The sequence below is a fragment of the Lactuca virosa genome, chromosome 7 (assembly GCF_052849685.1).
Source record: "Lactuca virosa cultivar CGN04683 chromosome 7, Lactuca_virosa_CGN04683_v6, whole genome shotgun sequence".
Classification (NCBI taxonomy): Eukaryota; Viridiplantae; Streptophyta; class Magnoliopsida; order Asterales; family Asteraceae; genus Lactuca; species Lactuca virosa.
Window position 1 is genome coordinate 63,281,550 of NC_136432.1, and position 72,089 is coordinate 63,353,638.

At 37.3% G+C, this 72,089-nt stretch overlaps 2 protein-coding genes and 1 pseudogene across 2 annotated transcripts; 2 read left to right on the forward strand and 1 right to left on the reverse strand.

Annotated features, from left to right (window-relative positions):
- Nucleotides 1-22,298: 22,298 nt before the first annotated feature.
- On the forward strand, nucleotides 22,299-22,736 carry LOC145126712 (secreted RxLR effector protein 161-like). The gene has a single exon (XM_079062022.1). The coding sequence runs from the start codon at nucleotides 22,299-22,301 to the stop codon at nucleotides 22,734-22,736; it is 438 nt and encodes a 145-aa protein (XP_078918148.1).
- Nucleotides 22,737-35,788: 13,052 nt separating this feature from the next.
- Nucleotides 35,789-36,574, reverse strand: LOC145126713 (secreted RxLR effector protein 161 pseudogene; annotated as a pseudogene).
- A 13,991-nt stretch (nucleotides 36,575-50,565) lies between these two features.
- LOC145125383 (uncharacterized protein C594.04c-like) lies at nucleotides 50,566-51,910 on the forward strand. The gene is made up of 3 exons (XM_079060847.1): nucleotides 50,566-50,832; nucleotides 50,963-51,226; nucleotides 51,392-51,910. The coding sequence occupies exons 1-3, from the start codon at nucleotides 50,617-50,619 to the stop codon at nucleotides 51,872-51,874; spliced, it is 963 nt and encodes a 320-aa protein (XP_078916973.1). The 5' UTR covers nucleotides 50,566-50,616; the 3' UTR covers nucleotides 51,875-51,910.
- The last annotated feature ends 20,179 nt before the right edge of the window (nucleotides 51,911-72,089 follow it).

Here is a 72,089-nt window from a genome sequence, read left to right on the forward strand (position 1 = left end):
AGGTGAAGGCGTGATCGTGCACCTCCTCTCATTGTTATGATCTTGATTTCTAGGATACTCTGATGTGTAAACTATTTTGGAAACACTTTGTAATAACTTAATGGTTTTGAATGGTTGAAAAAGTTTTAAATTGGCCTGATGTTTATGGATGTTACATTCCATCTAGGCTAAGTACACCCTACATACTCCCCTCTACGCCCAACGTAGAGGGTGCCTTTCTAGACATGGGTTCGAACCCTGGTATGTGTAGCGTACCTCCAGGTACGTCCAACGTAGCAGAGCTAAATCTTCATTTCTCCATTAAGTTCCTTTTTCATTAATTCAAAGCACCAAACTTTAGATCTAGGTAAAAAAGGATATCTTAATGGATAAAATCTCTGACTTTATCCATTTGCATGCATACAAGAGGGTAAAAACTCAAACCCTTGGTCCAAAAGTTATCCAAAGTCCCAAAACTCTTGCATGCCTTAATTAGAATGCCAAAGATCTCATTTTTATGAATGTGTACGCTCAAAACTACTAATGACCACATTTCAAGGACCTGGAGTAGCTTCTACTCCACTAGACCAAACCGTGGGACCAAAAGTGTACACAAACTCTAGACTAGAAAGATATAAGAAAAAACTCATCAAGATGTGAATTTTATACCTACAAAGGATGCGTGAGGGTGAGATACTTCTGGATCTAAGTGTTCTTGAGCTTCCAAGATGATTTCCCTTCCTTCTTCTTCCTTCAAGAACACAAAAAATGCACTCACAAGCTCAATATGCTCATACAATGGATTAGGGGTTGCTAGGGATGAATTGGGAGATGGAGGCTGATGAGGGAAAAAGGTCTTGAGAGCTTAATAATGTTTAAATAGGGCTCAAACCCTAAAAATTAGGGTTTAGATATCAGTCACGTATGCCCGACGTACTCGTGAGTACATCCAGCATACTCATCTAATGGCGTGTTTTCACTTAATGAGCCAAGGGACCAATTTTGCAATTAAATTTTATACTAAGGGTATAAATGGAAAATATCTGGATCAAGGTGTTATAATTCTCCCTCGCTTGAATTAGTCTTCTTCATCGAAGTCCGATGCTGCGAATAACTCAGGGTAGTGCTCTCATATCTCTGCCTCGGGCTCCCAAGTCTATTCGGAACCCTTCCGATGCTGCCACTAACCTTGACCAATGGAACCACCTTGTAGCGTAAAGCCTTCATTTTTCTATCCAAAATCTCCAATGGTCTCTTAACATAATTCAGACGATCATCAACCTGAATATCATCCAAATGAACAACTGCTAAGTCATCAGCCACACACTTCTGAAGCTGAGAAACATGGAAGGTGTTGTGAATCTGACAGAGCTCCTCAGGCAGATCCAACCGATAGGCTACACTGTCTACCCGGGCTAATACTCTAAACATTCCAATATATCGGGCCCCCAACTTTCCCCTCTTCATGAATCGTATTACACCCTTCCAGGCTGATACCTTCAGTAAGACCATATCGTCGAACTGGAACTCTAATTCAAATCGATGTCTGTCAGAATAACTCTTCTGAGCACTTTGCAATCTCTGCCTGATCTGCTGCATAAGCTCTATCATTTGAAGGACTACTTTATTCCTTCCCATAACCCTATGACCAACCTTTCCCCAACAAACTAGCGTGCGACACCTCCGCCCATAAAGACGTGTAAAAGGTGGTGCACCGATATTGGAGTGATAGTTGTTATTGTAAGAAAACTCTGAAAGGGGAAGGTAGGAGTCCCAACTCCCACCGAAATCTACGACACAAGCCCTTAACATATCCTCGAGTTTCTGAATGGTCCGCTCGCTCTGGCCATTAGTCTGCAGATGATAAGTGGTGCTAAAGTGCATTCTCGTACCCAGTTCCTCGTGGAACCTTTGCCAAAATCGAGAAGTGAACTGAACATCTCGATTGGATACAATGGAAACTGGAACACCATGTCGAGCGAAAATCTCGCACACAAAAGCATCAACAAATTTATTCGTCGAAGAGCTCTCATGAATAACTAGAAAGTGGGCACTCTTGGTCACACATTCCACTATAACCCATATCACATCAAATCCCTTAGCCGTTCGATGTAACTTGGTGATGAAATCCATGGTGATATGTTCCTATTTCAACATGGGAACCTACATGCTCGGCCTTGACCATCCGATAGGCCAAACACCTCCCAACATACCAGGCTATCTTCCTATTCATGCATGAACACCAGTAACTAAGTCTCAAATCCCGATACATCTTGGTGGCTCCAGGGTATATCAAAAATATGGACTTATGTGCCTCCTCCAAAACAGTCTGTCCGATCCTGCTAAAATCTAGTACCCAAACCCGACCGCACGGGGTCAATAATCCACATCTATCGGTAGAAAACCTGTCAACCTCGCCCCTAAATCGCTTCTGCTTCTAATTCTCCTTCTTGACTCCCTCATCCTGACCCCCCTAATCAAATTTAGAAGTGGAAAATCGATCAAAATCCTCATACATAAGCTATCAACTGAAGAACTAGCCAACTTACGGCTCAAGGCATCAACGATCACATTCACTTTCCATAGGTGATAAAGAATCTCATAGTCATAGTCCTTAACCATTTTAAGCCATTTAGGTTGTCTCATATTGAGATTCAGCTGGTCCATAAGATAACTCAAACTCTTGTTAATAGTGTAGATGGTACACCTGACCCCATACAGATAATGCCGCCAAATCTTGAGGGCAAACACCACCGCCCCAACTCCAGATCATGCGTGGGATACCGCACCTCATGTAGCTTCAGCTGCCTAGAAGCATACACAATAACTCTCCCTCACTGCATGAGTACTGCCCCTAAACCGGTGATGGTAGCATCACAATAAACAAAGAAATCCTCTACACCCTCCGGAAGGGTCAACACCGGGGCATCATATAAAATCTGTCTCAGTGTCTCAAATGCAGCCTGCAGCTTAGGCCCTTAACAGAAATCCACACCCTTCCTTGTCAAATGAGTGAGGGATACAACAAACTTGGAGAAATCCTGAATAAATATATGATAATACCTTGCTAATCCCAAAAAAACTACTGATCTCCGAAGGAGACTTCGGGACCTCCCACTGCATAACAACCTCAATCTTGGCCGGGTTAACCAGAATCCCATTCTGGTTAACAAGGTATCCTAAGAATTGAACCTCTCACAACCAGAACTCACACTTCGAGAACTTTGCATAAAACATCTCCCGCCTCAAAACTCCCAAAAGCTCTCAAAGGTACTCCTCATGTTACTCTCTAGTCTCGGAATAGACCAGGATATCATCGATAAAAACAATGAATGAATGATCGAGCATCGGCCTACATACCAAATTCATCAAATCCATAAATACCACCGATGCATTGGTGAGCCCAAAAGGCATCACTTCGAACTCGTAATGACCATAACAAGTCCGGAATGTTATATTCTCCATATCCTCCTCTCTAACCCTCATCTGATGATACCCCAACCTCAAATCAATATTGGAGAACCAAGATGCACCCTACAACTGATGGAAGAGGTCATCAATTCGTTGAAGTGGGTAACGATTCTTCATTGTTAGCTTGTTCAACTCTCGATATTCAATACACATGCGGTGAGACCCATCCTTCTTCTTCACAAATAGGTTCGGTGCTCCCCATGGAGAACTGCTCGGTCTGATAATCTGCTTACCCAACAACTCCTCAAGCTGCGAGGATAACTCCTACATCTTTGGTGGTGCCAATAGGTACGACGCCTTAGCAATCGTGACCGTACCGAGGACCAAATCAATCCTGTACTCCAACCTGCCTCTGCTCTCTCGTTTGAGTCTCAATCTCAGTCTCCCATCTCCGTGCGACATCCTGAAGCTCAGAGAGGGTACTGTAACGCTTGGTAGACACAAAATGTCAAATATCAGTCTTGAGCATGCTCAAGTATCGCATCATCTAGGCCTGCTCCGAAACAGAAAACTCGGGACAAAATAGAGCCATCCCAGTAAACATCTTGGTGATCTCCGTCACCGTCCCCATCGTCTATCTCAAATCTTGGTACTCCTAAGAAAATCTCTCCCTTTCTACCAAGGGAACATACCTCATGCAAAACATCTTCGAGAACTGCTCCCAGGAAACAACAGCCCCTGCTCAAGAGCATAAAAACCGGTCACCAGGTTCCATCAGTCCTTTGCGCCCAGTCGAAGAAAGTTCAAGGTGCATCTGACCTTCCAGTCCTGCAGACATGAACAAGTGAAGAAGCATTCCTCTACATCAGATATCCATCTCATAGCCACAATCGGGTCCTTGACCCCATGAAACTCTGGGGGCTTTGTGTTGCTGAAGTCCCGGTCTGGAATGAACCTCCTCCTCAACCTCCCGCAGCAGTGACGAATGCGGTGGCTACAACAGCATAACCTCTGCCACATCGGTGTACTGCTTATGAAATAACTTAATCATCGCGGTCTTTTTAGACCCAAAATCCTCGGGGATTGCACCCCAAACAGCAGCAACCACTTCAGTAGCGATCAACTTATGGATGTCGTCATCTGTAAATCCTGGCATATCCTGGCCACCAGCTCCAGAACCAGTTCTTCTCGTGAATATCATACTAAAAATGAACCAAAAATATATTAGAATGCCACAATTATACTATTACAACCATCACAGAGAGGCTAACCCTCGGTGTAGCATTGTGATTTTTCACCCAAATATTTTTAAAACATTTATTTAATAGAATACATTGTGGAAGACTTATTATGATTATTTCAAAAACATTACCAATGTTACTTTCATGTCAAAACAAACCCATCACAATTTAAAGTTCACAAAAACATATTAAAGAAAGCCCACCATGTCTAGATGGTATCATAACTAAAGATACTAAATTAAACTACCAAATGGTTCCCATCCTCACCAAGGCATCATGTCAAGCTACCTATTCCAATGCACAAAAACCAAGAAGCAAAGAACAGTTAGCATAAGCTAAGTGAGTCAATATAGTATAGTGTTAAGAGAACACACATATCATCGATGGATTCACACAAAACATCCACAAACAATCAAAGACTCACTAGCAAGACATACAACATCACACCACTTAACAAACACAGGTTTAGCTCAATTTATTTTAGTTCTTCTTTTAAAGCTTCTTTTATTAGTTACTCTCCTCAATGCCGTTGTAGCTAATTTTATCTTATCGATTCGCCGCTTAAATATTAATATATAATATTTTGTTTCTCCGCTTTACGTTAATAATTACTCACCGCTCACCATCGTTGTAATTATTAAAGTAATACCTCTTAGTTAGGGTCTATTTATTCACCACAAAACCCCCAAAGCAAGACCCCGTTCGCTACTAAAATGACCGACACGACCCAATGCACTAAGTGTGGCGCGACTCTCACCTGTAATCATTGCTCCCGGTGTGCTGTGTTCGCTACTCCGACTTTGCACATACGTATACATGCGTTGTCGTTAAGGATTGGTACGAGCGGTGCCAATTCCATCAAGTTACACATCCTAATTCCCACATGATGTTTGCGCCAGTCCTACCGCTTGACCAACGTCACTTTAGTTCACTTATCTTTAGGTGAACCATGTGTCATATTGGTCGCCTAGAATAACCATCCGAATGGCTTTCATCGTAGAGCCAACATTAACTGACTTTCCTCGTAGAGTTAGCCCTAACCGGCTATCCTCGTTGAGCCGACACTACTTGGCTATCCTCATAGATCCAACACCTATTGGCTTTCCTCGTAGAGCCAACCTTAGTTGGATACCCCGAGGAGCCAACCCTAATTGACTTTCCTCGTGGAGCCAACACTACCCTTCGCCCCGCTAGTGTATTCCCCTTTTAATCTAATATTAATTAATTAATTAATGAGTTACACTTTATACTCTCTTCAAGTAATTGTGTAAGTTTTATGAATTTACGTTTATTAACACATTACCTCTTTAAGGGTTCATTCCATGCAAACGTGTAATTTTATATAGTTATTACATTTTACATCACACACTACTTTCATTCACAACACTAGTATGCTTGTCCTAAAACATTTTAAGCAAATATTTTCCAACAATAATTAACATGCTCACATCATCTAATATTCATACATATCCCTTAATCTAGCATGACCCTAGCTCACATCTCACATCAAACAAAGAGGAATCTATCATGCAACATCCTAGATAGAATTACACATAAAACATCTCAAAAATCATGGCACAACACTCAATCATCAAAAGGTCACATACATCCTAGGTTACTAGGTTCATCCCATTCCATCTAAGATATGGGATACTCCTAACAATGTATTTTTAAAAACCACGAAGTTGACTCACCTTTGCCAAAGATGTGACCAAATCACTCTTCAAGTTGTAAAGGTTGAAGTATCACCCTTGCCCCTATTACAATACAAAATAAAAAGGTTTTTGGAGTTCTACAATGCCAAAGATGACAAATCCATAACCCAAACACATAAATCAACTAACAAGCAAAGTTCCCAGTTTTGGACCCAAAACAACCACCTGTTTAGAGCTGTTTTAGCACACTTGGGACCTGCAGAATTTCTGTTTATATTTCATATTCCAGAAGTTCATATTTTTAGCTTTTCACAAAGTACTTTTGAAGGTCCAAACTATTTTTTGTACAAATTTATATGATTTTTACAAAACTGCCTATCAACGCATCTAAATTCTGACCAGTTGGTGAAAAATGCGATTTTCACCTAAGTTGGAGGCAACAACAGATCATGGAAAAAAACATGGACAAACTAGACTCAAAATGAAAACTTCGAGAATTTACGGATCATTAATCCGAGTACTTCTGGTGATTTTTCTATAATTTTTCCAATACAGGGACGATTGGTAATTTTGCTGAATTTTCCAGCTTTGGATTTCAAGGACTTTTTGACCACTTAACCCGTTAAGTCATTACCCAAATCAACAAAATCGCTGAAAAACAAGTCTAAATTAGTAGAAATATGTCATGGACGTAAAAACATAGTTTCACCCTACAACCATGTTCCAAAGTACATTGTCTTTAAAGGAAAGAATACATATGATGTTAAAAATAGAAAACCAACTTGGGTTTGAATTTCTCCCACTAGTTTACATATTTGAATATACTTGAAAACTATTTTGATGATATTATGAAGAGTCCAACACATAAAATTTCACCAAAAATTCCTTAATAAATATGAGATAACAAAAACGTGAATTTTGACAATCAACAAAAGAATAATTCAAGGACACATCAAAATCATTCTTGAGTGTGTTCATAACATGATTTGGGCATCAACGAATCATCAAAACACAGTCAATGAGAATCGAATTAGCCAATAGAACATTGAAGAATTTCAAGGATGAAGAAAGAATGAATAATAACATCAAAGAGAGAGAAATTGACAATCCAATTAACCAAATCTCATCAATTGGTTAATGAATTTCACAAGAAGGAAATTAGAGGCTTACCAAGGATGATTCCTAGACCCCGAATTGCTCCAAAATCGTAGCTCTATACCCCCTCTCTTTAAGGTTCGTTGCTGCCTCCTCCTCCCAATACACACGATCGTTTTTTTGAACTATGGCCGATCGAAGCACAAAGCATGCATTTTTTACTCTTCTTGCTGTCGACGTCGCACAAACACACAAAGGAGGATTCAGTTTCTATTTTTTTGGACAAGGATCGATCGAAGTACAAATAGATGCCGCTCGTTTTTTTTTAATATAACATGATGATGGAATGGACACAAGGATGAGGATCGATCCTTCTCCTTGGCGGTTACTCCAAGTTTCCTCAATTAGTCCCTCAAGAATATCGATAAGATTTACAACCAACTAACCCTAATTAGTTAACAATTAAAGTTTTTTATGATATTTGAGTCCCTCAACCCCAATTACCCCATTAAAACGAATTATATTTACCCTGATAATTTCATAAATCAATTTCATTAAATTACACACATTTTAATTTTTATTAATTCTTTTAGATATTAACTAATACTATTTTTAGTTAATTTATTCCATTTTAACCTCATAAAGCTAAAATATTCTGCATAAATAGTTCTTCGAGTAACGGAAAAACTAACGTTGTTTATGACAGGATTTTTGGGTCGTTATTATTCACCCCTCCTTAAAATAATTCCTTCCTCTGAATCAGATATTGATACGAACAACTTAGGGTAACAAATCTTCATATCTTCAACCACCTAGGTCACTTCTGACCTATACATACCCTCCTATCGAAACTTAATGAGCTTGAATCGTCTCATCAACGACTGTTTGGTCTTTCTCCAACCAAGATAACTTACAGCTCTCTCAACTCGTGTATTAATCCCTTGCCTCGTAACTTGTCTAACATAAAGAGACTCACCCCTCAGCTTTCCTAGATCATCAAAATGGAAAATTATCTTCACAAAACTCCTTGGGCACTTCTACAAGGAAGTGTCCACTAAATTCCTTGAACTCCCTACCACATAAGTTGAGGAACTTCACATCCCGTCACTGGACATTTTCTCACCTCAAAGCACTCATGATGAAAGCGAATCCTAAAGTTCTCTCCTTACATTGCGATCTTATCCTCACACAAACTCAATACTCGTACACATTTTTTATGCAGAGAATCTCGGTATGGCTGGTAGACAGCCAAAACGCATGAATAACGACATCATATGACTTGATCCCAATCGGAGTCCAAGTCAAAATGGAAAAGTGTGTTCAACCACCACATTAGAACACTCCTCGTACATTTCCCAAAACAGGAAACAAGATTCCCTACCGCTATCACAACGTCTAACACAAAAAATTCAGGAAACTCTGAATTAACACAAAATAAGCACAAAAACAGCAAATACAAATGAACTACCACTGCTAGCATCAAACACTATTGCAAATAGAAAACAAAACACTTAGACGAAAAGTTCTGAGAGTACCTCACCATCGAGTCTGACTTCCTCGGTGGTCATCTGAAATGCTCATGCTTGTATCCTTGGTGCTGTAGTCTCCTTACCACTGATACCTACTTCAACCTTCACATTCCGGCATAGGCGACTAATGTGGCCCATTTTTCCTCAATTATTGTTGGATAAGGTGTCTAAGTCCATAACTATATTTGGTATGTACTTGAACCGAGAGTAGCATGGTCCATTTGGGTTGCATGGCACTAGAACAATCTGAAGGATGGACATTTGAGAAGAGGTTATTTATGGTTTATTAATATATTATAATATTAATATGAAATCATATTATTTAATTAGTATTGATCAAGAATTAATTTGGAATTAATTTAGTGATCAAAAGAGACTAATTAAATATATGGGGATTGATTGTGTAAATCATTGATTCTTATAATGTGGGCCAATGATCCATAATTCTTTAAGTTGGGCTAAACCAATGTGACAACTCATGGATGCTCCATGGAGGTTTAAACCCATGGATCCTAAGGAATATGGGAGGTCATGCACATTAAGGTTTACATGGTGTAACCCTAATTATGCCACACTATATAAGAAGTCCCTAGGCTACTAAAATCGACACCCTAGTGATATTTGGAAGAGCATAGCCGATTTTGTGTGCAAGATATTCTCTCTCAAGTCCTCCATTTTGGTGGTGTTGTGTGAAGCATTTGAGGCATCACATTTGGGGTGCTAGGATCTTAAAGGTCTAAGGAATCAAGCTACAAGGAAAGGTATGTTATCTAACTAGAATTTTTGTTGTACAAGTATCCATGTTATGCATGCTAGTTAGGATAATGCTTTGGAAAATCAATTGCATGTATAATTAGAGAAAACATAGATCCAAAGCATTTAGGGTTGTATGTGCACCTTAAGGTTGTTGGGATGCTCAAAACCCATCAATTATAACATACCAAATCAAGACTCTTATAATCATACGATAAGTTCTCCTAAAGAGCATTTTCACTTAATGAGCCTAGGGACCAATTTTGAAAATAAATTTTATAATAAGGGTATAAATGGGAAATACATGGATCAAGGTGTTACAAGTGGGAGGATAGTGACCTTACTAGTCTTGTATATGGATGACATAATTCTCAAAGGAAACAACATTCAAACTTTGCAAGAGGTTAAGTCTTGGCTTGGAAAGTGTTTCTCTATGAAGGATCTAGGAGAGTCCACATATACACTTGGAATAAGAATTTGCAAAGATAGACAGAGACGATTGATTAGACTGAGACAAAGTACTTATTTGGATAATATATTGAAAAGGTTATGTTAGGAAGTAAATCGGATAACTAGCACAACTATAAGCACACAGGGCACAATATTTACGTGGTTTGGTCAAGGTGACCAACATCCACGGGAAGGAGGGGGGTATTCTTTTATTTCAGAGCTCCCAAACAGAGGTTACACGTAATATTACACAGAGATTCACCTATCACACTAGAATTCAAGATACAAAATGACCAAGCATGCATCCCTATTTATACTTGAGGGATCAGACCTAAAACCCTAATGGGCCAAGCCCATTGGCCCATAGGTCCATGAAAGGTGTCAACCAATCACAATCCCCCATGCAATGTCTTCTGGAACATTCTTGAGCATCATCATCTTCTAGGCAAACTTGGATCACCATGGCACAACAAAGGAATCTGTCACACCCCCAAACCAGAATGGCGGAAACATTCAGGGGTGGGTGACTTCACATAGTACCATAACAGTTGAATATTTGTAAAGAAAGTAAACATAACCATCATAAATATAATTTAAAAGTTACATTGTTGCATGTGATACGTGTCTCAAAAGAATATTACAAATATGATGATTTAATAAGTTTTGATAACTGACGCCTTAGAGTTCCTTCTCCAAAAACTGATATTTTACCTGTATTACAGATTCCCCGAGAAATACAAGTAGTTTTGAAAAAGTGTCAACAATTAAGTTGGTGAGTTCATAAGTGTTTTTGTACTAAAATTTGTATGTCTTTCGGTAAAAATAACTGAGCGTGTTTCTAGAAAATCCAATATTTCCATGTATGTGCGGTAGTTGAAAAATTCGAAAGACTGGAATGCATAAGTATTTTCCATACCAAGAATAATGCATGTAGTTTCATATATGTATATATAATCACTATTTAGTTTAATTGCCCCGTAAATCAAAAGGTTTTGATACTCCATGTGAGTTTTATAACCATGCTATTGACCCAGACTGCCTGTAACAACGTTCTTCTGGCGTTGAAGTGTTATGACGTTTGTCACCCCAGACCTGCCGGTCTAACTGTAGCTAACAGTTTAGGTGCGGGATTGTCAATCCCGTATAGATCTATACACAAGTATCACGCTCTCCCTACAAGAGATTATGGTTTATAATACAGGACTTGAAATGAGTACTTGAGAGTACGGTGAAGCCGAATGTCTCACAAAACTTAGTATCAATAGATTTACGGAATGAAAAGTCCACATTTATTGTAAATGAAAGTATTTCCTTTTTATAGTGTTTATGTAAAGATGTCATGAATAACTTGTAAACTATACCCATTATAGTTTTTCGAAAGTGTGTTCCATTTGGTGATAAAAACTCGGTGTAATACCAACTTTGCATGTAAAGTGTAACGCTGGTAGTAATATTGTTTAACATTTATAAACAAAACGTAGGTAAAGTATTTGAAACCATATGTAACGATGCGTATTTTAACATAATTTTTTCTCGTGTTTCACTTGTATTCCCCCCCCCCCCCCCCCTAAAACATGAAAAATACGTGAAAATGTAGGGGTATGAACTCACCTGGAAAGTGTGGTGATTTGAAGAAAACGGGATTTTTCTCGGGCAGCACTTCGACCGGAAAGGTGAATTTTTCGGGAATCTCGGACCTTCGGACCTTCGTCGGAACTTGGATACGGAACCGGGGCGTCGGGGTAGTCTCGGGATAGTAGAAGTATGAAACTAGGGAGAGAAATTGGTGAATGAGCAAGTAAATCCCGGAAGTCTCACATGCTATTTATAGGAGGGCTGTCAGGCTTTGTACGCTGGGCGTACTCCGAAGTACGTGGGGCGTACCTCGTCCGCAGCTCGTACGCTGGGCGTACCCTCGTACGCGGGGCGTACGTTAGCGATGACGTCATCGGTCGCCGGTCTTCGGATGGGACAGGAGTAGAGGGCATAGGTGCAACATGGTCGATCCGAGGCCCTTCATTTGCGTACGCTGGGCGTACCCTCGTACGCGGGGCGTAATCCTTCGGATAGGCCTCGAAGTGTGTGCCCAAATCTTTGAAAATCCGTAACTTTCGCATACGAACTTCGTTTTTGATATTCTTTATATCAACGTGTAGGTGAAATTATACTCTACAACTCTCGTTTAGACTTCGTCGACAAATTTTGAATTTATTCTTAATTATATAATTTTTAATAGGCCGGGACAAGATAAATCCGTTAAAAATTCATAACTTCTTCAGCCGATGTCCGTCTTCGTCTGTCTTTTTACCTTTGTACTACTATTGTCGAGATCTTCAATTCTCGTTTAGGTTGCGTCGGCTAAAAATCATTCGATCTTTATTTCGAATTTTTAGCTGTCTACTCTGTTTTGAAATTTAGAAAAATCATAACTTCATCATACAAAATCAGATTTGGACGTTCTTTTTATGTACGCTCATGGTTTGTTATTATCTACGACTTTCGTTTAGATACCTAAGGCTAAAAATTATTTCATTGAAATTTCACTTTTCACACTTGACAGTGTTTTACCGGTTGTGTCGCGGATTTTCGATTGGTCATAACTTCTTCGTTATAACTCGGATTTGAGTGTTCTTTGTATTTCCGAAAACCTTGACACGATATATAACATTTTATGTAACCCAATTGAGATTTTTGAACAATTCGTTTTTGACGCTATTTTTATTGATTCCACGAATAGATTACAATATTTGACTTTTTGAACAATACATTGACTTGGAATATCGGGTTGTCACATCATCCCCCCGTTAGAGAGAATTTCGTCCCAAAATTTAATCTAAGATAGAGTTCATGGACTAGGAAAAAGATGCAGGTACTTTTGTTTCATCTGATCCTCGCGCTCCCAGGTGTATTCAGGTCCTCGTTTGGCATTCCAACGGACCTTCACAATGGGTATGCGACTTTGTTTTGTTATTTTAATTTCCCGATCCATGATTTCTACAGGCTCTTCTACGAAGTGGAGACTCTCGTTGATTTCAATTTCGTCCAGAGGGATGACGAGGGTCTCATCGGACAAGCACTTCTTTAGGTTCGACACGTGAAAGTTAGGGTGTACGTTATTGAGTTCCTGCGGTAATCGAAGTTTGTATGCCACCGGGCCGATCCTGGCAAGGATCTCGAATGGTTCGACATACCTAGGGTTTAGTTTCCCATGCTTTCCGAAACGTATCAATCCCTTCCAGGGTGAGACTTTCAATAGCACACGGTCTCCAACCTGGAATTCCAAGGGTTTCTGTCTTTTATCTGCATAACTCTTTTGTCTGTCTCTTGAAGCCTTTAGTCGTTCTCGGATTTGGACAATCTTCTCGGTAGTTTCCCTTATGATTTCCGGGCCAGTGAGAGTGTTATCGGGTACTTGACCTCTAGCTAGTTGCGTGTCACCCACTTCGGCCCAGCACAGAGGTGATCTGCACTTGCGGACATAGAGGGCTTCGAATGGAGCAACTTTGATGCTAGTGTGATAGCTATTGTTGTACGAGAACTTGACCAATGGTAAATGGGTATCCCAAGCCTTACCAAAATCGATCACACAAGCTCTTAGCATATCTTATAAGGTTTGAATGGTTCTCTCACTCTGGCCGTCGGTTTGTGGGTGGTAGGAGGTACTCATGTCTAGTCTCGTTCCTAAAGATTTTTGCAGTGACTGCCATAACCTCGAGGTGAATCTACTATCTCGGTCCGAGATAATGGATATTGGTACACCATGCAGTCGTACAATCTCCATGATGTATGTTCTAGTTAGTTTCTCCAGCTTATCTGTTTCCTTTATTGGTAGGAAGTGTGCGGATTTGGTTAACCTGTCGACGATCACCCAGATGGTGTCAAGTCCACCCGCTGTCTTGGGTAACTTGGTTACGAAATCCATGGTTATCCGCTCCCACTTCCACTCGGGTATATCAGGTTGTTGCAATAACCCCGAGGGCGTTTGGTATTCTACCTTGACTTTGGCGCAAGTCAGACATTTGCCTACATAGGTAGCAATTTCGGCTTTCATGTTTGGCCATCAATACAGTTTCTTGAGATCCAGATACATCTTGTCTGAAACGGGATGGACATAGTATCGAGTCTTATGGGCTTCATTCATGACAACATCTCTGAATCCGCCAAACTTCGGTGTCCAGATTCGATTCATGAAGTAACGAACTCCGTTATCCTTGACTTCAAGATTCTTATCCATTCCTCTTAAGGCTTCACCCGCCACATTTTCGGATTTCAAGGCTTCTAATTGAGCTTCCTTGATTTGTGTGGACAGGTTTGAATGGATCGTCATGGTTAAGGATTTCACTCGGCGGCCCGAGTATTCCTTTCGGCTGAGGGCATCAGCTACTACATTAGCTTTTCCGGGATGATAACGAATTTCGCATTCGTAATCGTTTAGTAGTTCTACCCATCGTCTTTGCCTCATGTTGAGTTCCTTTTGATTGAGGATGTGATGAAGGCTCTTATGATCGGTGAAGATTGTACATTTCGTGTCGTAGAGATAGTGTCTCCAGATCTTTAGAGCGAAAACAACTGCTCCGAGTTCGAGATCGTGCGTAGTGTAGTTGACCTCGTGCGTCTTGAGCTGTCTCAGGGCGTATGCGATGACTTTTCCTCGTTGCATTAGTACACACCCAAGGCCCTGGTTTGACGCATCACAGTAGACCACAAAGTCTTCTGTTCCTTCTGGCAAGGATAATATAGGTGCGCTGCATAGGGCTCGCTTCAGTGTTTGGAACACAGCGTCTTGTTTTTCTCCCCAGCTGAAGGTTACACCTTTCTGAGTCAGGGTGGTAAGTGGCTTAGCAATCTTCGATAAGTTTTGGATGAACCTTCGGTAATACCCGGCAAGGCCCAAGAATTGTCGGATTTCCGTTGGAGTCCTTGGAGTTGTCTAGTTCTCGATTGCCTTGATTTTGGAAGGGTCCACATGTATTCCTTCTTTGCTGACCACGTGACCCAGGAAATCTACTTTCCGAATCCAAAATTCGCACTTTGAGAATTTCGCGTATAGCTTCTCTGTCCTTAATGTTTCCAAGACCTGTCGGAGGTGTTGGCTATGTTCCTCTTTACTCCTTGAATAGATGAGTATATTGTCTATGAACACGATCACAAATTTGTCCAGGAAAGGACGACATACTCGGTTCATCAAGTCCATGAACACCGCCGGTGCATTTGTCAACCCGAAGGGCATTACTACAAACTCGTAGTGACCATAGCGAGTTCAGAATTCCGTCTTGGGAATGTCTCCTTCCAGAACTCACAGCTGGTGGTACCCAGATCTTAAATCGATCTTGGAGAAGTAGCTCGCTCCTTGTAGGTGGTCGAACAGATCGTCTATGCGTGGTAAGGGATATCGGTTCTTGATCGTGAGCTTGTTCAGTTCCCGGTAATCGATGCACATGCGAAAAGATCCATCCTTCTTCTTTACGAACAGAATCGGTGCTCCCCAAGGAGAGAAGCTCGGTCTGATGAATCCTTTGCTTAGAAGCTCGTTCAGCTGGCTGGATAATTCTTGCATTTTTGCCGGTGCTAGACGGTACGGCGATTTTGCTACCGGGGTAGCTTCGGGAATCAAGTCGATTTTAAACTCGACTTGACGTTCTGGTGGGACTCCTGGAAGATCTTCAGGGAAAATGTCGGGGAAATTGCAGACTTATGGAATGTCTTTAATGTCTTTCACTTCTCGTTTCTTGTCTACCACGTGCGCTAGGAAGGCATGATATTCGTTGCGCAGATATTTTCGGGCTTTGACGCAAGAGATGATTTGTAAATTGGTACCGGGTTTGTCACCATAAATGACAAGAGTTTCGCCACTTGGCAGATTTAGGCGAACAACCCTTTCGTGACACAGAATATCGTCATGGTGAAGGCTTAACCAGTCCATACCGATGATGAAATCAAAGCTTCTTATAGTGATCAGTATTAGATCGATTTGGAAAAAGTGTTCATTTAGAGCTAGAGTACAGCCTACATACAATTCGTTTGTGCTTTCTGTTTTACCGTTTGCCATTTCTACTGTAAATATCTTATTGAGTGCTTGGGGTTTTTGATTAAGTAAGTGTTTGAATTTATGACTCACGAAACTTCTCTCCGCACCACAGTCAAAGAGTGTGCATGCATAAATGTTGTTGAGGAGAAACGTACCCGTAACCACTGTGGGATCGGCTATTGCCTCGTTCTGCCCTATTACCAGCACTCTTCCTACACCGCCAACATTCTTTGTCTTAGGGCAATCCCTCTTGTAGTGCCCAGTTTCCCCACACCCATAACATGCCTGGCTCACTCCAACACCAGGAACTTGGGTGATTGGTCGCGCCGGTGCCTTACAGAAACGGGCAGTGTGCCCTTTCCTGTCGCAGTTTTTACAGTGCATCTCCCGGCAATTTCCGTTGTGATGGTAATTGCATTTGTTGCACTTTGGTAGGTTCCCAGCATATTGTTTTACCGGCGTAGGGGTAACAGGGACAGCATTGGGGCAGTAGCGGCATGGACCGCCATTATCTGTTGTTTCTTTGAAGGTTCTTGTGAAGATTGACCTTTCCTCTTGTTCCAAAACTTCTTCTTGTTGTTCTTGTTGGCATTGCTGTTATTGGTGTTGCTTCCTCTGGTTGGTTCTGGGACGACGGTCATGACATCTTGGCAGACTCCATGATCAACGAGGGAATGTGCCAGTTGTTTGGCACTATCGAACGTCGTGAGTTTGGAAGCTAGCACACTTCCTCGAAGCTTGGGCGACAGCCCCAGATATACCTTTCCACATTCTTGCTTTCTAGGGCCATCATCCCTGGGCAAAGTATTGTCAAGTCACTGAACCTATTTGTATAGGTTGTGATGTCCGAGCCCACCATAGTAAGGCCCCAAAGCTCGTGTTCAAGCTTCTGAATCTCGCCCCTTCGGCAGTACTCTCGCAGTAGCATTTGCTTTAGGTTCTCCCAACCCATGGAATTTGCCACCACCAGAGTTAGTGACTTGACGTGGCCATTCCACCACGTTAGGGCTCGTTCGTAGAAAGTACAGGCAGTAAATTTTACTTTGCTCTCTTCTGGGCATGAGCAGATCTCGAATACGGCTTCCGTTTTCTCTATCCATTGGGATAGAGCCATTACTCCCCCAGTTCCATTAAAGGGTATGGGTTTGCTGTTGGTGAAGTCCTTGTAAGTACATTCCCCGGAACGACCCTGGTTTTGGCCATTAGTAGAGATATTTATTCCTCATCCTAATCCGTTGTTACTCATTTGTGCCATTGCTACGGTTACGGCACCCGTTACAGCAGCCTGAAAGGTAGCAGCATCCATCGATGGAGGTGGTGGTGGAGGTGGTGTTGGTGCTCCTGCAGTATTGAAGCGTCGGGGATTCCTTCTTGGCAGCATGATTCTGCCACAAGTTAAGAGACGAATTCTTGATAAGTCTTCAGAAATGATTATGGAAAGTCTTAGTATTATATGTTTTGCGTTCCGAATATTACCGAATTTTGTAAGTTAATGGAAACTTACAATAATAAGTGTATGATTTCCTGAGTATTTTAAGAACTTAATGGAATACTCAAAGAAATAATAAATGCGTGTCAATCTCATTGATATTAATATCAGATACAACGATCAGGAAAATTTGACCTTACATAGGTCTAGGGTACATCAATTAAAGCGGGAAAACTTTGACAACATGCAGACCCCCGAATTGTGCACTCACAATCCGTCGGGTTTACATTTATAAAAGAAAGAGTAGCACCAACGCTTAGTCGATAAGTATATACATAGCGCCAGAAGTACGCGCTCGACTCCGAGCGGGTGGTACGCTGCGGACCATGGTATGTGGTTGTGGAAGTCTGAGCTCGGGCTACTTGATGTTCAACCTCGATGATGCGCCTCTCCATTGCGGCTTGGCTTTTACGGAACTCTCTCACTTCGGCTCTAGTAGCAGTAATGTCTTTCTGAAGGGAAAAGGTGTGCTCTATTGTTCGTTCATGCTCTTCGTCCAAACGACGAAGACGTACCGCAGTGACAGAAGCGGAGGCCCCAATATCCAGGAGTTGGCTGGCATTCACTCTTGCTTGCTCGCCTTGGTTGGCGATGCGACGAACCATGACTGGGAGTGCCCTGTCAGCCGAACCTCCGTTGCTGAGGTTATAAAAGCCTCGTCCCATGCCGTAAGGTGGTCGTTGTCCTTGTTCCTTGCTCCATCGTTTCAGGTCCACAGCCCCGCGGGGCGCCGGGCCCTGAAAGTTCCTTCGGGGATTTGTTGCTCCTCGGGGAGGATTGTAGATCTCTGGTTCCGAGTCAGTTCTCCCACCATCTCCTTCCTCTTTTGAATCCTCGTCTGGGTCTTCCTCGGGATCATCTTCGGATTTCTCTTCTGGCTCTTCCTCGGGAATCTCTTCGGGATCTTCTTCTGGGTCCTCCTCAATCCAGCCTCCATTACCCTGGTTAGGGTAGTTGGGATCGCCGAGAATGTGAAATCCTGCCATTTCGTCTGATCGAGAATAGAGGTAAGAGAATTATATATGAAACTTGGGAGTAAAAAGGGTAATTTTTGATAAGTATAATTTTATTTATTTGACGATTCCTATTTCTAACTAAATATCGAGGTTCGCATGATTATAACAGTTCTTATAGTTTTATAAAATACTCCTATAGTATTTCAAATTTGTAAGTTCGATTTTAGTATTTTATTTGGTAAGTTTTTGACTTGTTGCTCACTACGACCATTCCCCGACATATGCTGGTCATATCTCGGATAAATATAGTTGATCAGACTATATTTATTCTCGATCAGATTACATACCCCGAGGCCTAATCGTAGCGTCTCAACTTGCCTTAATACTTTTGTAAAATTTTGGCTATGATACTAGACCGATGCATGCATGTACTTATACTTTTATAAAACTAGCATTTTATTTTCTCAAAAGTATAGTTTGTGAAAACGTTTTGTCAGAGGGTTTTAGTCCCTTTGCATTTATAGTTTGTATATCTTATGTGGTTCGATATACTTAGTTCACTATAAACAATGCTCTGATACCAATCTGTCACACCCCCAAACCAGAATGGCGGAAACATTCGGGGGTAGGTGACTTCACGTAGTATCATAACAGTTGAATATTTGTAAAGAAAGTAAACATAACCATCATAAATATAATTTAAAAGTTACATTGTTGCATGTGATACATGTCTCAAAAGAATATTACAAATATGATGATTTAATAAGTTTTGATAACTGACGCCTTAGCGTTCCTTCTCCAAAAGCTGATGTTTTACCTGTATTACTGATTCCCTGAGAAATACAAGTAGTTTTGAAAAAGTGTCAACAATTAAGTTGGTGAGTTCATAAGCCTTTTTGTACTAAAATTTTATGTCTTTCGGTAAAAATAACTGAGCGTGTTTCTAGAAAATCCAATATTTTCCATGTATGTGCGGTAGTTGAAAAAGTTCCAAAGACTGGAATGCATAAGTATTTTCCATACCAAGAATAATGCATGTAGTTTCATATATGTATATATAATCACTATTTAGTTTAATTGCCCCGTAAATCAAAAGGTTTTGATACTCCATGTGAGTTTTATAACCATGCTATTGACCCAGACTGCCTGTAACAACGTTCTTCAGGCGTTGAAGTGTTATGACGTTTGTCACCCCAGACCTGCCGGTCTAACTGTAGCTAACATTTTAGGTGCGGGATTGTCAATCCCGTATAGATCTATACACAAGTATCACGCTCTCCCTATAAGAGATTATGGTTTATAATACAGGACTTGAAATGAGTACTTGAGAGTACGGTGAAGCCGAATGTCTCACAAAACTTAGTATCAATAGATTTACGGAATGAAAAGTCCACATTTATTGTAAATGAAAGTATTTCCTTTTTATAGTGTTTATGTAAAGATATCATGAATAACTTGTAAACTATACCCATTATAGTTTTTCGAAAGTGGGTTCCATTTGGTGATAAAAACTCGGTGTAATACCAACTTTGCATGTAAAGTGTAACGCTGGTAGTAATATTGTTTAACATTTATAAACAAAACGTAGGTAAAGTATTTGAAACCATATGTAACGATGCGTATTTTAACATAAGTTTTTCTCGTGTTTCACTTGTATTCCCCCCCCCCTAAAACATGAAAAATACGTGAAAATGTAGGGGTATGAACTCACCTGGAAAGTGTGGTGATTTGAAGAAAACGGGATTTTTCTCGGGCAGCACTTCGACCGGAAAGTGGTGAATTTTTCGGGAATCTCGGAGCTTCGGACCTTCGTCGGAACTTGGATACGGAACCGGGGCGTCGGGGTAGTCTCGGGATAGTAGAAGTATAAAACTAGGGAGAGAAATTGGTGAATGAGCAAGTAAATCCCGGAAGTATCGCATGCTATTTATAGGAGGGCAGCCAGGCTTCGTACGCTGGGCGTACTCCAAAGTACGCGGGGCGTACCTCGTCCACAGCTCGTATGCTGGGCGTACCCTCGTACGCGGGGCGTACGTTAGCGATGACGTCATCGGTTGCCGGTCTTCGGATGGGACGGGAGTAGAGGGCATAGGTGCGACATGGTCGATCCGAGGCCCTTCATTTGCGTACTCTGGGCGTACCCTCGTACGCGGGGCGTAATCCTTCGGATAAGCCTCGAAGTGTGTGCCCAAATCTTTGAAAATCCATGACTTTCGCATACGAGCTCCGTTTTTGACGTTCGTTATATCAACGTGTAGGTGAAATTATACTCTACAACTCTCGTTTAGACTTCGTTGGCAAATTTTGAATTTATTCATAATTATATAATTTTTAATAGGTCGGGACAGGATAAATCCGTTAAAAATTCATAACTTCTTCATCCGATGTCCGTTTTCGTCTGTCTTTTTACCTTTGTACTACTATTGTCGAGATCTTCAATTCTCGTATAGGTTGCGTCGGCTAAAAATCGTTCGATCTTTATTTCGAATTTTTAGCTGTCTACTGCTGTTCTGAAACTTAGAAAATCATAACTTCATCATACGAAATCAGGTTTGGACGTTCTTTTTATGTACGCTCATGGTTTGTTATTATCTACGACTTTCTTTTAGATACCTAAGGCTAAAAAGTATTTTATTGAAATTTCACTTTTCACACTTGACAGTGTTTTACCGGTTGTGTCGCGGATTTTCAATTGGTCATAACTTCTTCGTTATAACTCGGATTTGAGTGTTCTTTGTATTTCCGAAAACCTTGACACGATATCTAACATTTTATGTAACCCAATTGAGATTTTTGAACAATTCGTTTTTGACGCTATTTTTATTGATTCCACGAATAGATTACAATATTTGACTTTTTGAACAATACATTGACTTGGAATATCGGGTTGTCACAGAATCAATATGGCGCATCCTGTACCAAGATGGTCCATGATGTCGCAACAACTTCTTCATGGCGCAACAACAACTCTAGATGGCGCAGCAGGGATATAAATGGTGCAAGAGCATCAAGGATGGCATACAAACATCAATCTTGGAGCAAAAACATTACCATGGAGCAACATGCACATGTATGGCGCAACAAGGCCATGCATGGCGCAACAAGAAGCATCATGGCGCAAGAGGAGAACAAGATGGTGCTAGAGAGAGTGCCATGGCGCAAGAGCATCACTCTTGGCCCATCCCTTTATCATATCACGCAAAAAGGACCCCTTGTTGCTCCCTATCCCTCCCAAGTGCTCTAAACCTCTTCCAAGTACTCTAAACCTCTTACAACTGCTCTAAACCTCTTCTAGGTGCTCCAAACCCCCTTGTACATGATCCGTTCCTTTGGCACTTGATCCGTTCCTTTGTCTGATGATCCATTGCTTTCTCAGAAGATCCGTTCCTTTGTCACATGCTCCATGAACTCCAAGTGCTCCATTGAGGTCCAAGTTCTCCAAATGCTCCATGAGCATGATCCAAATGCTTCAAATGCTCGAGTCATATTTAATAGGTTTAATATGGAAAATTCCAAGAAAAAGGACTTACCCATGCATCATACTGTTAAGTTGAGCAAGACTCAATGTCCCAGTAATGATAAGGATATATATAGGATGTGTTGAGTCCCATATGTTTTGGCAATAGGATCGATCATGTATGTTATGACCTGTAATCGACCTAATGTAGCGTTTGCTTTGAGCATGGTTAGCAGATATTTGGGAAATAATGGTATGGCTCATTGGACAACAATGAAGAATATATTTAAGTATTTGCGAAAGATGAAAGATATGATTTTAGTCTTTGATGGAAAAGATGAACTTAAGGTGAGTGGATATAGTGACACCAATTTTCGAACAGGTCGGGGTAATAGTTATTCACAATCTAACTGGGTTTTCTTTTTGAATGGTGGAGTGGTTACTTGGAAGAGTTCCAAGCAACTGGAAATAGCTGATTCTACTTCTGAATTAGATTACATCGCAACAAGCGAGGAAGTGAATGAAGCAGCATGGTTTACAAACTTTATTGGAGATCTTGGAGTTGTTTCTTCAATCCAAGAACCAATAGACAGTTTCTGTGACAACGGAGGTGCGGTTTCTTTGACCAAAGAACCAAGGGATCGTGGTAGATCAAGGTACATTGACATAACATACTCTTACATTCGACATTGAGTAGAATAAGGCAAAATCATGGTGGATCGAGTATCGTCAGAAGATAATCCTGTTGATCCTGTCAAAAAGGGATTAAGAAAGATCAAGCACTTCATGCATGCTAGGAGCATTGAGCTAAGAGATAATGTTGGATTTTAGATTTTAGTAGTTAGTTGGTAATTTTAAAATAATGTAACATTAATAAATGTAACTGAATGATGATTAATTAATGGAGATTTATTTATGTTCAAAGTGTGTAATACCATTTGTTAATTAGTTACTCTCGTGTTTCACATTGCATGTTTTACTTCCTGAGTATTAACTTACTCAAATTACCATAGTCGTTCGTGATGGGTTTTACATGTAATAATGCAAAAAATACCTTAAACTCTTAACGATACATGCAACCTAATTGGATCTATGTCATAACTCTATTGAAGCAACATACTATTGAAAGATAAATGTGATATCCCGAAATTTAGGTCAAAGACTGTGAACGGTCAAGTTCACAGTAAATCTCTTTGTAATTTTATTAATTGAGTTTTAGTGCATCTTATATGAAATAAATCAAACAACTCAAACTGCAACCTTAGCAATGCGTCTGAAAAACTAAAATTTCATATTAAGCAGTTGTTAGCAAATCAAACATTCTAGTCTCGTAGTACATGTTTCCCTGTTTCCGAAAATATAAAGAACGTCCAAAACGGAGTTCGTATGCAAAAGATACGACCGTTTTAATAATCCAAAACCAGTATAATACAGATTTTCTTAAAAATTATCAAAACCGTTTCTAACCGTTGAAGAACTACACACCTCAGATGGAAATTTTGAGAACATTTTTGGTCTCAGGTCATAGTCTAATATTTAACTTCATGCTTGAAATATTTTTAGTAAAAATATTTATAAAACTTGAAAAATCAGACGTTTTCAGATTTATAAATCGCAAAACCTTAAACTATTTATTTCGACAAGATTTCCATTATTGGTAATGTTTTCCAGAATAATATATATAGAAATCCAAATCCGGTTGATGTGGATTTTAACGATGGAATAGCCTATATTTCTAAATTCGTGCATGGAACATAAGTTATGAATGATTATAAGAATTTGTTATAGTTTTTCATAAAATATACTATATATTTGTGTCTAATAAGCAACAAAATTTAATCATATTGTACATATGTAGGAAAATTACAGCACTTCGACAACACTAATATAAATATGTTTTATATATATTTATACGGGAAACTCATAATATATATATATATATATATATATATATATATATAAAAGAATTGTTTCCTAAAGTCTAACAAATATACATATGTATTGTACTATTTTGATGGTTTGAAGGTTTAGACAAATAAATATGCATCTTATATATTTTTATATTTAAATCTTATGAAATGATTAAACAAAAATACTATAAACTTGCTAAATGATCAAGTTCTTATTTCTCCTGTATCATTCTTGTGTATTATCTCACACACACAATATTATATATATATATATATATATATATATATATATATATATATATATATATATATATATATATACTATTGCATCAATTATTATTAAACCTAAAAGTTTACATTAAATCTATTAGAAATTATACCAATACACAATCCAATACCAAATCAAATGCAAAATACCAAATATATATTTAAGTTAAATCAATACAATGCTTAAATTACAAGTTAAAACCAAAGTACAGTCAAATTAATTTGAAGTTACTTCCACATTTCAATTTATCTAAGTTTATACACAAAGGAAACACTGAATCACACATAAAGGAAACGTGTCTTTCCTTCTAAAACTGTCAATGAATCACCAAATAACAACATCCGGTTTTCTTTCTCCTTCTCCTTCGTTCCAGTCAACAACACCTCCATTGGAGGTGTTGTCCTTGTGAAATCAGTCAAAACAAATGAACTTCAAGCCTCCCTCGTCCTTCCCCATTCTTTTGTCGAATAAGCAACCCAAACACCACCGTTCTTCATCTTCTTGCTGCCAATACCAAGCAACAAAACACCCCCCTAAATCTATTGATTAAACCCATCGATTTTTGTCAAAAATTAAACCGAAACACCCACTTAGGTTCTATCCGCTACTGTCAAACAATAAAAAAAAAAATAAAAAAAAAATAAAAAAAAAAAAAGAAAAAAAAAAAGAGAAGAAGCAAACCTGTTATTATCGAGCAAACAGTGGAAGGGAGGCACCGAAGATCGGCTTCTCCCCTTCGGCCCGTCGAACCCCGGACACATCAATCCATCTCGCGATCGATCACTGAAACACGCCTGCTTCGGTGCTACTTCTGCTTGCGACGCCCGGACTGCTAGCTTCGCAGCCGGACAAGAAGAGGGAAGCTTCGTTGCTTCGGCCTCGCCGACCCCGGAGACGACGACCTCCCCTCGCCATTAGATCGGCGAATGTCGCCTGCGAGCCTCGTGATCCTTTCAATCGCCATCGCGCTGCTTTCGTAGCTTTCCATTTCCTTTGCCGGATTAAACAAAGAAACGGGGAATTAAAAGCCCTAATTTCATTTTAGCTTGGGAAAGGACTAAACTACCCCCATTATTAAAACATTATTTCGAAATCAGTCCCAATCCCCAAATATTGATCTGATTTAGGCTAAGGGGAGTGGTAACACTACTAACACCTTGCCATGTCACATTTTTGAGTGCCGCCTCACCTTTTACAATTTAACACCTAATCTTAGCATTTGGTAGAAAGTGGTAACATTCCTAGCACTATAATTTTTTCTTTTGATTTTCTTTTTCTAATTTTATTTAATTACTTTATTTTAATATACAAACATTTTTTGTACACAAATATTAAACATATTCTATTTTTTTAAACCAAAAAACAATTAATATAAATATAAATTATATTTTTAAAAGCAAAAAAAACATGTTAATACTAGATAAACACTTAATATTTAAATAAATGAAAATTTTATATTAGGGTAAAAACAGATTTATTAATAAAAAAAGATTGGTAAAAAGTTGAATTTTTAATTAAAGTGAGGTAAAAATTGGATTTAATAAAAAGAAGCCGGGGTGGGGATTGAATTTTGTTTGAAATGTAAATTCCCTAAAATGAGTTTCCAACAAGGACTCTCTCTCTCCTCTCTTTCCACCAATCACAAACAAGCACTCTCTATCTCTCTTCGGATTGAATTTTGTTTGAAATGTAAATTCCCTAAAATGAGTTTCCAACAAGGACTCTCTCTCTCCTCTCTTTCCACCAATCACAAACAAGCACTCTCTATCTCTCTCCTTTCGCTAAAATTTTGACGAACTCATCTTAACAACCCTCCTAGCGAGTCTTAGGGGATGGTGTACATTTGGGCTTAGCGAGTTTAGCGAGGTTCTTAACACTCCCACTCCTCTTAATCTTATTGAAAAACAACCATTCTTTGGTAATTATTAACCAAAACAGTCCTATCTTGTCAAGAAGTTACATACCAGCCCCTATAGTTTGTTTAAGTTCCAAAATCAGTCCATCTCTTGATTTATTCTAACTGAATCAGTCCTATTTTGGTTAATTAAATTACCCAACAACCCCCAATAGTTTGAATTCGTTACAAAACGGTCCCGGGAGCATTTCAAAGTTCAAGAATTATGGATTTGCAGTTTCACACAACAAGTTTCTCAAAAGAATTTGAATTCGAACAACTCGAACTCACGCTTCAATGGTGAGTGCTTACGACCCCTTTTTAATATTTTAATTATTTCCCGGGGGAGGGGGGGGGGGGAATACATGTGCCTATATATTTTGTTTATACAAACCAATTACCTTTTATGCAAAAATATAATAATCCTAGTTTATAAAAATATTACTATTTAACAATTTACCTTATTGTTACAAATAAACTAGTATAAACTTTTCATATACGTATTATGGTTATTTTATCGTAAAATAACTAGTTCACACAACAAATGCTACATGATACAAAAATATATGATTTTTATGTGACATTGTGTATTATAGCAAGCACGTTATAAAACTTTGTAGTATTTCAAGGATTCAAGCTATTACTATTCATGTATATTCAAATGTTTAAATACATAAAGTTTATACATGTACATCTGTTCATTACTTTGAAACATACATCTTTATAAAAGCGAGTACATTACACTTTTACATACATACCAAACATACTCGACTTTTATAAACTTTATACAACGAAATTCATTAGGCCTAGTGACTTAATCACAAGTAAGTTAGTGTTGAGAGCTATTCACAAACTTTTTAGTTAAGGGATTTTTAGTGAGACATTATTCATTAGCTGAGTCTGGACACTTAGCATACCCACACTACTATAACCGTTAATCTTCGGAGCGAAATACATATGTATAGATCTATACGGGGTTGACATCCCCATCTGCGGTTGCTAGCTACAACCTCGACCGATCAATCGAAGTGGGTGGTAAGTGTCTACGATCGTTACCGCAACGTCCAATGAAGCGTTGTAAGGGGGTACACTCAGTCACATACCTCGGTTATAGGACTCACTATAAACATTAACTGGAATATCTCTCTCTCACTACCAACCATGGGCTTGGTTGCTTTCAAAACTATTTTAAGTATAAAATTACTTATGTAACATAACAACTTGGTTTTCCAGGATATTCAAAGGTTCATTACAAACACAGTTTAAAGTATGGATTTACTTATACAAAAGATACATTTTGGCTTTCAAATATTCATTACAAACACAGTTTAAAGTATGGATTTACTTATACAAAAATATGTTTTGGTTTTAAAAGACTCATTGCAAACGTTGTTTTAACTATTGCTATACATACAATGAAAATACTTTTTAGACTTATTAAAAGTGTTACTGCTGTTAGCAGAAAACCTTGAACACTCACCAACCTTGTGTTGACCCTCAAAATTACATGTATTCTCAGGAAATCACTAAACAAACATTCAAGATGGATTGGATTACAGGTGACCTAGTTTACTTGTTGTGTATTATATGCCTATCTGTAAAGGCAATTCATGCACTATTATTATCTGTAAAAACCTTGTATTCAAACATCAAGATGGAATGTAAATGCTATTTTGTTTATTGTTATACTTTTGCTATATATTCAGTTTACCTGTGATCCATGAACTTAGTCGCACAGCTCGACGTGTTCCGCCGCCTTGGCCGAGGGTGTGACAATAAAATTCTAAACCCTAATTAAAATCGAAATTCACAAGGATAATAACATACCTCTGATTTGTTATTATAAAGAAACCCTTTGATCAATCCAATAGTCTATTGAAAACTAGCTACAATTGTGTTAAAGCCTCTAATGGTTCACACCCATAATACAAGAACCCTAGAAGATTTTAAAGAGAGGAGGCAATTTTCGTTTATGTGTGTCTGATAACATTGGCCGGAAATTCCAAGCCATAAAGCTTTATTTATAGCTGATTAGGAAATACCTAGAAACCCTAATTTGAACATAAAATAATATTATTTCAAATATGGTAATTATCTAGTTCCTTAATTATCTTTATGAAGGCTTCTAGAAGACTCCAATGGAGCCTCCAAACCGTCCCACACAGGAGGGTTCTAGAACCTGTCCTCTCCTCAAGTTTTGAACAATTACAGTTGTAGTCCTTTAAATTTTAATTAATTTTAGTTAACCCATAATTAATTTTGATTAATTATAAATTAATTATGACTATTTCTAATTAATATATTAGTCATATAATATATTAATAAACCATTTATCTCTCTTAAAAACCAATCTAGACAATTTTTTGGTTATGAGGGCAACCCAAAAAAGACTTTACTTTTATTCACCAACATTATATCAATCTAATTAGGACCTTAGACACATTAATCCATGTAACAATAGTCAAAATAGGTCAATAACAATCACATGTGATTATACCAATCATGTAATGTGATTTTTTCAAAACAAGTAATGTAGTAAACTCACTATGTATTTCATGATAATTTTAATATAAATATGAACTTTCATACATACATTATAGTATAAATCAAAGTATACGTCCATACGATTCCAAAAATATAGAGAACATCTAAATCTGACTTCGCGTGAAGAAGTTATGATAAACCGAACACTATAAATCTCTATAATAAGAGGAATTTAAAATAGCCTTAGAATTAGCTATTGATGTCTAAAATAGAGTTGTAGTACTCGTAAATACCTACACGTGGATATAAAGAACGTCAAAAACAAAGTTCGTATGTGAAAGTTACGACCTTCCGAAGATTCAGCTGTCAGAAACCTTAATCTGACTGAGCTCACGACGTGAGCACAAAAACTCACGACGTGAGGAGTCATTTTGACACATTTCGGATCTAGAAGGTGCGTGACGAGGCTACGAAAGGATAAGTTCTAAGCTCACGACGTGAGGAGTCACATGGCCACCTTCCGAAGCTAGGGACGCAAATGACAAGTCTACGGGGTGACCAGCCATGGCTTACAACATGAGACTATATGGCTCACGACATGAGAGGCCAAAAATCTTCCTATAAATAGAAGGTCCGACCTTGACACTTCCTTACACCATTTCCCTTTCTCCTCTCTCCTTTGCTGAAGCCATCTTGCATCCCGAGCCCGGTGATCGCGAACCGCTGACCGTTTCTGCTTAGATTACATAAAATCACGCTACTAAGGTGAGTTTCACGGCCCCACTTTCTAATATTTTCGGGGGAAAACGCATGCTAAATATTGTATATACGTTATTATTATGTCTATATGATAGTATATTAGTATCAACGTAGATAGTTATAATAACCGGGATATAGTTGTTCTAAATATAATATTTTAAATATATACAACTATTATCAACTTGTTAGCATGTTCTTGTACTAATGTAGATCCTGAGTTATACTTAGGATTCTATATATATGTTGTGTGCGATATAGTTCCAGAGTTGTACTCGGAAGTTCTATATGTTAATTGATAGGTATGTTGTTATTGTTGGTTTTATGTCAAGATAAAACTATGAACGTTATATGTTGTTATTATTGGTTTTATGTTAAGATAAAACCTGGTTTTAATTCTAATTATAGCTATTATACTACCTAAGTATTATAAGTATTAGGAGTAATGTTTAAAGCATAGTCTAATAACTTAGGGTTTTAGACACGAATATGATTTTACTACTAGAACTAACGGAACTCGACAAGTCTACATGAGTTATTGTATTCATCAACTAAGATTGGAAATCTTAAGGAAAATCCTCTGAACTGTAACCGTTAATCCCGTGTGAGCGAGGAAGTCGTGTATGAATAAGATACGGGTTGACAACCCCACTCGTGGTTGCTAGCTACAACCCAACGGTTTGCGAGTGACGAACTGTCCTTTTATTGGTTTATTGTTCCGACGTTGATGAAGCGTGTGGAACTTATCTTAAGATGCAAAACCTGTAGCATCAAGAAGAGGTTTGAAACTAGTCATATAGCCGCGGTTACGGACTCATGGTAGCAAATTGTTAGAAGCATTATACTTTGTCGTTATACAAGTATTAATGTTAAGTATAAGTTTCCCAAGACTTATACTCTAAGTACAAGGAACTTGTAGGTATACTACTTGCTCATTAAGTAGACAATTATACCTAGCACACTTACTCGTATAGAATTGAAATAGATTTATACGTAGCGATTTTACTCGTCTAGAATTGAAATAAGATTTATACGTAGCGGTTTTACTCGTATAGAATTGAAATAAGATTTATACGTAGCGGTTTTACTCGTATAGAATTGAAATAGATTTATACTTAGCGGTTTTACTCGTATAGAATTGAAATAAGATTTATACGTAGCAACCTTCGTTTGTATGGAATTACAAACATTTATATTTATAATATATAAGACTTATAGGTATATACTTATTTGGTAAGTAAACCATTATACCTAGGATATATATATATATATATATATATATATATATATATATATATATATATATATATATATATATACTAAACGTTGGAGAGTCAAAATGATACTTTCAAAACTATACTCTTGAACTTGGAAAATGTATTATTTTTATATGGAGTCAAAACCTGTGGACTCACCAACTTTATGTTGACGTATTTTAAAATGCATGTGTTTTCAGGAAGTTGGTAACTATGATACGAGAAATGACGTTACACTGCCCGGTGTTTCCGCGGACGGCCGGGGTGTGACAGATTGGTATCAAAGCTATTAACTATAGTGAATTAGTACTTTCTTAGGAAAGCACGACTATAGTTTAGGGCTTACTCTGTTAGGTTTCGGTATATCCCTTAGCCTACAAATATAAAGTATTATTAATTATACTACTTAAGGACTACTTACGGGAGCGGTGACAAGATAGACATGTCGCTTGGGTTGCTGGATTTCAGAACGGCTATATGCTAAAATGATCCTGCCCTCCGACTGTCCTGACTGGCCGGTGCCTTATCAGCTAGACCTGAAGTAACGAACAATAATTAATAGAGCATGAATATAACAAATATAGAGTCATATATGAAGACTCAGACCCGCGATGATAATACACCTAAATACCCGAAATGTTTTTGATCTCAAGGATTTAGATCAGATATTCTAACTAAAGTTCATATGTGCATAGATCTTATCACAACTAGGTGTAGGTGTAGAACTATATTTTTATTATGATCAGATCATATGAACTATTTAAATTGGGAGTAATATTTGATAGACTAAACACTTGGTGATCTAAAATGTATAGGAACTAAACAAAATGCCTAGAAGAAGTAGCGCTCAGCTAAACCTTAACCAACGACCAGAACCACAACAACAACAACCGCAACCACCACCACTAGAAACAAACCCTCCAATAAGTTCAGCAAAACTTGAAGAAATCATAGCTCAGAGAACCGCTGCAGCTCTTGCTAATGTCACAAGAGGAGGAGTTAGAAATGAAAGCAATGTAGGGACCGCCAGAATGTGTACCTACAAGGATTTTATAAATTGCAAACCTAAGAACTTCCATGGAATGGAAGGGGTTGTTAACTTGACCCGGTGGATTGAAAAGGCAGAATCAGTATTTCAAATAAGCTTCTCTCCGGACGATTGTAACGTACGATTTGCTGCGTGTACCTTCGCTAATGCAACATTAACATGGTGGAACAATCATGTTAATACAATGGGAATTGATGTTGCAAACTCCATGAAATGGGAAGAGCTGAAGAGGATGCTAGTAGAGGAGTATTGTCCAAGAGAGGAAATACATAAGCTGGAACAAGAATTGTGGACCCTAACCATGAAGGGTTCAGAGATAAATGCTTATACTGCTAGATTCAATGATCTTGCGGTGATGTGTCCAGCTCTTGTAACCCCCGAATATAAGAAGATTGAGCGATATATATGGGGTCTAGCATCGCAAATCAAAGGAATGGTGATTGCATCGAAGCCTACAACATATGACAGTGCAAAGAGTATAGCTCATCAGCTAACCAGCACAAAAATCCAAGTGGGATTTATAGCTGAGTCTCCCGAATCTGGAACGAACAAGCGCAAATTTAATGGGAAGAATCCCATACAATCATCTAAGGAGAGACAAGATGTGGCAACTAATTATGCAGCCACAACAGTAATACCCACACAACCACGGAAGTATGAAGGAAAACTCCCAAAATGCACTCAGTGTAACCGTCACCATCTAGGTAACTGCTTTATATGCACTCAATGCAAGAAAAAGGGACACACCGCCAATTTCTGCAGGAGCAAAACACTTACAACAGAAAATCAAGGAACAAACACTGGAACAGGCTATGATGGAGGAAGAGCGTGTTTTAAGTGTGGTGAAATTGGACATATCAAGAACGAATGTCGAAAGTTAAGAAGTCAAGGAAGTTAGGCTGTGGTAGGGCATTCGTAATAGGAAGCATGGAAGCTATCCAGAACCCTTCGGTGGTATCTGGTACAAAATAAATTTTAGGACGAAATTACATTATCGTGGGGAGAATGTAACAATAGTCAAAATAGGTCAATAACAATCACATGTGATTATACCAATCATGTAATGTGATTTTGTCAAAACAAGTAATGTAGTAAACTCATTATGTATTTCATGATTAATATAAATATGAACTTTCATACATACTTTATAGTATAAATCAAAGTATACGTCCATACGATTCCAAAAATATAGAGAACATCTAAGTCTGACTTCGCGTGAAGAAGTTATGATAAACCGAACACTATAAATCTCTATAATAAGAGGAATTTAAAATAGCCTTAGAATTAGCTATTGATGTCTAAAATAGAGTTGTGGTACTCGTAAATACCTATGCGTGGATATAAAGAATGTTAAAAACAGAGTTCGTATGTGAAAGTTACGACCTTCCGAAGATTCAGCTGTCAGAAACCCTAATCTGACTGAGCTCACGACGTGAGCACAGAAACTCACCACGTGAGGAGTCATTTTGACACATTTTTGGATCTAGAAGGTGCGTGACGAGGCTACGAAGGGATAAGTTCTAAGCTCACGATGTGAGGAGTCACATGGCCACCTTCCGAAGCTAGGGACGCAAATGGCAAGTCTACGGGGTGACCAGCCATGGGTCACGACGTGAGACTATATGGCTCACGACGTGAGAGGCCAAAATTCTTCCTATAAATAGCAGGTCCGACTTTGACACTTCCTTACACCATTTCCCTTTCTCCTCTCTCCTTTGCTGAAGCCATCTTGCATCCCGAGCCCAGTGATCGCGAACCGCTGACCGTTTCTGCTTAGATTACATAAAATCACGCTACTAAGGTGAGTTTCACGGCCCCACTTTCTAATATTCTCGGGGGAAAACGCATACTAAATATTGTATATACGTTATTATTATGTCTATATGATAGTATACTAGTATCAACGTAGATAGTTATAATAACCGGGATATAGTTGTTCTAAATATAATATTTTAAATATATACAACTATTATCAACTTATTAGCATGTTCTTGTACTAATGTAGATCTTGAGTTATACTTAGGATTCTATATATATGTTGTGTGCGATATAGTTCCAAAATTGTACTTGGAAGTTCTATATGTTAATTGATAGGTACGTTGTTATTGTTGGTTTTATGTCAAGATAAAACTATGAACGTTATATGTTGTTATTATTGGTTTTATGTTAAGATAAAACCTGGTTTTAATTCTAATTATAGCTATTATACTGCCTAAGTATTATAAATATTAGGAGTAATGTTTAAAGCATAGTCTAATAACTTAGGGTTTTAGACACGAATATGATTTTACTACTAGAACTAACGGAACTCGACAAGTCTACATGAGTTATTGTATTCATCAACTAAGATTGGAAATCTTAAGGAAAATCCTCTGAACTGTAACCGTTAATCCCGTGTGAGCGAGGAAGTCGTGTATGAATAAGATACGGGTTGACAACCCCACTCGTGGTTGCTAGCTACAACCCAACGGTTTGCGAGTGACGAACTGTCCTTTTATTGGTTTATTGTTCCGACGTTGATGAAGCGTGTGGAACTTATCTTAAGATGCAAAACCTGTAGCATCAAGAAGAGGTTTGAAACTAGTCATATAGCCGCGGTTACGGACTCATGGTAGCAAATTGTTAGAAGCATTATACTTTGTCGTTATACAAGTATTAATGTTAAGTATAAGTTTCCCAAGACTTATACTCTAAGTACAAGGAACTTGTAGGTATACTACTTGCTCATTAAGTAGACAATTATACCTAGCACACTTACTCGTATAGAATTGAAATAGATTTATACGTAGCGGTTTTACTCGTATAGAATTGAAATAAGATTTATACGTAGCGGTTTTACTCGTATAGAATTGAAATAAGATTTATACGTAGCGGTTTTACTCGTATAGAATTGAAATAGATTTATACGTAGCGGTTTTACTCGTATAGAATTGAAATAAGATTTATACGTAACAACCTTCGTTTGTATGGAATTACAAACATTTATATTTATAATATATAAGACTTATATGTATATACTTATTTGGTAAGTAAACCATTATACCTAGGATATATATATACTAAACGTTGGAGAGTCAAAATGATACTTCAAAACTATACTCTTGAAATTGGAAAATGTATTTTTTTTATATGGAGTCAAAACATGTGGACTCACTAACTTTATGTTGACGTATTTTAAAATGCATGTGTTTTCAGGAAGTTGATAACTATGATACGAGAAATGACGTTACACCTCCCGGTGTTTCCGTCGACGGTCGGGGTGTGACAATCCAACAGTCTCCCACTTGGATAAGTCGCTAACCATAATTTCTCATACAACTCTGAATAACCAATAAAGAGTGTTTTCAAGACACTACCAGACTCTGTTGGTCCTAAGATAAGTGATCACCTATTCCTTCGTTCTTCCCGATATCGTATGAACATGAGAAATGGATTAGAATCAATCTATTGTCCATGATTCCGTTTCTCGATAATCTCGTGTTGTGATGACGTCATAAGACTACCAATCGAACACATCAATTTAGTCCTAGTTGGGTCCATCATTATAATGTCAACATCAAAACACCGAGAGGCCCAAAGATATCACTTTTCCTATTAAGCCAGAGGAACAAATAAACTTCAACTATATAATCATACAAATTTACTCATCGAGTAATAAAGAATTACACTTTATAGCACCCAGATACGAGATGCGTTGCAGTAAACCAATTCGTAAAATACGACTTACATATATCTATTTTAAGAATAGAGGATATTATCGTCTTAGAATTACTCGTGATTAAATGCATGAAGTGATCTCTAATTTCGGGTTAACCAATATCCAAAATCTCTATTTCTAAGTACTCATGAATTCTACACCAATCCTAATGCAATGTCCAGTCTCTATGGACAATCTATAAACAATTCATGACAGTCTTAAATTAACACTTACTTCTAAAGTATGACCGAATGTGGTGCTTCGAATAACTTAACATTCAAGAAGTAAAACATGCAAAGTGAAACACAATAATAAATTAATTGACAAATAGCATCATACACATTGAATATAAAGAAATCTCTATTTAATTAATCACTATTCAATTACAATTTTAATTGCTATATAGTTTCAAAATAACATCAACACTAACATCTAAAACCTAATATCGTCTCTCAATCCAATGCTCCAAGCATGTTCAAAGTGCTTGACCTTGCTTAGACCTTTCGTGAGAGGATCAACAGGATTCTCTTCCGATGATACACGATTTACCACAAGTGCACCCTCTTCAAGCTTATGTCTAATATAATGATATTTCTTCTCGATGTGCCTAGATCTACCATGATCTTTATGTTCTTTTGCCGAAGCTACCACACCCTCGTTGTAGCAGAAAATCTCCATTGGTTCTTGGATTGATGGAACGACTCCAAGTTCCCAAATAAAATTCTTTAACCACATAGCCTCCTTTGATGCCTCACTTGCTGTGATATACTCTGATTCACAAGTAGAGTCAGCCATCGTTTGTTGCTTGGAACTTTTACAAGTTACAGCTCCACCATTTAATAAGAAAACGCAACCAGATTGAGAATAACTGTTATCTCGATCTGTTTGAAAATTGGTGTCACTATATCGACTCATCTTAAGTTCATCTTTGCTGCCAAAAACTAAGATCATATCTTTTGTTTTTTGCAAATACTTAAGAATGTTCTTCGTTGCAGTCCAATGAGCTAAACCAGACTTTCCTTGATATCTGCTAACCATGCTCAAAGCATAAGCCGCATTAGGTCGAGTACATGTCATAGCATACATGATCGATCCTATAGTCGAAGCATATGGAATCCGACTCATAGTATCTATCTCCTTATCACTAATGGGAGATTGAGCCTTGCTCAACTTAACAGTGTGATGCATGGGTAAGTCTCCCTTCTTGGAATTTTCCATATTGAATATTTTCAATATTTTATCCAAGTATGTACTCTGACTTAATCATAGTAATCGTTCCTGCCTGTTCCTGTATATTCTTATACCAAGAATATATGTAGTTTCTCCTTGATCCTTCATAGTGAAACGTTTACCAAGCTAAGACTTGACTTCTTGCAAGGTTGGAACACTGGTTCCTGTTAGGAGTATATAATCCTCATACATAACTAGAAAAGTTATAATGCTCCCACTAGCTTTGACATACACACAAGATTCATCTTCACTTCTAGAAAATCCAAAATATTTGACCCTTTCATGGAAGCAAAGATTCTAGCTATGATGTGCTTGTTTCAGTCCACAAATTGGACTTCTCAAGCTTGTACACCTTATTAGGGAATTTGGTATGCACAAAACCCTCTGTTTGATCCATGTAAACATCCTCAACCAGTTTCCCATTAAGGAAAATAGTTTTGACATCCATCTGCCACACTTCATACTCATAGTGAGCAGCTATGGCAAGCATTAACCTAATTGACTTAATCATGGAAACTGGTGAAAAAGTCTCATCATATTCAATCCTTTGGGTTTGAGTAAAGCCTTTTGCTACCAGCCTAGCTTTGTAAGTCTATACATTACCATCAATGTCAGCTTTCTTCTTGAAGATCCATTTACACCCCACTGTCTTTCGACCAGGTGCCTAATCAACCAAGGTCCGCACTTGGTTATCATACATTGATTGGATCTCGCTATCCATTGCTTCTTTGCATTTAGCAGCCTTAGGGTCTGCCATGGCTTCCTTGTACTTAGTAGGCTCATCTAAAATTACCAGTGTTGCATCACTGATAAATGTATGACCTTCTGCAGTTATATGGAAACCATGGAATGAAGGTGGCACGCTAACCCTAATGTACTGGCAAAGGGAAAAAATTATCAATGGGCCCAGTAGTTTCATTCTCAGGTTGAGAGCTAGTATCTTCAAAAGTTGCTTCATCTGATGACTCTTGAATCTCTTCAAGATCAATCATGCTCCCACTACCCTCTTTCGAAATGAACACTCTCTCGTGATAGACTCCTCTTCGAGCTACAAACACCATGTTGTAACTGGGACTGTAAAACAAGTATCCAAAGGATTTTTGTGGATAACCGATGAAAATACACTTCCCGGCTCTGGGTTCAAGTTTGTCTGAGGTTTCTCACCTAACGAGAACCTCACAACCCCAAACCTTGAGATGCACAAGTGAGGGAGGTTTCCATTTCCACATTTCATGTGGTGTCTTAGCAACTTTCTTAGTTGGAACAAGATTGAGGATATGGGCAGCTGTTTCTAAGGCATACCCCCAGAATGATATTCGAAGTAAAGCTCAACTCATCATGGAACGAATCATATCAAGTAATGTCCGATTACGCCTCTCAGCTACACCATTCATTTGTGGTGTCCTAGGAGTTGTTAATTATGAAACAATTCCACATTCCTTTAGATAGTTGTCAAACTCGATCAATATACTCACCACCTCTATCAGATCATAGCATCTTTATATTTTTGCCCAGTTGGTTCTTTACTTATTTCTTAAACTCTTTGAACCTTTCAAAAGTTTCCTATTTACGTTTGATCAAGTAAATATAATCATACCTACTGTAATCGTTAGTAAATGTAACGTAGTAGCGATTTGCATCCTTTGTGGCATATTTGAATTGTCCACACACATCCATATGGATTAGGGCCAACAAATCTTCACCTCTTTCACATGTGTCAGTGAAAGGTGATTTAGTCATCTTACCCAACAAACAAGACTTACATTCATCGTCTGGTTTTAGGTCAAACGATTCCAACACTCCATCCTTCTAGAGTTAGGAGATACGTTTCTTGTTGATGTGCCCAAGACGATAATGCTATAGACATGATTTGTCTAAACTATTAGAAGAATCAATATATATATATATATATATATATATATATATATATATATATATATATTTGCCTAATTCAATCACACAAACAATAGTTTCATACACACCATCACAAGGATAAGTTTTGAAAATAAATACACCATTAAAATAAACTAAAATAGTACCATAATTATTATCAAAACCATAAAAATACCCTTGTCTAAATAAAGCATGAAAATAAATAATATTTCGAGCCATTTATGGTGAGTGGCAACAATTATCCAAATCAACCCTAATACTATCAAATATAAGCTTATAAGTCTTAATCCTGGTAATATCCAATCTTCATTTGTTCCCCATGATTAGGTTTAGCTTCCCATGCTTAACCTCTTCACTTTCCTTTAGTCCCTGCATATCAGAACAAAATGTGGAAACCACATCCAATATCAAGAACCCAAGAATTTGAACTATTAGTATTATTGACTTGAATAGATTACGTACCAGAAGAAGATACAACTGCTTTAGCCTTGGCATCTTTCAGTTCTTTCAAGTACTTGGGGTAACTTCTTCTATAATGGCCCTTTTGGCCACAATGAAAGCACACGACTTCTTTTGGATCAACAACAGGAGGGCTGTCGAAGTTGAGCTTTGCTTTTGTTCAACTGAGCTCTCCATGATGAACCTTCCCTTTCCATTTGGATGGGGCATGAGCCTTTCTATTCTTTCTTTTTCTTTGTTGGATAACCATGAAAGGGGCACTTGCATATTCTTCATTCGTGTTTCTACCATTTGCAACATATTTTGAAGCTCAATCAACGCGGTCTCTATATTTTTCAAATGATATGTCAATGTGAACTGATCATAACTACTAGGTTGAGAGTTGAGGACCATGTCAATGGTAAGGTCCTTATCAAATGTTACATTAATCTTTTCCAATCTTTCCACAAGCGTCTGCATTTTCCGCACCCATATTCCCTTTCTTTCAGTTTACACGCCATCAGGGACTTGACCACTTCATAACACTCTTGGATTGCTATCATGTGGAACATTTGAGACAAGGTCGTGTTAAGTTCATATGGCCAGTAATCCTCATAAGTCTTTTGGAGCTCAAGTTCCATAGTTGCAATCATAATGCAAGAGACCTTCGTGGTATCATCCACGTGTTGATCATAATCAATAATCTTCTCAAGAGTCGTAATGTCTTTGTTGATTTCTAGAATTAGAGTGGTGAGAACATACTATTTGTTCTCATAAAGAAGCATCATCTTCAGATTCCTCATCCAGTGTATGTAGTTAAGACCAACAAGCTTTTCCTTAGCAATGACCAATAATAGAGTGAATTTGTGGCTTGATGGAGGAGGAGGAGGAGGAGGAGGAGGAAGTTCACCACTTGAAGACATTTCTATGAAATAAAGACAAGAATTTAGTTAGTTGATTCAATCCTTGATATTTTAACCCAAATTAAATATTCATGGCTAGGATTCAATAATGCAATTCGGAATTAAGAAAAGGGATGTCGTAATCTAATCATGAATTCATTTAAGGTAGGTGATCACAAATGACTCATAAAGATTGATGTGCGTTTTCATGGATTCGCATACACTTTCACATTTTTCCTTAAAGTAACTAGAGTGGGAAATTTTATAAAAAATATCTGTTACTTTATAAAATTATACTTTTAATGAGGTTATGGCCTATTGAAAATATTCTACTAACGACCCTCCACTACACATGAGAGCGGTGGGTGAGAATAGACGCCAGTTCAACGACCATTTTATAGGTCGCTTCCTTATACCCTTTTTATAGCATAGCTTCGTGGACGAGGCATACTAGCGATTCAACTGACTCATGTTATACATGTAGTATTAAGCTTTTAATATATATAAGTATAATGGTGTATTTTAAACATTTAAAATAAAGTTCAAAAATTTATATTAATGATTTTAAAATTAATCTTTTTTAATTAATAAAATAATTAAATTTAATTAAATCACGAGGATAATTCAAAGACTCTAGATATTAGGAGACCAGATTTCCAATTCTAAATATTCAGATTTTATCCAATTAAAACAATATCTACAAATGTAATTATCCTAATTAAAACCTTAATTATCTAAAAAAAATTCACTGAGCATGAGGTCCCCCACGACGTTGTAGATAAACTCTACGTCATGGCAGAAGAAAAATAAACACAGATCAGACATTGGCCACAACGTGGCAGAAAAGCCCATGTGGTGGCGACGGAACAGAATGACAATTTTGTTTTCCTTTATTTGTTCAAGTTCAATTGCACATTCAGTTGTTAGACAACCTAATGCTCTAATACCATTGATGAGTTTTACATGTAATCGTGTGAAAAATACCTTAAACTCTTAAGGGTACATGAAACCTAATTGGATCAATGTCATAATTCTATTGAAGCAACATACTATTGAACAACAAAATTCTAAACCTTAATTAAAATCGAAATGCACAAGGATAATAACATACCTCTGATTTGTTAATGTAAACAAACACTTTGATCAATCTAATAATATATTGAAAAAAAGCTTCAGTTGTGTTTAAGCATCCAATGGTTCACACCCATAACACAAGAACCCTATAAGATTTAGGAGAGAAGAGGCAATTTTTAGTTATGTGTGTCTGATAGCATTGGCCAAAAATTCCAAGCCATAAGGTTCTAGTTATAATTGATTAGAAAATACCTAGAAACCCTAATTTGAACATAAAACAATATTATTTCAAATATGATAATTATCTAGTTCCTTAATTATCTTTGTGAAGGCTTTCAGAAGACTCCAAAGGAGCCACCAAACCGTCCCTCATAGGAGGGTTCTAGAACCTGCCCTCTGCTCAACTTTTGAACAATTACAACTATAGTCCTTCAACTTTTAGTTAATTCTAATTAATCCATAAAAAATTCCAAATCAATTATGATTAATTCTAAATTAATTATGACTATTTCTAAGTTGGGGCTAGCCCACTTAGCTAACTTGGAAGTTTAAGTTAACAACTAAATAGGAGGTCTTGGGTTCAATCCCAAGAAGAGGAGAAAAATCTAAAATTATTTGTCGTTTTGAAAAAAAAATATATGACTATGTCTAATTAATATATTAGTCATATAATATATTAATAAAACCTTTATCTCTCTTAAAAATCAATCTAGACAATTTCTTGGTTATGAGGGCAACCCAAAAAGGACTTTACTTTTGTTCACCAACATTATACCAATTTAGTTAGGACCTTAGATACCTCAATCCAACAGGTCATACTTTTGGGAAGTTGGTACTGATTTAAGATTGTCATTAATTGTTTGTATATTGTTCATGGAGATTGAACATTGCATGGGGATTGCTGCAATATTCATGAGTACTTAGAAAATGTGGATTTTAAGTATTGGTTAAACCCGCACTTCGAGACTACTTCATGGATTTTATCACGAGTAATTCTAATACGATAATATCTTCCATTCTTGAAATGGAAATATATAAGTCATAGTTTATGAATCTACTATACCTTGGTTTGCATCAACGCATCCGTAACTGGATGTCATAAAGTGCATTTCCATGTATAATATGGGGAGTAAAATGTATGATTATATAGTCAAAGTTTATTCGTTCCTTTTGCTTATTTAGGGAAAGTGATATATTTGGGCCCCTCGGTGATTTGATGTTGACACTATAGTGCTGGGCGTAGATGAGATTAAATTGATGTGTTTGATTAGTAGTCTGATGATGTCAGCACAAATCGTGAAATCGAAAAACAGAATCTTTGACATGACGTTGATTTTAATCCATGTCTCATGTCTATACGATATCATCAGAACGGATGAATGGTTGATCACTTATCTTAGGTTTGGCGTCTGACTTGATCAGATTTTTGCAGTGGCTTGAAATGCACTCTTTACTAGGTGCTCAGAGAATTATACTTGCAATTATAGTTGACAACTTATGTAAGTGGGAGACTATTGGATTAGGGTTTCTAAGGTCTTAACTAAATCGATATAATTGTTTGAATAATAGTAAAGTCCTTTTGGGTTGCCTTCATACCCGGAAAATGGACTAGATTGATTATTTGAGAGAGATAATTAATTTGTTAATATATTATGGATTGATATATTAATCAGAAACGAAACTTATTAATTAAGAATTAATTTAATTAATTGTGTTGGATTAATTAGGATTAATTAGTAAGTGTAAGGGATTAGGTGCAATTGTTTAGTAGTTAAACAAGAGGCATTCTAGAACCTCCCTGCGGAGGGACGGTTCTGGAGCTCTCTTTGGAAGGTTTTGGAAGTTCCTTGGTCACCAAGGAAACAAGGAATATTTTATTAATATTCTAGATTCAAATCAGGGTTTCCTACATGTATAAATAAGGGCCTCCATAAGACTAAAATAACCCTGTATTCAAGCAAGGAATTTCGAAATCCTCTCTCTCTCTCTCTCTCTCTCTCTCTATTTTTAATCCTAGGGTTTGGGTGTGATTCGTTAGAGGCTCCACACTATTGGGGCTAGCATTCCAAGGGTCTTCAAAGTACATTGTTATTTTCGAAAATAACAATAAGGTATGTGTTTTATAACCCTTTTTATTTTTGATTTTAACGAGATTATTTAGTAGTTTCAAAGTTGTTGCTATTATGAGAAAAGCCATAAAATTGATTATAGGATTGCATGTGCCCATAATTAGTTATGTGAGATTTCGCAAGTACATAGACATAATCTAGAAAACCCATCACATACATCCTCTGGAAAGTACATGAACTATGTCATCCTGTCACTTATGCGGTGAGATACCAACTATCCGATATCGCCCATAAAGCTAAGAGGCCACTAGCACCTAATAATACTCGTAAAAAAACGCTAACACCATCGGCATTTGATGCATCCGACAACAGAGAACTCTTTCGGAAAAGACTTATCATTAACAAATGTTTTTTAGAAAAAGTGAAACCAATTCAATCCATCGAGATTCGACCGAATAATGTTGAATCATGGTCCTATAGAGGTGCTTCTAGAATGAGATGGTTGAAAATTATTGTCGATACCATAAATTTCCTTCATAAATCGAAACCATAAAGCTTTCGACTCCAGTAGAACAAAACATATCCACTTAAGAAGAAGTGTTCTATTAGACATATATAAACTCACCACACCATTCTTTCAACCCAATTCTGCCCTAAGAGAATTGACTTATAAAATATTCAAAATACGTAATATTCACTCGGATCCAAAAAAAAGACATAAAATGTATCCCAATACTGATTTAAATAACGTAGTCCTACATCCTACAGATAACACTCAAACTTTCCAATTAGAAAGTTTAATCATAAATTTAGCAAACATATTTCCACCTATCTATCTACAACATGTTGGAACCAACCGGGAGACCTAAGTATATGAATGGCAGATGAATTGAACAACATTTGAACACTTTTACCCTTTGATCAACTTTAAATTTACTCCAACCCCAAATAGTTTACTTTGTCCAAATTAATTTTAAGGTCATAAGCTAAGTAAAAACACCTTAACATTCGTACAATGCTTTCTAATACTTTTATGCAATTAGTTCCTCAAAATAATTGCATCATCTTTGTAGAAAAAAATGAGAATTAATTAAACAAAAAATGAGAAGTCATCAACTATCTGTTGGCGATTTTAGTGCAATCGATATTTTTGTGTAGTCATGATTCTATTTGAGACAAACCAAGTACCTTTTAGTTATATTCTGGGACAGGAGGTGCAAAGTGCACACTCGAATAATTTAAGAGGACTTCTGAACATGGGGTCCGGGGCAGTGCCCTTGACGGCGTCTAGGGGTAGAGCCCCTTATGGGGGTCCCTATAACTTGCATTTATACTATTAGATTGTTAATTGCCTTAACTGCAATTCATAATATAGTTATTTAAAAAATGGATGTTAAAACAACATTCATGAATGGGGGTCCCTATAACTTGCATTTAAAAAATGGATGTTAAAACAACATTCATGTTAAAACAACACCAGTATGAGGGTTTTGTCATGCCTAACATAAGCATAAAGTGAGGACCTCATCTAAATACTTCCAATTTATAGAGGTACACACCTTTTCAAAGTCGAATTTGTATGCTAAAAGTTTCTTTTTATCTTTTTGTTATTGATCAATGCTAATTGCTCGGAACTAATGATGTTGGTAGCAACCTCATGGAGAATATTATATAGAGTTTATGTCCTTGATGAGCATAATTTTTTTGGTGAAAGATCGGTTTCAATTGCCAAGTCTATTCGTATCTTGGTTGCTAGGTGGTGGGATCTAATTACCCTGTTGGAATTTCCTAGCTTTTCACAAGCTTTTCAGAAAACAGAGCAAGTTATAAAACACAGAGGAATTGAGGCAAATGCTTCTTCGTGTTTATTCTAATTGTAATGGGGAACAAATAACAACGTACACATTGCCTATATTTAAAGAGAGAGAACTAGTGAGAAAACAGAAACGACCTCAACTAAGCTAAAGACCAGGACTCCTCTGGTTGATTTATTCTTCTAAACTACTCAAACATAAAACGTGCTTAATAATAAAAGAAAACACCTGAATTATTATAACATTCTCCCCTTAATTCAGTGTTTTGTGACTGGTTTCACACCAATCAATTCCCTCATTTCTTCGTGCTTTTTCCTTGCCATTGTTTTTGTCAGAATATCTGCTTTCTTCTTTGTCCCACACACATGATTCACGACAATCTTCCTATTTTCTACACACTCTCAAATAAAATGGTACCTTATATTAATGTGTTTGCTGCGCCCATGGAAGACTGGATTTTTCATCAAATCTAGGGCTGATCGATTGTCCACAAAGAGTGTCACTGGTGGCACCTTTTGTCCCGTTATTTCAGTGAGAAGTCGCCTTAGCCAGATCCCCTGGCAAGCTGCCATTGTCGCCGCCATAAACTCAGCTTCACAACTCGACAATGCCACACTTCGTTGCTTCTGTGAGGTCCATGTGACCAAATTCCCATTCATGTAGAATGCTACACCCCTTGTGCTTTTCCCATCATCTAAATCTTTCCCAAAATCACTATCTGAATACCCTGTGAGAGTAACCTTACTTTCCCCTCTCTTGTATTTCAATCCATAACTTAGTGTCCCCTTCACATATGTTAGAATACCTTTAACTGCTTGAAGGTGTTTTACAGTTGGTTTGTCCATGAATCGACTAACTACCCCAACTGTAAAAGATAGATCAGGTCGAGTATGAGTGAGATACCTTAGAGCACCAACTATGCTTCTGTACTCCGTGGGGTCTACCAATTCGCCTTCTTCATCTTTGCTCAATCGTAGCTTGTGCTCCATTGGACTCCTTGTTGCATTGCAGTCAATCATTCGAGTCTTGTTGAGAATGCTCTTTGCATAAGCTTCCTGCTTCAATGTAATTCCTGTATCACTTTGATTGACCTCGATTCCCAGGTAGTAAGTCAATAGCCCGAGATCGCTCATCTCGAATTTTGCATTCATCTCCAATTTGAAGTTCCTTACGTCTTCATTACAGCTTCCTGAGACTAGCAGATCATCTACATAAACCCCCACGATTAGAACATTCCCATCTTTCTTTCTTGTATACACTGAGTATTCTTGGTAGCATCTTCTGAATCCCAATTCCTTCAAGTAGCTATCAAGACACGAATTCCACGCTCTTTGTGCCTGTTTTAGCCCGTACAAGGCTTTCGATAGGTTGTATACTTTCCCAATTTGCCCCTTCTTCTCGAATCCTTCTGGTTGTGTTACGAAAACTTCTTCATTCAACTTCCCATTCAAGAACGCTGATTTCACGTCGAGGTGATGGACTTTCCACCCATTGGACCCTACGAGTGCCAAGATCACACTGACAGTTTCGATCCTCGCCACAGGAGCAAACACTTCTTCGTAGTCTACTCCTTGCTTTTGTACGTACCCTTTTGCGACGATCCTGGCTTTATACTTAACAATTTTTCCAGTTGGATCTCTTTTCACCTTGTAAACCCACTTCAAGCCAATCGGTTTTCTTCCTTTTGGGAGTTCGACAAGTTCCCAAGTGTCGTTCTTCTCGATTGATGCTATTTCACTCTTCATCGCAGCAATCCAATCGCGTTTTGACTTTGCTTCTCGATACGATGTGGGCTCTTCCTCATCTTGAACAAGCATCAATCTTGCTATCTATTCTTTGGTCATCGGGGCTGTGTTTTCATACAAGTCGGAGAAAAGACGATACCGCTTTGGGGTGCCACCGCCTGTGGAGCTAGAGGCTGTGCTATCTGAATTTATCGGCGAGATTGGTGAATTGGGGGTCGCCGGCGAATTTGGGGATGTGGGTGAATTTGTCGCGGAAGACGGGTTTAGAAGCTCGTCTTGTGGGCTAACACCAGGTGGGCTTATATCCGAGTCGTTGGGCTCCATTTCTTCATTAACCCAATCTTCATCATTTTGACAATCACCGTGACCCGCTTCGTTTGAAGGTGCATGACCATCTTCATCATCTTTGCCATTTTCGTTGACTTCATCGAAGTCAAAATCAGGCACAGTGAGAGTTACGCTTGGTTCGCTTCGAATTTTCTTCGTCTTCTCCCAAGACTACGTTTGATTTTCTTCGAAGACTACATCCCGACTCACGTACATTGATCCTGTGTCTGGATCCAATAGTCGATATGCCTTCGTTCCTTTCTCTGCACCTAAATGTATGACTTTCATGCTTCGCTCATCTAATTTCTTTAGATGATTCTTGGCAATTCTCATGTGAGCAACGCATACAAAAACTCGAAGGTGACCCACCTGTGGTTTTCGACCAGTCCACATTTCATAGGGTGTAGAATTGTCAAGAGCTTTTGTGCTGATTCTGTTCAGAACATACACCGCGTGGCTTACTGCTTCACCCCACAGTACTTCAGGGACATTCATGGTCTTTAAGTTACTCCTTACCATCTCTAGAATTGTTCGATTGTGCCTCTCCACAACCCCATTTTGTTGTGGAGAGTAGGGAGATGTGTAGTGACGTTCTACACCATTTTCGTTACAAAAACTGGTAAATTCATTAGACAAGAATTCACCCCCATGATCTGTTCTTAGGATCTTAATTCTCTCCCCTGTGTCATTTTCTACTTGTGCCCTGAAGTTCTTAAACGTCTGGAACGCTTCACTTTTGGTTTTGAGCAAGTACACCCACATTACTCTACTGAAATCATCAACTAGGAGCATGAAATACCTGTTTCCTGACGGTGTGGGAGGTGAGACTGGACCACACAAGTCGCCATGAATGAGCTCTAATTTCTTCTTTGCTCTGAAGCTTGAATGCGATGGGAATGGCTTTCTAGTCTGCTTTCCCACCAAACACTCTTCACATGGTTGTGTTGGGACAACAATTTTCGCCAGTCCTTCAATAATTCCCTTGTCTGACATTTCTTTCAACGCTCCAAAATTAACGTGCCCCATTCTTGTGTGCCATAGCCATGTCAGATTAGAAAGTTCTGCAACCAGGCATAGTGAGCTTATCTCCTCCAATTCTATCTTGTACAAACGATTTTGAGATCGCTGGACCTTCATCAACAATCTCCCAGCTTTATCATGGACCCACAGATATGGTTCCCTTATAGTGATCTCATCGCCGACTTTAGATAATTGACCCATGCTTATTATGTTGCTGCACAAATCAGGTACATAGTATACCTCTTTCAGTTGTCTCTGTTCGCCATTTTTGCATTGAAACAAGATCGTGCCCTTCCCTTCAATTCAAACTCTCGATTCGTTCCCAAATCGTAGATAGCCTTGAATCGTCGTGTCTAATTCTCTGAATTTTCTCTTGTCTCCGGTCATATGGTTGCTCGCCCCTGTATCTAGGTACCACGACTTTGAGTGTCGTTGGTGCCCTCCCTTCGTTTTCAACCTTGGGTTTACCCCTTCCTCGTTTAAGAACACCTCCCCTGTTTCTTCTTTTATTTCGAAAGAAGCCAGTAGAAGTGCAGGTTCATTATTAAGATGATCCTGGATCAAATTGTTTTCTTGTACCCTCTCTCGTCTAGGGCTCTTACACTCAGCTGCATAATGCCCGTACTCTTGGCAATTATAGCACTGAACCCTACTTTTGTCTTGATTGCTTGAAGATGCACATTGCCCTTCCTTTTGATTGTGCGAGTGACCTCTTCCACGTCTCCCACGACCTCCAGAATTACTGCCTCTTCCACGGCCTTTGCCTCGTCCACGAGAGCTCCCACGATTCTCTTTGTGCTTTGGATCATCTCCCCTTTTTTTATACTTCTCATACCATTCTTGATGGGTTAGAAGTAGTTTGCGATCGTCTGCATCACCATGCCCCTTCATCCTCTCTTCATGTGCTTTTAATCTCCCGATTACCTCTTCAGTGGTCATCGTTTCCAAGTCCCCAAATTGTTCCAGTGTGGAAGCAAGTTGGAGAAATTTGGTAGATACATCCCTGAGAAGTTTCTTCACGACATAAGCTTCTTCAACTTTATCTCCCAATGTTCGCATTGTGCTGACCAGATGATTCACTTTCGCAGCGAATTCATCCATTCCTTCTGAGTCTTTCATTATCAAGGATTCAAACTCTGCTTTTAACGTCTGAATCCTTGCAATCTTCACACGATCAGCTCCCATGAACATCGTCTTTAGGGCATTCCACACTTCCTTTGCAGACTTCTTCTCTGATAACGACAGCAACAGATCCTCCGGTATCCCTTGATAAATCACCGCCAACGCCATCATGTCATTCTTTGTCTCCACCACTGTGTTCGAGGTTCATGGTTCAACTGCATCCCACACGCCTTGTGCCATCATGAACACTCTCATCTTTATTGCCCACGCTGCGTAATTTTCCCTCGCCAACATCGGATAGTGGAGAGAAATCTGGCTATCTTTCTGACCGTTTCCATTGCCATTTCCTCCTGTATTTCCAGTCATCTCTTCACGAGATTGATACTTGGGCATACACCAGGTTGCTCTCATACCACAATGTTGGAATTTCCTAGCTTTTCACAAGCTTTTCAGAAGACAGAGCAAGTTATAAAACACAGAGGAATTGAGGCAAATGCTTCTTCGTGTTTATTCTAATTGTAATAGGGAACAAATAACAATGTACACATTGCCTATATTTAAAGAGAGAGAACTAGCGAGAAAACAGAAACGACCTCAACTAAGCTAAAGACCAGGACTCCGCTGGTTGATTTATTCTTCTAAACTACTCAAACATAAAACGTGCTTAATAATAAAAGAAAACACCTGAATTATTATAACATACCCCTCTCTCAGTCCGTTGGGAGCAGGGGCGGACCTAGGGGTGGTCCACGGTGGCACCGGCAACCCCTAACTTTTCTGGCCGCAGTGGAAAATTTTTCGAAAATTTTATTTTTTATACTACCGTGCAACTCCTACTGTAAAATCCTGCGTCAGCCCCTGGTTGGGAGCTTGGCCGTGCAAAGTTAAGTTTAATATAGTTAAAAGGAAAAGCGTTGATGTGGTTATTATCACAAGTATTTGGGTTCTTTGAAACTTCTGTAACATTTTATTTGGAATGATTAAGTCTAAAAAAATAATGAAGATCTTTGACAAAATGATATTTTCCTGGTATTTTTGGATTGTGATAAAAGCAAGAAGAGTAAGTTGAATTGAGTTGGTTTGTTGCACACTCGTAAACTAGCTATCTCTATTTTGTAATAAATTATTTTCTAGCATTATGATAGTTTTATAATAAATTTCTGCCATTCAAAAAGACAATATTAAAATAGATAGTATTTTGTGAGGAGAGGAGAGGGAGATTATTAAAACGTAAAAGAAAGTAAAGGGTAATATCTCATCTCTGTCACATATAATATGCATGTGAGCAGATAGAGGGGATGATGATTAGCTGCACCTTCATATCCACTGATGATCATTACGCATGATAATTATAACGCCTTTTATTTTAGAAAAGTACATAGGATTAGAACCATAACTAAAACCGAAATATTTAAAATTTTAAAATTAAAAACCGAAACGATGTAAATTACATTCCAAAAAATTTAGACAACTATTATCAGTCTATTTTTATATAAATTTATATGCTACTTTTGCACTCATGGAAGGTTCTAAGGTGGGCATTATGTGATGAAACAGGAGTAGTATATAAAAGACTAGAGAGGCTTTCATTAAGCTCATCGTTCTTTTGTTCAAGTTCAATCAAACATGGCTTTGAAGAATGCTTTGATTGCATTAACGGCGCCTCTTCCTTCCATCTTCTTCTACATCTCCTTCCTTAATCACTACCAAAACGATCAACATCTACTCTCACCTCTATGGAATTGGTGCTATCGACACCCCCTCATCTTGGCCAACACCATATTCTTCCTCAACATCGATGTCGGTTTCTGGCTCATTAGCCTCCTCCAATCCAGCAACTGGGTAAACTCTCTGATCTGTGTTTGATTTCATTACATCTATCACTACTACCCTTATTCAATCATTGCCATTTACTCATTTAGTAGTGTGTGATTTTTAACGACTGGATCTATACTGGTGGTGGGTTTTGCAGATGATAGACTTGTATTGGACTGTTATTCCGGTTTTGTTGGCGCATTACTTCGCGAGCCACCCTGATGGGGAATATAACATGTGGCGGTCTGCGGTGGTGGTGGGGTTGACATGGGTTTGGGCTGTCCGATTGACTCATAACTATCTCCGCCGGGAGAAGTGGCAATGGGGTGCGAGAGAGGATTGGAGGTTCACCGATATGGCTCAACAACATGGCCAAAACTGGTGGTGGGTTTCGTTCTTTGGTGTTTACCTCATTCAGCAGGTAAATCTTAATTATTATTTATTTTGTTTTTTATTTACTTAGTATTACATGATTCGATGTAATGTCACCAAAAAATAAAAAATAAAAAAATAAAATAAAAATGCCGTTGCTATTTCTTGCATTTAATCCAAAAGTTTATTAATAATCTCCATTTTATTGACATAGGTATTCCTATTTGGAGTATGTATACCTCTCTACATTGTCCACACTGTCAACAAGCCAGTCAACATATGGGACGTAGTTGCATCAATCGTCTGCATTTGTGGCATCGCCTACGCGTATTTAGCGGACACCCAACTTTACACATTTGTAACCAAAAATGAAAAACTAAAAGAAGAAGGAAAGGCTTTGGTGCCTAATCTAAACAAAGGGTTGTGGTATTATTCTAGACACCCTAACTATTTTGGTGAGCAACTATGGTGGTGGGGACTTGCTATCTTTGGTTGGAGCCTAGGGGGCACTTGGGTCTTTATTGGTGCACTTATAAACACGTTGTGTTTGGCGTATGTGACCACACTTGTGGAAAAAAGAATGCTCAAACAAGAGTATAGGGTAGAATCCTACAAGATGTACCAAAAGACAACTTCTATCTGGGTACCTTGGTTCAAATCATCCCCTATACAAGTGTTTAAAGACAAGGATTGTTGATTTTTTGACATGTATTTCATATGATTTGTTTGTTTAGTCGAGCATGTTGGCTCATTTGTCTTTAAATCGTGTGAAATCATGTTTTTTATTTATTATTTGTGTAAAAATGGTTTTGAATGTTAAAAAATTTGATGGAATATGTATAAGTAGGAATGCAAATTGCTAAGAATGTCGTGAGTGGAGAATAACCGATAGAATGTTTGTTGACTTTGATACCATGTTCGTGATATTAATCTAAATGTGAGATTTAATATCGGGATATTTTCCAAAATAACCATTTTTCTTAATTACATTTAACATTCTAGCCATCTTTTTGAGAAATAACAAAAATGACCATGTATTTCGAAACTTGGTCGGTTATGAGATGCTTTTTGATTTACAAAACATTTTTTCTGAATAAGTTTTTGAAATTTGTTAGAATTTCGAAATGTTCACGATATTTATGTTTAAAATATTTCTACTTTGAATTTTTGAAATCGTTCTTAGAATTTTGAAATAAACATTTTCTTTAAATGTTTTTTTTTTAAATTTGAAATTTCGAAATATTTTGGAATCTCACATCTATCTGGTTGTGAAATTGATGGTGATCAATGAAAATATTGGTCAAATTGATAAAAACATTTTCAAAATATAGTCATTTTGGTGAATATCCCTTTTATATTTTTCACTTTCCAAAAACATTCAATACCAAAAGTGTATAGAACTTCACCTGGAATTAAACAACAGCTAAAGTAAGAACCGATTTACATCAATGATGAAACCAATATATGCTACTGAGTTCCTCACAAAATTGTATAAACACATGATCACAATAGCACGCACTAAGAAGATAAAATAAGGCTATCTCTTCATTTTAATCCTTAAAAATGGAAACAAAAATATGTGTTTATCTTCATATTTTCAACTTCATGCTTCAATATGAACACATGGGCAATATACGTATCTTTGAATGTGAACACATGGTCACAATAGCACCCACTAAGAAGATAAAAGTATGAAAAATGTTATTTAAGGATTTCATTGGTATATAATTTTGAAACAATGTGTTAATGAGTAAACAAGGATGAAAATTCAAGATGAAAACTTCTTGATGTGAAAATTAAGACATGTTGAGGCATTGAAGTACATTGCTAATTTGTACTTAGCCTTATTTGTGATAAAGTGCATATTAACACATGTGAAAAGCTTGTCGTTTTAGAAAAGTTGAAGCATATAACATGTAACAATATAATCCCGAAAATTGTGGCATCGCCTACGCGTATTTAGCGGACACCCAACTTTACACATTTGTAACCAAAAATGAAAAACTAAAAGAAGAAGGAAAGGCTTTGGTGCCTAATCTAAACAAAGGGTTGTGGTATTATTCTAGACACCCTAACTATTTTGGTGAGCAACTATGGTGGTGGGGACTTGCTATCTTTGGTTGGAGCCTAGGGGGCACTTGGGTCTTTATTGGTGCACTTATAAACACGTTGTGTTTGGCGTATGTGACCACACTTGTGGAAAAAAGAATGCTCAAACAAGAGTATAGGGTAGAATCCTACAAGATGTACCAAAAGACAACTTCTATCTGGGTACCTTGGTTCAAATCATCCCCTATACAAGTGTTTAAAGACAAGGATTGTTGATTTTTTGACATGTATTTCATATGATTTGTTTGTTTAGTCGAGCATGTTGGCTCATTTGTCTTTAAATCGTGTGAAATCATGTTTTTTATTTATTATTTGTGTAAAAATGGTTTTGAATGTTAAAAAATTTGATGGAATATGTATAAGTAGGAATGCAAATTGCTAAGAATGTCGTGAGTGGAGAATAACCGATAGAATGTTTGTTGACTTTGATACCATGTTCGTGATATTAATCTAAATGTGAGATTTAATATCGGGATATTTTCCAAAATAACCATTTTTCTTAATTACATTTAACATTCTAGCCATCTTTTTGAGAAATAACAAAAATGACCATGTATTTCGAAACTTGGTCGGTTATGAGATGCTTTTTGATTTACAAAACATTTTTTCTGAATAAGTTTTTGAAATTTGTTAGAATTTCGAAATGTTCACGATATTTATGTTTAAAATATTTCTACTTTGAATTTTTGAAATCGTTCTTAGAATTTTGAAATAAACATTTTCTTTAAATGTTTTTTTTTTAAATTTGAAATTTCGAAATATTTTGGAATCTCACATCTATCTGGTTGTGAAATTGATGGTGATCAATGAAAATATTGGTCAAATTGATAAAAACATTTTCAAAATATAGTCATTTTGGTGAATATCCCTTTTATATTTTTCACTTTCCAAAAACATTCAATACCAAAAGTGTATAGAACTTCACCTGGAATTAAACAACAGCTAAAGTAAGAACCGATTTACATCAATGATGAAACCAATATATGCTACTGAGTTCCTCACAAAATTGTATAAACACATGATCACAATAGCACGCACTAAGAAGATAAAATAAGGCTATCTCTTCATTTTAATCCTTAAAAATGGAAACAAAAATATGTGTTTATCTTCATATTTTCAACTTCATGCTTCAATATGAACACATGGGCAATATACGTATCTTTGAATGTGAACACATGGTCACAATAGCACCCACTAAGAAGATAAAAGTATGAAAAATGTTATTTAAGGATTTCATTGGTATATAATTTTGAAACAATGTGTTAATGAGTAAACAAGGATGAAAATTCAAGATGAAAACTTCTTGATGTGAAAATTAAGACATGTTGAGGCATTGAAGTACATTGCTAATTTGTACTTAGCCTTATTTGTGATAAAGTGCATATTAACACATGTGAAAAGCTTGTCGTTTTAGAAAAGTTGAAGCATATAACATGTAACAATATAATCCCGAAAATACATTATATTTTTTGAATGAACAGTTTATAACAATAACAAACCATATACATATACATATGATTAAAAATAGAAGGTTATTAAGGGAAGAAGATAGTGCAAACCAAACACCAATATAAAGAGGTTTACCCAATCTTTGTACGTCCACTCTCCGGTAAACCCATAGATCGACCGACTAACAATGAAAACTTTATGGTGGAGTTCGAAAACATATTATTAAGTAATAAAAATATAACCTAATCAAGAAGGAGATATGGCCCTCATCTATGGAAGGGATCTGAAACACCAATTTTGTTATTTCATCAAAAATCATGAGGTTCACGTTAGAATAAAAAAAAAGAATGAGAAAATTTTAAATTTTGAGTATTTTAGGATTTTTACTTTTCTATTCTATTCTATTTTTAAGTTTAGTTACTTGGAATTTTAGCAATTTTGTTCTATGATTCTACATTTGCTTGAGGGAAAGAAAGGTTTAAGTGTAGGGAATTTTGATATTTCTAAAAGTAGCCATAAAATATGATTAGTTATATTAGTATTTTAAATGAATAATTCTAAAATAAGGATAAATATGATATACAAATGTTCATATTTGATAAATAGAGTAAAAATCCATAAATAAGCATTAAAGAAGGAAAAATGAGCTAAATATGTAGTGAATAAGGAAGAATTTCGAAGACATCATAAAGGACGGGTTTAGCGCTTCGAAGTTAAAGATTAACGACACGAAAGAGGATTTACTCCAGAAATATTCGATAAGGATAATAGTTAGCGTCATGAAGACAAAGGCTTAGCGCCGCTAATTTTATTTTTCTATAAATACGATATTTTCATATCTCAGAAAAGTGTACAAGAAAAGGAAACCATTTGAGATGCGAAAAATAACCATCGTTTGTTACTAGAAGGCAGAAGAGTTATAGAGGTGATCTAGAGAAATCTTGAAAAGAAGTATTAAGTTTGCAATGCTTAACATTCTTATTATTTATTTTTTGATGTACTGTAAACATGAGATGCTAATAACCTTCTCTCCCACTTAAATGTAGATGAACTAGAGTACTATGTTGTAATTATGATTTCGAAGTTACAAAGTTGATATTAAATTTGCTTTTTGATCAAATCTTCTACCTTACTTGTTAAATTTTCAATTTTTATTGTTTATATTTGAGTTGCATATAGTGTAGACAACGAATCTGATTATTCTAACTTATATCTTGATAGTTTTTGATCTTAAACTATTATGACTAGTGATTTAACTAATACTAGGGATTAAATAATATTTATCGGTAACTTTAACATCTAAGAGAGCATTAGTTTAACAACTTAAGCTAGGTTTATTTTATGAATTAGACTCTTGATTGAATCATAAGTAGTTTTATTCAATTAGTTGGTTTATAGGTTTATAGTTTTATGAACATTAAATTAGTCACTTACTAATCATAAAAACTACTAACTAGATCATAATTATTAGTATAGTTGATAAACATCTTTATACTTCAATGCACTATACACCATAAGAAATAGAGATTCGAAATTTAAGTGGATGTGCTTCCAAATCATTATCTTAACTTTAATATGTTTGTTATTTCGATTTTATTTAGATTTCAATTAAAATCCATCAATTTAATTTTTTATTCAATTGATTTAATCTGTTATCAGTCATACCTAATCCCCGAGAGTTCGACACCCTTATATACAACAACTATACTATATCTGATCAGGTTCACTGCTAATGTGAGGGTTAGTTAAGAAGTGTTAGATAAAGGTTTTATAAGTTTAAAACTTAAAAGAATTTTTAGTATAAAATCTCACATTAACACCATAAATTTTTTGAACTATGTTATACAATATGATCTGGTGTGGTGCACATGGTTTACATGATTTAGGTGCTTTTTGTTTTTTTGAAGCCAAAATGCATGTAGTCTGCAAATCACATCTACAACCATCTGCAACAGAGAGGTGGACTAAACATATGCAGTCTTCAATAAAAAGTCTGTTTTTTTTAACGTTTACAGACTTTTGAAATAAACTAAAATTGAAATAAACTATTTTACAAACATAAAATAGTTTTTCAACACCAAAATTTTAATAATTATAATATTACAACATTCAAATAAAATTAATACAACCAAATTAGTCTTACAATAACAAGTTTAGTTTTACAATAACAATTTCATTTTAAATAATTCATTCCATGTTTTGCAACAACTGCTCAACAATTTCATCCCATAACTGAGTCATATATTCATGGTCTACTGCAGTGCCATGTGTTGGAACATCATATTCATCATCATCAACGGACATAATGTTATTTCGAAATAAGACATTAGGTTCATCGTAAGCTGAAGTGGTTGGACATGACAAGAAGATGATGCATGTACCGGTGTTGTTTGGGATGAGGTCCACCTTAGATTATCAGTGTCACTATTTCCATCAAAGAGGGTTGCACAAAGCTCTAGAAACAACAACGGGAGAGTTTTCAAGAAAGCAACCTTCGGATATCCCTAAACCCAATGTAAAAAAAAAGTAGTATAAGAATATTGCCAACTATATACATAAATGTTAAAAACAATACCCACATACACATAAACATACACACACACATACACACACAGACACATATATATAGCGCCGTCAACAAAGAAAGAAGATGGAGAGACGCCGACGAACGTGAGGAAGATGACAGCCTGGTACAACCTCGTCTGAATTAAATAAATTAAATAGATTAAACCAGTGATTTGTAAAGAAAGGGCAATATTGTCCATTTTGTTGTTGTTTTTAGTTTTAATGATTTTAAAATGGTAAAAAAATTATAAATCAATAAAAATTATCGAACAGATAGATTTGGGTATATATAATATTAAAAAACATTAAGAATGACAAATACGATATTTAGAGTTTAGACGGGACAAATACGATATTTAAATGTTTAGCAATGACATATATGAAATTCTGCCTATATGATTTAACAATATTCCACATTGGTACGAGTTTGAAGGTAATACAATATCTTTTAATGGTATAACATTTGTTATCGTTATATAAAATGTTTTAATAATATATTCTTACAAATAAGATCATATGAAACAAAATAGAGTAAAATTATCAAATAAAATTTAGAAAAGTATATATATATATATATATATATATATATATATATATATATATATATATATATATATATATATATATATATATATATATATATATATATATATATATATATAAGTGTTGTAAAAATCCCGATTAAGTCCCGATTAATCCCTAGGCGCTACTCGACCGATTAGAGAGCGCCTAGCGATTAATCCGTGCATACACAATGACTGAAACAGTAGAACCCGATGAAATTTTAACACTTTGAAGAAACTATATCTCAATAGAAACTAATTGAGGTATGATCAGTGTTGTATTTATCATATTAACCTATTTTGTTATGATATTAGTGACATTTACGAACTTTTATATGATATTAGTCATATTTAATTTTTAAAATCTAACAAATTAGCAATTAATGGTCCCCGATTAATCCCCCGATTAATCTCCGTCTAGCCGATTAATCCCTTAACCTCAGTCCACCGACTAGCTAACGTCGAGCGATTTTTACAACCTTGATATATATATATATATATATATATATATATATATATATATATATATATATATATATATATATACTTTTGTTTTTTTTTATAATACGTTATATGAGTTAAAGGGCCATTCTTGAAAAATTTGAGGGCTTTATGATAAAGTAAGCTAAGTGTTGGTTGCTTTGGTGGGGGTCATACACCCACGTTTATAAAAAAAAAAAACTGAATTAGCATCGTTTTTTGCATACGAAATGGAAAAGATCCCTAATCTTGAAAAAAAAACACTTGAAAAGGATTAGTCATTTCTTTAGTGACAAAGTCTTGCATAGTTTAATATAACAGTCACCTTGCAGCTAACACAGGCTTTGGTGTCCATTCTTAGAACAATTATGTTCCAACTAATGCTTTAATATTAATTAAAATTACATTGCAACTAATTGGCTTGGTCCATTACTGGTATGTTCAGTCACCACTTGCGTTCACAACTTAGCATGTTGCGTAGACAATATTTCACGTTTTGTATGGAAAGGTTTGTTGCATAAATTTAGTCATCACAAAGAATATTAGACATGCATGAATTAGTACGTTCCTTCGAAGAACATTGATTACTAGAAACATTTTCAACAACAATCTAACATTGTTGATGATTAGGTAAAATCATTGGTAATAGTTTTTATGGAACATGAGAGAAGAAGACCTGGTCTTTATTGTCAATCACGACGCGTAGTTTTGTGAGTTGGGCAATGAAAGCATCAACTCTCTGCCAAAGATCGCCAACTGGCGACCCTCGTTATTAGGGTGTGTTGTTGTAAGAACCCAAAATTTAGAGAGTTTTGACTTTGGGTTAATAGTTGACCAATATGGCAATTTGGTCATTTAGAGGAATTTCATGAATTGAGAAGATGAAACTTCATGAAATTGGTCAACATAAATTTAAGTCACATGTATAAGATGAGACAAGTGAGTTCATGAGAAGAAATGCAAGAGATGGTGCATTTAGGCTTAAAAGGGTAAAATGAAAATTTTATGCTTTTTGGGCAAAGTTTGTGACTTAATAGATTAAAAACCGTATAATGTCTGTCCAAAGTGACTTAATGGGGTTGTATAACTCATCTCCACCTTCACGTGGATATATAGATCATAGAAAACAGGTTTCAAATGAAGAAGATATGAGTGTTAGAAGATTGGAAGAAAATTGTCCCAAAGCTGGAATGGAATCAACTAAGGAAGTTGTTGATGTGCAGCCACCACGACAAGGTGGGTATCTTGCTACATCATGGTATGCGGAGTGGTAAATGGACGAGGTTCTCGTCGTAAGTAGAGGGCAACGTACTTTCTCGGGACGTGGTATTATGAGGTACCGCGGCGTGGTGGTGAAAGTAGGATGATATAAGGGAAAGGTACAGCTGCTCGACAAGAGGGAGACCACAACCTAATAAGGCTCACCACAGCACGGTAGGGACACTACTGCGACGCGGTTTCACAGTTTAGTAAATAGAATTAAATCAGTTAAGGGCTCATTCTTGGACCAAAACTATTCCTAATCGATTGAGAGCTAAGGAGTGGCGATTTTAGTGCCAAGATGATGCCAAGAGGAGCTAGAGATGGTGGATTGCAAGGATTAACATCATTTACTCCTTGAGGTAATGATTTCTCCTTTGTATGAAGCTTTGATCTTCAATGGTGAAATTGTTAGTTTGGTTAGATTGTTTGAGTTATTAGGATTATAACTTAATTATGATGTTGTTTAGAGTGTTTAGAAGCTTTAATCAAGCTTTATACGTGATTTCCATGGTGCAATCCATATATGGAAAGTTAGGGTTTGAAACCCTAACTAATAATAGGGATGAATTGATACATTATAGATTAGAGTGTAATGAATTAGGTAGTATGGAATGCTTAATTCATCGGGTTAATTAGATATAGAGGTAGAAGATGAGATGTTAGAATTATGATAAATTTAGTGATTAATTTGATATAGTGAGGGGTTAAACTCTTAATAGGATAAAAGAAGTTCTAAGGGACTTGATATGTTGTATGAATAGACTTTGAGCAAAGAATATGGAGAAAGATGCATCAATTGAAGAATGGAAGAGAAGGGTAGTTAGTCTGCACTAACTAACAATGTGAGTTATAATTCACTCTCTCACTAGATTATGTATGCATGTATATATATATATATATATATATATATATATATATATGTTTATGGTATTATGTATGTATGTGTATATGTTAATGGTATTGTGTCAAATACCCACAAGATAGTAGATAAAGATATAATGTGATTACATGAATTATAATCTTGTAAATGATTATGTATGCATGATTAGATGTTAAAGGTATTGTGTTAAATACTTATAGACTAATAGATGAAGATAAAGTATGATTATATGTATTATAATCTTATGAATGAGTATGTAATCATGGTTAGATGTTAGTGATATTGTGTTAAATACCCTAGATATTTTAGATGTAGATAGAATGTGAGTGGTATGATTATATGTAAAAGGTATTATATAAATACCTACAAACTAATAGATAAAGATAGAGTATGTATGTGCAATTAGATATGGGCGATATTGTGTTAAGTACCCATCATAGATTAGATGAAGATAAAGTATAAATGTATGGTAGATGCTAATGGTATTGTGTAAATACCTATATGCTAGTAGATGAAGATTTAGATTAACTACTTTATGAGTTAAGTACTAGAGTGGTAGTAGAAGATCTCTTAAGGAGATGACGATATCGATTGAGATGAGACATGTGATGTGTAAGACTATGGTGAGACCATAACATTCACATGATAGATTATGAGAATGTAGAAAGATGATTCCTTCGGGAATGAGATAGATGATTTTTTCAGGAATGAGATAGATGATTTTTTCAGGAATGAGATTATGATTCCTTCAGGAATAGAGATAGATGATTCCTACGGGAATAAGATTATGCGTGGTTATAAAAGGTTGAGAAAGGGTTCCATGAGTGGAACAAGGTAAGACGTTTCTTCAGAGAAACTTGATATAATCTGTAAGGGATTAAGTGTAGAGGATTCGTAAGGGATCATTGTAATCCGTGATGGATTCAAGAAAAGAGAAGTGGTTAAAGGATTCGTATGGGATCAAAATGAAGGGAATTAGTCCGAATGGTTATACTCCTGTAACATCCCAAAATTCAAGACCAAAAATTTCATTTTAATTCATTAATAAAACCATAAGTTATCAAAACATCTCATCAAAACATTGTCATCATAGTTCCATATCAAAAATCAGAGTAAAACATCCCAAGATAAACATCATGGTGTATGCGATGCAGTCATCCTGAGCTCTTCCCTCCGCTACCGGAAGTACCTGAAACCAAAACTGAAAACCGTAAGCACGAAACTGAGTGAGGTCCCCAACCTACCACATACCATACACATAACCACATAATGGGCCCCCGCCCGCTGCATCGGGACTTGCCCGACATCAGACTCGCTCTGGCATCGGGCCCTGCCCGGCATCAGGCCTCGCCTGCATCGAGCCCCGCTCGGTATACATATCTGCTTCTCTTAGGCATCACCTGTCTCTAGGCCCCGCCCGCTATACATATACAATCACATAAACTGTAACGCCCGTGTTTTGGGACTAAGCATTGGTAGGTGATGTAATAGTCTAGGTCAACTATTGTAACTCTTTTTGAAGTAATACAGATGAAATATTGAGTATTATGTGAATTTATGTGTTTTATAATTAATTATAAAGGTATAATTAAAAAAGAATAAAAAATAATAAAATAAACGTCAAAATTAAAGTGTGAGATAAGCCCGATATCTTTACATAAAGTTGTAGTGGCCGAAACAAGGATTCCGGGGATATAAAGAACGCCGAAATCTGAGTTATAACGAAGAAGTTATGACCCGTCGAAGTTTCGCGACGGAACCGGCTCGACACCGGGAAGACGTAAAAAGTGAATTTACGATATAGGACTTTTTAGCCTTAGTGATATAAATAAAAGTTGTATTATACGTTAAACCGAGAACATACAAAAAAAGAACGCCCAAATCTGACTTCATATGAGGAACTTATGAATTTTCTAAGATTTGGCATAGCAGTGCACGACCCGAAACTCGAATTTTAGATTGAGCGGTTTTTGGCCTATGCGACCTAAATGAGAATTGAAGATCTCATTAATAGGAACTCAACGGTAAAAAGACAGACGAAAACGGAGTCCGTATGTAGAAGTTATGAATTTTACGCAGACATTTAACACTATAATCTTCTTGTACTGTTAAATTTAAGATCGGTCGAGAATTAGCCAAAGGAGTCTAAATGAAAGTTGTATAACTTATTTTTACCTACGCGTGGATATAAAGAACGTCGAAAACGGAGCTCGTACGAGAGTTATGATTTTTCTAAGTCGGGAGGGTGTTATGCGAGTTTTGGTGACGCGGAGCGATCACAGCCGTTGCTTCCTCCCCAAGGCTAGCCACCAGATGGTGACACGTGGCACATTACGCCCAGCGTAATTTTGAGTAAGCTCAGCGTAACCCTTAAAAACCCATTACACTCAGCGTACTCGGCGCTGGCAGCCTATAAATAGAGGCGCAAATCTCCCATTTTCTTCACAACTCTCCACTTCTTTCCTCCCAAATACCCCCAAACCTTCAAGGTTTTTCCCTAGCACATCCAAGGTGTTAGAAGCAAGTCCCGGAGCATCGGGAAGCTCCGAGAAGAAGAGCTTTCGGCTCGGAAACGCTGCTCCAAGCGAAGCCCGGTTTTCGAGAAAACCCGTTGTAAGTGAGCTACGCCTACGCTATTTTTAATATAGCTTTTATTTAATTATAGTAACATTATTATGACTTTATAATAATTATTTAGGCTATTATTATGGGTTATATAAGTGTCGTTATAATATCTTTTTAACCACTCGCGGTACGGGAAATCTGGTTTAAAGGGCCGCATAGGGTTGCTGGATTTCAGAAGTGTTATATGCCAAAATGATCCTGCCCTCCGGTGTTTTATGTTTGGCCCCTGTCTGTACATAGTGGGTGAAGAGTATTGTTTAACACTTATATAATAGTAATAATAGCTAGACTATTAATTAGTCTCAGTGAATATTAGACTAAACCCTAGTGGTAATGATACTAGGTTTTGTCGAAGGAAATTGTTTTAAGAGTAACGAAGTGATGTCCGAGTACCGAGTCACCACCTTTCCAAGTGAGTGCATAGTTACTTTCATCTTACACATAGATATGAAGTATTTAACATAAATTACATGCTATGTATGCATATTATCTGTATACTTGCTGCCTATTCTAGACAGTCCAGTGGAACACTAGCATGCTCGCAACCTGTAGGTGTATTTGAACTGTGTATTCACCAGCTGTACTCTAAAAACCCATTGACAGGTATTGCGAGTGGATTCTCGGAAACGATACTGTCGATAAACGAGATAACCCTGGCGACTATGAGACTTAGTGCCTAAACCATGGCGACTATGCGACGTAGTGCCTGTTGTATAAACCCTAGCGACTATGAGAATTAGTGCCTAAATCCTGGCGACTATGCGACTTAGTGCCTGTTGAGTAAAACCTGGCAACGATGGATTTCGTGCCGATTCCTTAGGATGATACTTAGGAATGAATGAATGAGGAATAGCGAATTATTAGGGTAGATCCTTAAGGGTAAAAAAGATAATGGGGATGGGTAATTGGGTTGATTGTTTGATGTTTAAACTTAATAATTATATTATTGTGGGTTGAAAACCCTATGTACTCACCAGGTTTCCCAACCTGACCCACTCAGTTTATCTGTATCACAGGTGTCGATATGAAGTTACATTACACTGAGAGATTAAGGAGATATAAATCACTAGTGATAATGAATGTAAGTTCTGTTTATACTTATGTTTCTGTATTGACAATGACATCCCAATATTTTTAAATGAATAAAATACATTTCTTCGGAAATGATTTGATAACACATTTATCATGTTTTTCTGGAAACAAATTCCGCAACATTTTTATTAAAAGAGGTACTCTGATTTTTATAAAGCATAAACAAAATCAGTCTTTTCTGGCCGTGAAAATGGGGATGTCATAGTTGGTATCAGAGCATTAGTTTAAGCGAACTAGGAATTTGTAGGATTTCTAGACTTAAACTTATAATGCTAAGCGATGATTGTGAGGTGTGAGCACTAGCTTATTTTAGGAATTATGCCTAAAATGTTTTTATGTGCTAAATGCTTTGTGCCTGATATGCTGTTATTTGTTCGGATCTATGGTCTGTTGTCGGCCGGATCTGGAAACCTTATGTGTTTAGGATTCTAAACGTACGGCTACGATATTAGAACTAACATGTAAACGTTTCGGAGTGATAATGACAGTTTAAACGACTATCCTAAATAAAGATCGAAATTCACCTTATTCGGTGTATAGATCAAAATGGCAAGAACCCCCAATGGAGCTGGGAATGAAAATGGAAACAGGAATCAACCACCAGTGATTAAACAAATACCCATTGTGGTAGCCGCTCATGAGCCAATCACAATGACCGGAGTACAAGAGATGATCCAAATGATGTTGGATCGTCAAATGGAGGAGACAAGGCATTTACTTCATCGGAACCAAGAAGAACTTACGGTGCTTGTTGAACAGCCCGAATTAAATGACGGGCAGTCTGAGGAGGGAAACTACAGCAGGACCGTTGGTCACAATGATCCGCCGGTGATTAGGAGGAATAACCAGGATGACGGAGTCGAGAGGAATGGATGCAAGTACAAGGATTTTCTAACTTGAAAGCCATCGACTTTCACGGGAAATGAAGATCCGATCGGAATTATGGATTGGATCTCGGAGATGGAGTTAGCTTTCATGACGTGTGGTTGCAGAGGCAAACTACAGACCACCTTCGCGGTGCGTCAGTTCCGAGGAGGCGCTGTTCGTTGGTGGAACACCCTAGGGAAGACTTTAAGCCCCAATGAGCCCCTACAGCTGACATGGGCAGAGTTTTTGGTGCAATTCAAGCACAAGTACTGCTCAGCCCAAAACCTGCTAGAGCTAGAGAACCAGTTCCTGACCCTGAAGAAGGGAAGCGTGTCGATTGATGAGTACACCAACAACTTCACAGAAAAGATGGATTTTGCCTTGCGTCTTGTGCCGGATAAATTAACGAAAATCGACAAGTATGCCAAGGGACTCCCATGGGAGTATGCGGTTCTGGTACGCCATGCACATACTCTGGAGGCAGCTATCTGGGATGCTAAGTCTGTAGAAGAGATGATTAAGAGTAGAGCCGCCAACAAGGTCGAAGTTGGCGAGAAAAGGAAGCATGAGGGTCATCAAAGACCAATAAAGAAAGCAAAATCTCAAAATTTGGAGGAGAAGGTGAAGCTAAGTGGTGCGAGAAGTGTAAGAAGAAACACTTCGGGAAGTGTAGCGAGGAGATGACTTGCTACAAATGTGGAAAGACAGGGCATTACGCCAACAACTGCACGTCCAACAAGAAGGTGTGTTACGGATGTAACAAAGAAGGGCATATTTCTAGAGATTGCCTAAAGAAAAATGAAGCAGCAAGGCCAGAGGCACCGCCGAAACCAAGGGCATTCCACATGATCCGCGATGAAGCAGACAACAACGCAAGGAATCAAGGATGAGGATTTCTCATCCGAAGATCGGGTTATGCAGTAGCCGTAGTTTCATATGATGTAGCCTAGTAGAGGCATAGTCTAGGGTGAACTTGAACACCTATGTAATCGTTTCAAGGAATAATATAAAACTTTCGTTTTGTTATCTGATGTGTTAAGTGATTATGTGATTTTCTTGTATAGTGACTTGGGTGAACTGCGAGACAATACTTGGGACGAGTATGAGTAGGTGTGAAAGGTAGTAGAGGCCTATACTACCGGAAGCACATGACTCACACTTGGATCAGGGAAAGTCACAAGGTTGCCAAGAAACTAGTAATTGACTTCGTTTTATTCGAGTATGTCGTAACCATTGTTTCGGTAATGATTGAGAAGATGATTATTATTCCGACCCTAGAGGTCATATCATATCGAGTCCGACTAAGATGAGTATGTTACGTGGTTCAGAGAACCAAGTTTGATGTATCATCCGACTTAAGCCAGAAGATTGAAGTAAAAGATAGTCAAAGCGATTGTGATCATTGTTAAAGTAAGAAACTTGTAGTTAGAAGTGCTACGTACTAGATGTGATTATATCACATTAGAACATGAAGGAAGGTATGGTCTGTTCTGGAATTTGACTCTAAGAGACCTGAGTCTTAGTGTTGCAACATACGATGAGAGGTCATTAGAACGAGGCACATCAATCTATTACAGAAATCAAAGAATTTATTCTTAAGTTTGTTAAGAAGAAGAAAGATTCTCCAGTAAGGATCGAGATTGTGACTTGAAGGTCATAATTTGGAGTCTAATGCGAGATAGGGAAAATGTGCAAGATCGAGCGCCGCCTGTAGTCAAGGAGTCTAAAAGTTAGATACTCGTTCGAAGAAACATCAAAGCGCCGCCTGTAGTCAAGGGTTATCACTTAGGATGAAGAGATAACGTATGGAGTCATCATGTGAGCCCTATTTCGTTGATGATTCCGGGACGGAATCATCCTAAGGGGGAGAGAATTGTAACGCCCGTGTTTCGGGAATAAGCATTGGTAGTTGATGTAATAGTCTAGGTCAACTATTGTAACTCTTTTTGAAGTAATAAAGATGAAATATTGAGTATTATGTGAATTATGTGAATTTATGTGTTTTATACTTAATTATAAAGGTATAATTAATAAAGAATAATAATAAGATCGGTCGAGAATTAGCCAAAGGAGTCTAAATGAAAGTTGTAGAACTTGTTTTTACCTACGCGTGGATATAATGAACGTAAAAAACGGAGCTCGTATGCGAGAGTTATGATTTTTCTAAGTCGGGAGGGTGTTGTGCGAGTTTTGGTGACGCGACGCTATCACAGCCGTTGCTTCCTCCCCAAGGCTAGCCAACAGATGGTGACACGTGGCACATTATGCCCAGCGTAATTTTGAGTTAGCTAAGCGTAACCCTTAAAAACCCATTACGCTCAGCGTAGTTTTTGAGTACGCTCAGCGTACTCGGCGCTGACAGCCTATAAATAGAGGCGCAAATCTCCCATTTTCTTCACAACTCTCCACTTCTTTCCTCCCAAATACCCCCAAACCTTCAAGGTTTTTCCCTAGCACCTCCAAGGTGTTAGAAGAAAGTCCCGGAGCATCGGGAAGCTCCGAGAAGAAGAGCTTTCGGCTCGGAAACGCTGCTCCAAGCGAAGCCCGGTTTTTGAGAAAACCCGCTGTAAGTGAGCTACGCCTACGCTATTTTTAATATAGCTTTTATTTAATTATAGTAACGTTATTAGGACTTTATAATAATTATTTAGGCTATTATTATGGGTTATATAAGTGTCGTTATAATATCTTTTTAACCACTCGCAGTACGGGGAACTGGTTTAAAGGGCCGCATAGGGTTGCTGGATTTCAGAAGTGCTATATGCCAAAATGATCCTGCCCTCCGGTGTTTTATGTTTGGCCCCTGTCTGTACATAGTGGGTGAAGATTATTGTTTAACACTTATATAATAGTAATAATAGCTAGACTATTAATTAGTCTCAGTGAATATTAGACTAAACCCTAGTGGTAATGATATTAGGTTTTGTCGAAGGAAATTGTTTTAAGAGTAACGAAGTGATGTCCGAGTACCGAGTCACCACCTTTCCAAGTGAGTGCATAGTTACTTTCATCTTACACATACATATGAAGTATTTAATATAAATTACATGCTATGTGTGCATATTGTCTGTATACTTGCCACCTATGCTGGGTGAAAGATTTTTATACATGTTTTAAATTATTTAAACTGTATATGTATTTTATATCTACAAAATGTGTTGGGTAAAACATTGGTAGATGAAATAGTCGTTGTGTGACAAAAACAAAATGATGAGAGGTGATATAGACCATGAGATAAGGGTGAGAGGTGAACCATGAGAGAAGCCTTTTACCCAAGTGTTGGCCCCGTCATCTAGCAGAGTATGGATGACAACCACAGACTATTCTAGACAGTCCAGTGGAACACTAGCAGGCTCGCAACCTGTAGGTGTATTTGAACTGTGTATTCACCAGCTGTACTCTAAAAACCCATTGACAGGTATTGCGAGTGGATTCTCGGAAACGATACTGTCGATAAACGAGATAACCCTGGCGACTATGAGACTTAGTGCCTAAACCATGGTGACTATGCGATGTAGTGCCTGTTGTATAAACCCTGGCGACTATGCGACTTAGTGCCTGTTGAGTAAACCCTGGAAACGATGGATTTCGTGCCGATTCCTTAGGATGATCCTTAGGAATGAATGAACGAGGAATAGCGAATTCTTAGGGTAGATCCTTAAGAGTAAAGTAGATAATGGGGATGGGTAATTGGGTTGATTGTTTGATGTTTAAACTTAATAATTATATTATTGTGGGTTGAAAACCCTATGTACTCACCAGGTTTCCCAACCTGACCCACTCAGTTTATCTGTATCACAGGTGTCGATATGAAGTTACATTACACTGAGAGATTAAGGAGATATAAATCACTAGTGATAATGAATGTAAGTTCTGTTTATGCTTATGTTTCTGTATTGACAATGACATCCCAATATTTTTAAATGAATAAAATACATTTCTTCGGAAATGCTTTGATAACACATTTATCATGTTTTTCTGGGAACAAATTCCGCAACATTTTTATTAAAAGAGGTACTCTGATTTTTATAAAGCATAAACAAAATCGGTCTTTTCTGGCCGTGAAAATGGGGATGTCATATAAACATACTAGCACAATAAGCAAACATACTCTACTGTATTCCTGTTCTAAGGCCTCGCCTATCTTGGGCCCCACCCCTGTCCTGCTACTGAAGAGTCATGGAACCCTGTCCATACTCCTGCTAATGGTGAGATACGGGCCCTCGCCCACACTCACCTCTCTCCCGTCCCGGGCCCCGCCCCTGCTCTGATAATAATGAGATACGAAACCCCGTCCGTACTCAGCTAGTGGTGAGATACATGACCTCGCCCGCACCCACCTCCCTACCAGGCACATACATGTATCACAAAGACAACAAGTATCAACTACTATACAACATATAACATTCCTGGGGCTTACCCCGACATCGGACCCTAGTCCGGAAACATACTACCGAAATATGCAAGAATCACAAAGATCTCTAGCATACAAACATACCCCGGGCCTCGTCCGACATCAAATCGTAATCCGAAACATATATCATAAAAATGCCTAGGGGTAACCCCCGGGTCTTCCTACTATACTCAAACATAATGGGCCGACATTGTGGCCGTAGACCCATGCACACAATGAGGAGACTCACCTCGCATTGCTGAAATCCCGTAGATAAGCCTCTGGCTGCTAACTGTCAATTCCCCGAACTGCTGCTCCTTCGGCTCCTCGAGCTATCAGTACCAAAATAACACTTAGCCCAAAACCAATAATCCTCATTAGGGTAAAATTGTTGGATTAGTGTCTAAGTCCATAACTATAATTGGTATGTACTTGACCCGAGAGTAGCATGGTCCATTTGGGTTTCATATCACCAAGGACAATTTGATAGGATGGACTTTTGAGAAGAGGTTATTTATGATTTATTAATATATTATAAGTTCTAATATATTAATATGAAATCATATTATTTAATTAGTATTGATCAAGAATTAATTTGGAATTAATTTTGTGATCAAAAGAGACTAATTAAATATATGGGGATTGATTGTGTAAATCATTCATTCTTATAAAGTGGGCTTATGATCCATAGTTCTTTATGTTGGGCTAAACCCATGTGGTGACCCATGGATACTCCATGGAGGTTAAAACCCATGGAGCCTAAGGAATGTGGAAGGTCATGGGTATTAGGGTTTACATGGATGTAACCCTAATCTAGCCACACTATATAAGAAGCCCCTTGGTTTGTGAAATTTGTGCTAGTGGTATTTGGAAGCTCCATAACCGATTTTGTACTCCATACTCTCTCTCAAGTCATCTTTTGTCCAAAGGTGTGTTGTGATTCCATTTGAGGCATTCACACTATTGGTGCTAAGTTCTTAAAGGCCAAATACATCAAGGATAGCAAGCTACAACAAGAGGTAATTCTATAACTCATTTCTTTGTTGTTTATGTTAATTGCATGCTAGTTGTAGGCTTAATGCTTTGGAAACAATATTGCATGTATAATAGAGAAAACATAGATCCAAAGCATTTAGGGTGGTATGTGCACCATAGGATGTTGTATTATACCAAAACCCATCAGTGGTATCAGAGCCTAGGCTTGTTTTCAATTATACTTGATGCAAATTGCTGAAAAAAATCGATTTTTCTGCTTACTGTTCAGTGAACTCGCCGAGTCCATGGAGGGACTCGACGAGTCCATGTGAAAATTCATCCTACTCGTCGAGTAGGTTCATGAACTCGACGAGTAGGAGGTCCTGAGTGCAGAATTTCGAGTTTTAATGTTGGAATTGGACCAGGATCATTACCTTACACTGTTTTTAGATTGTTAAACCTGATTTTGATGTGGTAATGATTGTCCTTATCCAATTTCAAAGATAATTGTCAAACTTTCAAGTTTATATTAAGTTCATATCATTCTTGAAAATTGTTGATATGAATTATGCATGCTTATGAGTTTTACTAGATCATGAATATTATTTGACATGCTTGTTAATTTAATTGGTGATCTTAATGGCTTTTGATAATTCCATAACTTGTCCTCAAGTTATGGAAAATGAAAAGTTTTCTTTTGAAGAGTCATTAAACTCATAGGTTATAGAAAAATGAAGAGTCATTTTCATAAATGGTTTTATGAACTCCATAATTTGTCCTTAAGTTATGGATTTTCAAGAGTCCTTTCATTTAAACCTATATTAAACTCATAAGTTATGGATTCCAAAAGTTTTTCTGAAAATTTCAAAACTTGCCCTCAAGTTTTGGAATTTGTAAAGTTTCACTTATGAATACTTTAATTCCAAATTAAACCCTAGAATTTTAATAGTTTGAAATTCAACCCTTATACTATTATAATATTATAGATTTAATATTTATATATATGTATAAGAGTAAAGTCAGTCTTACCGTTAGTAGGCCTCATTCACGAAGCCGATCTATAAGGGGGGTATAAGGTTACTGCCTATAAAATGACAGTTTAATGGGTGTCCACTCTCACCCACCGCCTCCTTGACTGGTGGAGGGTCGTTAGTCGAACGGGTTTGACAGGACATTAATTTTCATTAAAAGTATAATGATAATTATAAAGTAACTAAACTTTTATTAAATTCCCAATCTTAGTTACTGTAACACCCATAAAAATCATGCCAAATTTAAACTTTTTAAACATTTCAATTAATCAAAGTTATTACAAAAAGGTTTCCAAAATAGTTTATATCAGAGTATCCCAGAAAATCCAAATCAAAATATGAGGAAGTGTACGGTCACGCCTCCGCCTTCCCGCGATCATCAGAAGTATCTGAAACAATAATCGATAAATGTAAGCTCGAAGGCTTAGTGAGTTACCCCCAAAATACCAACCTCATATAACCATACTCATACCATATCAACAAATACAGAACAACATGCATAATGAGCCTTTAGCCTGACTGGACCGCCTCGCAGGCCTTCAGTCTATCTGGACCGCTCTCCGAGCCTTCGGCACGTCTGGACCGCCTGGCCGGGCCTTCAGCCTATCCGGACCGCTCGC

Bases quoted from the DNA above. Each gene is read 5' to 3' on its own strand.
- LOC145125383 (XM_079060847.1), top strand. From the start codon at position 50,617: ATGGCTTTGAAGAATGCTTTGATTGCATTAACGGCGCCTCTTCCTTCC. The intron at 50,833-50,962 runs GTAAACTCTCTG...TGGGTTTTGCAG, and splicing joins TCCTCCAATCCAGCAACTGG to ATGATAGACTTGTATTGGAC. The intron at 51,227-51,391 runs GTAAATCTTAAT...TTATTGACATAG, and splicing joins GTGTTTACCTCATTCAGCAG to GTATTCCTATTTGGAGTATG.
- LOC145126712 (XM_079062022.1), top strand. From the start codon at position 22,299: ATGGCTCATTGGACAACAATGAAGAATATATTTAAGTATTTGCGAAAG.